Source organism: Salvia splendens, chromosome 1 (genome assembly GCF_004379255.2).
Source record: "Salvia splendens isolate huo1 chromosome 1, SspV2, whole genome shotgun sequence".
Lineage (NCBI taxonomy): Eukaryota > Viridiplantae > Streptophyta > Magnoliopsida > Lamiales > Lamiaceae > Salvia > Salvia splendens.
Window position 1 is genome coordinate 32301874 of NC_056032.1, and position 71219 is coordinate 32373092.

General features: G+C 37.9%; 6 protein-coding genes and 1 long non-coding RNA gene across 9 annotated transcripts; 3 read left to right on the forward strand and 4 right to left on the reverse strand.

Moving 5' to 3' along the window:
• The first annotated feature begins 21698 nt into the window (after window positions 1-21698).
• Window positions 21699-26088, forward strand: LOC121747305. 2 transcript variants are annotated; one of them, XM_042141322.1, is made up of 3 exons: window positions 21699-21894; window positions 22897-25495; window positions 25569-26088. In XM_042141322.1, exons 2-3 carry the CDS (start codon window positions 23003-23005, stop codon window positions 25857-25859), a joined length of 2784 nt encoding a protein of 927 aa, XP_041997256.1. In that variant the 5' UTR covers window positions 21699-21894; window positions 22897-23002; the 3' UTR covers window positions 25860-26088. The 2 variants fall into 2 exon arrangements, with proteins under 2 accessions (XP_041997256.1, XP_041997264.1); XM_042141330.1 differs by having other exon boundaries at window positions 22990-25495.
• Window positions 26089-26390: 302 nt separating this feature from the next.
• Window positions 26391-28243, reverse strand: LOC121798327. Its single transcript, XM_042197270.1, has 4 exons — window positions 28116-28243; window positions 27903-28003; window positions 27402-27565; window positions 26391-27213 (listed from the first exon to the last, which is right to left on the reverse strand). The coding sequence occupies exons 2-4, from the start codon at window positions 27981-27983 to the stop codon at window positions 26634-26636; spliced, it is 825 nt and encodes a 274-aa protein (XP_042053204.1). The 5' UTR covers window positions 27984-28003; window positions 28116-28243; the 3' UTR covers window positions 26391-26633.
• Window positions 28244-29311: 1068 nt separating this feature from the next.
• Window positions 29312-30540, reverse strand: LOC121747325. Its single transcript, XR_006039181.1, has 2 exons — window positions 30023-30540; window positions 29312-29801 (listed from the first exon to the last, which is right to left on the reverse strand). It is a non-coding gene; the product is annotated as an uncharacterized LOC121747325 (long non-coding RNA).
• A 166-nt stretch (window positions 30541-30706) lies between these two features.
• On the forward strand, window positions 30707-34081 carry LOC121747319 (phosphatidylinositol:ceramide inositolphosphotransferase 2-like). The gene is made up of 11 exons (XM_042141340.1): window positions 30707-31223; window positions 31332-31421; window positions 32059-32145; window positions 32247-32315; window positions 32397-32477; window positions 32750-32821; window positions 32962-33019; window positions 33107-33209; window positions 33373-33515; window positions 33603-33721; window positions 33801-34081. Exons 1-11 carry the CDS (start codon window positions 31191-31193, stop codon window positions 33879-33881), a joined length of 936 nt encoding a protein of 311 aa, XP_041997274.1. The 5' UTR covers window positions 30707-31190; the 3' UTR covers window positions 33882-34081.
• A 3919-nt stretch (window positions 34082-38000) lies between these two features.
• On the forward strand, window positions 38001-40772 carry LOC121747328 (serine/threonine-protein kinase BSK5-like). Of its 2 annotated transcripts, XM_042141371.1 has the most exons (10): window positions 38002-38344; window positions 38424-38635; window positions 38800-38935; window positions 39130-39263; window positions 39344-39449; window positions 39525-39610; window positions 39676-39864; window positions 39944-40108; window positions 40200-40313; window positions 40384-40772. In XM_042141371.1, exons 1-10 carry the CDS (start codon window positions 38263-38265, stop codon window positions 40624-40626), a joined length of 1467 nt encoding a protein of 488 aa, XP_041997305.1. In that variant the 5' UTR covers window positions 38002-38262; the 3' UTR covers window positions 40627-40772. The 2 variants fall into 2 exon arrangements, with proteins under 2 accessions (XP_041997297.1, XP_041997305.1); XM_042141363.1 differs by having other exon boundaries at window positions 38001-38344; window positions 39344-39610.
• A 363-nt stretch (window positions 40773-41135) lies between these two features.
• On the reverse strand, window positions 41136-42864 carry LOC121747344 (mitochondrial import inner membrane translocase subunit TIM10-like). Its single transcript, XM_042141382.1, has 5 exons — window positions 42683-42864; window positions 42532-42584; window positions 42249-42287; window positions 42060-42129; window positions 41136-41502 (listed from the first exon to the last, which is right to left on the reverse strand). The coding sequence occupies exons 1-5, from the start codon at window positions 42722-42724 to the stop codon at window positions 41452-41454; spliced, it is 255 nt and encodes an 84-aa protein (XP_041997316.1). The 5' UTR covers window positions 42725-42864; the 3' UTR covers window positions 41136-41451.
• Window positions 42865-61168: 18304 nt separating this feature from the next.
• On the reverse strand, window positions 61169-63167 carry LOC121802992. Its single transcript, XM_042202695.1, has 2 exons — window positions 62569-63167; window positions 61169-61625 (listed from the first exon to the last, which is right to left on the reverse strand). Exons 1-2 carry the CDS (start codon window positions 62904-62906, stop codon window positions 61391-61393), a joined length of 573 nt encoding a protein of 190 aa, XP_042058629.1. The 5' UTR covers window positions 62907-63167; the 3' UTR covers window positions 61169-61390.
• Between the last annotated feature and the right edge of the window lie 8052 nt (window positions 63168-71219).

The window sequence follows — 71219 nt, forward strand, 5'->3', positions numbered from 1 at the left end:
ACCATCTATGTGAAGACGAAAGTTTCTTTTAAAACACCAAAAGTATTATTGTTTGTTCGAAAAAGTTCTTAAGTTTGTCGCGTAGTTTGAAAATTTGTCGTTGTCTTAACGTTTCATATCTTTGCATGCTATCGTGGTAGTATTTTCGCGCATTATACACATTTAGCAACATCACTAAGTTCATGCTCACATAATCATTCCATTACAACTCATCCTTATGCATATCATTCATTCACAGGCGTAACTTGTCAACGTCATATCATATCATCATACATTTTCATGCATCAATCTTCCATACTTTCAACAATTTAAACATACCTTACTTTCATCGGTTGAGCGTGATGCTTTGGATGTTGAGCCTTCGTGACACTTCTTGTCAAATAAGGGTTCACTAACTTAGACTTAAAGTGAAAGAAGACTCTCAGACCAGAGCGAAAGAACAAGGCTCTGAACCACTCTGTCACGACCACCCATACAAGGGTACCACAACGCGGCGATCGTGACCGACATGCATGGATAACAATTTAAAAAGAACATCTTGATTAACTTAAAGGAAGAAAACAACTTAGTTTAAAGAGTTTAAAGTTAAAAAATTTTTTTTGAAAAGACATAAGGTAAAATACTTTTAAAAAGGACAACGGGAAAAATTAGACTTAAGAAATACATCAACTAACTAAAGTTGGACAAATACTTAACTTAAATCTCGAAGAATAAAATTTTAAAAAGACAACGTAAACACTAGTTTAAAACTCATCACCACCATACATGTTCACACACAAAACATAAAGGAAAGATTAAGTCTTGAGTCATAGTTCAAGTTATAGCAGCGGAAAATACGGTTCAAGGACAGTCAAGGACGACGCCTATGTATGACGACACAACGCATCCTAAGTACTTAAGCCAGCTCAACATCCACCGCAACATCCCGCTCAACCTGCACATAAGAAAATAATATGCAGGGCTGAGTACTTGTTGTACTCAATGGGCTCATGCCGAAAATATTTTAATAATAGTTATGTCATCCATACCAGTGATCTCGAGTTTTATGTAGTAAGAAAATATCACGAGAAACACAAAAATATTCAAGTCTGGCCAGACAATTTATCTCCCCACTTTTCACATCAATCCATCAATCACATCACAGTGCGACGAATGTGTGGCCACACTATTCGCCCACGAGACCGGCCGACTTGCAAGGACGGCTCACGATCCCACCAGTGTACACAGCCTGATAGGGTTTACGGCCCTACTCAGACCCGAATTCGTTTCACAACACAGCCATATAGCCTAACGGAGTAAACTCATACGAACTAGGCATCAGGCACACAATCTCATAAAAAAACAACATGGCATGACATAACAGTTAAACCACCCTTATATCGCCACATAATATTTTTCGGAAAAGTAAAAAGGTTTGAAAAGAAAACCCACCTCGTTCGCTTAGCAATTCACAACCCAACTTAGCAACTCTCGATCCTCGAGTTCACGAATACACAACACCCTTGTCAACGACAACATAAGTCAGCCTCAAACTTCAACATATTCCTATGCATGTCCTATCGTCTCTCTCTCATCGTCTTTCTCAATCCCCCAACCCAACATACGTCAAAAAGGTGTAAAGACACACGTATCGCATTACAACTTATCACAAGTGCTTACACCATTTAGACACGTTTCTTGGACATACATGCATCACTCAATACTTTTAAACTTGAAAATAAGAGTTATTTTAACAAGGCAGAAAACTGACAGAACTGCGCGACCGTTTTGTAAAATTTACTATAAATTCACCCGACCTCAAACGAAGCTAGATTTTGGTCACAATACAGAAGACACATTCAAGTTCATACATGAAAAGTTTCACACCGAAATCACGTCATTTAGTCAGTCATATCACATATTAAACTCTCTGGTCGAAACATACAATTTCCGACAGTATTGCGCAGTTCATTTGAAAAATTCACCATAAATTCATCCGATGCCCAAAAAGGCTGAAAATTTAACACGAATCAGAAGACACTTCAAATTTTCATATAGTTCAAGAATCACATCAATCGAAGGTCATTTGGTCAGTCAAATATAAAACGAAACATTCATGGCGAGAACTCACGTTTCTGGCAGATTTGCGCAGTCAACTTCAAATATTTATTAAAAATCCATTTTTCGATAAAACAGGCTGAAATTCACACGAGACACAGAAAACACCTTGAAGTTTAGTAAATAAAAATTTCATAGCGAAATTCCTTCGTTTGATGGGTCAAACACAGATCATAAGTCACTGGTCGTGCATCACAGATTTCTGGTTCAAGTTCGAAAATAGGGTTTTTAAACTTCCACAACACAACCACCGATTTTTCATGCTCGAAAACACATAATCATGCTTACATGTTCCTCATACACATATTTGCATACAAACTCATATTATTCACCCAATAAATCGATCCAACTCACATGATTTCAAACAACACGCTAAAACAACAAGTTCTTACGAAGCACACTTTCCCTCCCGTTATACTTGCGATCTATCGAACCTACACCCTCTACATGCATGTAGGACTCAAGAACATGGTCAAAACGGATAGGATGATAAGAAGTGAGCAATATACCTTCTTTGACACAAAACGAATCGGTAGAAACGATGGATTAAGCGATTCGTCGGGGACTCTCGAAAATAACTTCAACGGATTGCAAGAACACGAGTTGGATGGAAGATTTTTGGAGATGGGAGAGTGGGAGAAGAATGAAGCGTGTGAGAGAGGGAGAAGAGAGGGGGGCGAAAATTGTAGGGAGAGTGGGGGTTAGGGTTTGTTTAATTGCTATTTGTTTGCTAGGTTTAATACATGGGTAAATTAAATAAATAAATTGTGGGGAATTAAAATATAGGCTAACAAATAAAAATCCCACAATTAAAAGAATAAAATAGGCTTGTGGGAGGTGAGGGAATTTCGAAAATTCCATGTGCACAACAAGGAATTTATTTGGTATCTTCTTGGAGAATATATTCATAACTTAGGAAATAAATATAATGAATATAAGGGAACAAATAAATTAAATCTCCAAGTAGGAAATAATAGGGGTGGGGGCCGAAAATTCTTGGGTCATTGCACAAGGATATTATTTAAATCCCCAATTAAATAGAATGGGATTTAAATTTGGTAATTTCTTTATGGAAAAGGCTCCCATAAAATAGGTAACAATTATTTAAATTCCCACAAGGAAAAATATAAGCATAGGGGCGTGTGATATGGAGGAGAATAGAAGGAAAATATTCACACCCCCAATTAATTAGACATAGGAATTTATTTGAACAAAAAAAGGATTCCACAAAATAGGAAACAAATAAAATACTCTCCAAAATTTATTGGAGGGGGCCGAAAAAATTAGGCTCAAATAGCCAAGGCAAAAATCCCAACTCTCTATTTATTTTGGGGTGAAGAAATAAAACATAACATGATTTAATTGGATTATATTCAAAAGAAGAGATTCAATAAAGCACCAATTAAATCAAATGAAAAATAATCCAATCTCCTATTGGAGATTTTCGAAACTCCCAAGGATAAAAGGATGGAGTTCGAATTTCATGTAGTGTAATTTAAGGTCCATTGGTTTGGATTTAATTTGGAATAATGTCCCAAAACAATTAATTAAATCCATAAAAAGAAGTACTATTTCAATAATTAGGGAGGGTCGAATTTTTCAATGAATTGACTTGAGAAAGAATAGATGCATGATCCTATTAATTATTTCCCCTCATTGGAAAAAAATAAAAACTCAAGCTCATCATTCACATTAACCACGACAATTTATTTCACGCAACTCACTTAATCACATAGAAACAAAAGTTTCATAAATTCCAATAACGTATTAAAAGAGTCACAAAAGTTTGGGATGTTACACTAATCCTCTTATACTAATTCTAATTTTAACTATATTTAAAGTTGATACTTCACAAATATTTCACTTTAAGTAAGATGAATGGAGTAATTAGAAAGATAATCTTTATTCTTATTCCAATTCTAGTTCTAACTATATATAAAGTTGATGGTTGTGCTTAGGCAACATCAGGCGGTCATGTCATTATATGGTCTTTGGATTATTCATCGATGTTGTGACTAGTAAAAATAGTTGTAAATAAGTATTAACTTCTTATGGAGGGTACCTATTTTCAATTTTTACAGTTGCAAGATACATAGTCTTTTGTGGTTATTTACAATTATGTATTAAGCATAGTATGTGATAATTAATTTATTAGCCAAATCTTCATAATATTATTCAATATTTTATTTGCGATCCTTAAAGAAAATAAACTTGAAGACCAAAATTATGTAGACTGTAAATGTAATTGGATAAGATTCTCATCGATGAAAACTTAGAGTTTGAACTCATCGGTTCATGTTCTCTTCTTCCTCGACATAATTCCATGAAAAATGTTTGAGAATGCATTAAGCATGTACTTGACAAGCTCTTTGAGGAATAAGGACAAACTATTTTCTTTAAAGTAGCAACACTAGTTTTGGTTAATGACGATGAAAGATGGATATCAATAAAATATGTCAAGATGATTCGATTGGAACATCCTAGAGAGACAAAATGTTTTGAGGAATCTTTTGATCACTCAAATAACTTCTGACCCAATTCATCGCCTAAAGTAATAAGAAATGACTACAAAAAGGTTTAACTAAAAAGTAGAAAACCTTCACTATAATAGTCGTTATTTTACTATTAGAGGAAAGTAACATGATAGATGACGAATTTATAAGGGCAACACTTTTCCTAAGTCCTAGTTCATTTGAACAAAAGACTAGATATGGAACTTGCGATAGCCTGCATTGTCATCAACATAAGCTAAAAGCAAAGTGATGATGATTTGTAAGCTGGATTGACCTCTACTAAAGAAGGACAATAACTTACATAACAATGCAACTTAAGTGCAACTGTTTGATGCACTATAAGTTAGAATCATTTGATGGTTCAAGAGTTTCAGAATACTTATAGAAAGTGCAACTTAAAAAGATTAGCGGGTCTCAATGGTGTACACCATAAGGAGACGAACAATGGGTTGTGATTAGTAGTGGGAGTCAAATCTCAATTGACTAATCCAAACATTTTTCTCAAGAATGAGATAGTTATAAAATAAGGAATTAAATTCTTTCTAAGACAAGTTTGATTTCTAATGAGTTGTACTCATTAGCATCTTTTCATTGATAGGATATGCGTTAGAAACAACGAGCTACGCCTTAAAGAAACTACCAACATCAATACCTTCTCCAACACACGAGTTGTGGACTAGAGCGAGTCTAGTCTAGCACATCTCAAGGTGTGGAAATGTTCCAACACGTGTTGGAAAGGTATCCAAGTAATTGGAGTTGAGTACTGAGGTATGCCTTAAGGTTATCCCAAATGATAAAGGTTATAAATTCTGTAATCTTCAAAGATAGAAAGTGTTTGTGTACAGAAACACTAAATTTTTGCATGAAGATCATGGGAGGAACTACAAGCCTAACAAACAACGTGAATTTCACAACCTAGATAGGTCTTGGCTACCTATCGCGAAAAGTCGCAGTGTCAGTCCGCATGTTTTCGTTCCCTTGATGAAATAAACGACACTAGTGTGGTATTGCAATGAACAGATCTAACGGTGAGATAAGTCTTTCTTGCTATTTATTGAAAGAAGAGGTTTCAGTGATTGTTATTTCTTAATCATTGTTGACATAATATTGAGCATACGATATTGGTTATGCACTACTTTGACTTATCAATATGTGCGGATTTTTCGCAACCCAAGAATCCTGATTCCTTGGGTAGTGGTGATCAATACATAGAGGTTCTAGTATTATTATTGCAATGAATCGTACGCTAGGAGAGTCTAGTTTGATCATGTCTTCAGAGGAGTTTGAAATAAGTTTTATTATTTAGAAACTGACCGGTTGGAATTTGTTCCATGAATAATAAATAAGAATTTCAAACTAAGTCCACTCTTAGAATAAATAAGATATTAATTAATTAAGTCAATAGCATACTTTAATTAATTAATGAATATTTATATCTTAAGCATGAGAAATAATGTAAAAGAGGAAAGCCCAGAATTGCTCACAATTTATGATTGGACGGGAGGTCAATATTATTACTGTAGTGACCGATTTTAATATTATGTTTGAGCTTGAATTAAACTGTGGCTCAATTTAATTAATGAAAGTCAAACAGGTTTAGCCCAAGTCCAACCTCCATGGATCTCTAATCTAGCCCAGCATAACTCTATATAAAGGAGACTAGACTAGAGACAAACAATGAGATTATTATTCATAATTTTTTAAATTCTCCCCTTCGGAGATTTTTGAATTCTATCCTATTTTGACAGAAATTTATGTTTTCTTTCTAGTCTAGTCCTTTCGGTTTTGATAAGTTTTGCTCACCCAAAGATCATAACTTGAGTTCGGGATAGATTATAAGATTTGTGATTGAGTTTTGAAGATCATCACTTGGAGAAGGTGCAAGCAATCGTTGATTCTTTGGAAAATCAATTCGGTAATCCTAAACTGTAGAATTCATGTTTTAAGATTTATATTCTTAAAGCATTAATTATTTGTATTGTGGCATGTAATTATGTGTTAACATGTAAATTGATTAATCTCATAATTTATTAAATAGATCATTAGTCTGATTTATTTATTTTGTGAAAGTCTTCCACAGTAAAAGAGGACCAAACCCAAGTAATTCTAACTTTTACTACTACTACTAATTATGGATTTGCGAATGGCGTTTAATAATATAGATCGCTCGCAAGCTTTATATAAAGAGCAAAAGGCGGTTTAGGCACGAATGCGTTACAAGTTTGGAATATAACTATCTAAGTAAGAAAGAAGTGTAAAGAGGATAAAAGTGAGTTTTGAATTATTTCATCAACAAGCGTGCTTCAATTGTTGCATCCACAGACTTTTTGGAGCACCATATAATCCATGATTACATACCTTATGATAGGACAATAGGTCATCTTTTTTCTATTATTTATTTGTGTAAGTTTATGCCGTCGATTTATTATTTTGAAATCCAATCAATAAAGTGCTTGATCAAATGGAAAACATATTATATCATTAATATGTTTTAATTGGGCATCGCACTAACAAATCTTATCTAATTAGTGAAAAATGTAGATTTATAAGCGTAACTAAACGATGAAAAATGTGTATTCTGATATAAGTTCGGCGTGCTAGACTTCGAATAATTACATTTTATTATTGAGAAAAATGTGCATTCTGATATAACTGGTCCCATTTATTTTTGTATTCTTTATCCAATTATATTACAATCGAAAAGTAATATGATCATTAATATCAAATAAATGAATTGGACCATCTTAACACACACAAATTGTCAAAATTTTATAAGTATAATACGAGACAGATCAATCAAAGATTCAATTTATCTTTTTAAATTTGAAACTTTATTTGGTGCTATATTTGGATTTTTTCTAAGTGATTGGTTGCATAATTTAGAAAGTCATGCCACGCAATATCGCTCTATATTCTGGCGTGGCAAATAATATCACCCTTTTTCAATTTTTTGATGCTATTCATTGTCCAATTTTGGCGCCATTATGAGTACTAATTAATTTGGTGCTGTATTCGAACATACTGCATACAAAATTGTTTCAATAACTATGCTGATTCAGCTACTCTGGAGGAAACATAATTAATGCTACAAACCTCATTCCAAAGTACTATTAAATGATGATCCGTGAACAGAAAACAAATTACATAAGTATAGTCAAAAAAAGGGAAATGCTATATAGCCACATTATGGCTGGCCATAAAATGGCATTTTAGTAAATTTAGATAGTATGACTATTAATGTTTCAAATAAGTCATTTACTGCTCAAATAATTTTACACTATTACCCTTTTACTTAATTCTAGTTGTTTTTTATTTCATTTCTCTAATCCAAATTTTACACTTTTATACGTATTTCTTTTATTAGATTCATTCATTTTTTTAATTTTATGTTTTCAATAATTTATTTTTACACTACTTTTTAATTTAAGATTAAAATTTTGTCCTTTTAAAAATGTTTTCCTATTATACCAAGTTGGAATCAATAAAATATTGTATTCGTTATGAAATAAATTTATTTGGAACTAATTTGATACTTGCTTTGTAGTTTAGTGATCATTTATAATATTAACCCATGATTATTAATATAAATAAGTATATTGATCAAAGCTCAATTTTACTTATTTGTAAATATACAAACATTTAGAGTATTTTAAGTAAATATGAAAAATAAAAGTATTACCACGATGCGTTGGTATTATAAATATAAGAAAGAATTAAATTAATTATCATGTAACCTTAATAATTATTAATTTTTATTTATATAAATTTCATGCAATATGAGTTAACTAATGATCCAATTGAATAAATTCTAGTCTCTTCATATTTATATTTATAACTAAGGGTACAATTGTACAAATAAAATTGATACTTTTTAGAAGTATTGATTTCAATGAAATGATATTAAATAAACTATCTTTTATTATTTTTTTATTTTTATGGCTAGCCATAATGTGGCCATTTAGCACTACTAGTCAAAAAATACTAATGAAATTTAAATAACAATCAATTAATGGTAGTGATTGCACATGAAAGAACGTGTAGCATTGGCCATTCCAATCCCTAGATGAGAATCTTGAGTTCAATTTGCAATTAAAGTCCAAAAGGCCACATACCAAATTCTTGAGAGATACAGACAACTAAAATCGTTTGTCAAACAAATTATTCAATTTTTGCTGTATAATTGACACGCTAAACGAGGAGTTGAAAATTGACAAAATCACTGATATTCTATTTCTGTGTGGCTTTGAAATATTTGGACTTATTATTTTAAAATTTTCTATTTGATTGATTATATTATTCATTTTTCTACTGTATTAAAATCATCATCTGGAACTGGAAACACACCTTTTGACTTTTAGGTTGCATTGGAACCTGTTTGTTTTCTTTTTTTTTTCTTGCTAACAAAAAATGAATTAACACAAGTATGGACAATATTCAATAAGTTATTATTATAGAGAAGCAAAACCATAATATTCAAACACATTTAGTTTCACTAAAATTAGAAGGAAAAAATACCGACAATATGTAAGACTTTTAAATAACTAGTTTATGCATTAATTATTCGCATTCATTAAGATTTAAGAAATTGTCTATTCGAATCAAAATCTTTCACAAATTCTTCGTAGATGCATCAGTACATCCCCATATTCGAAAACTGTTGTAATAGTAATGATCTAGAACGATCAATGAAGCATGAACTATATGAAACAAGATTTGAAACCGAGAAGAAGAAGATTTTTTAGTGAGAAACTTTCTGGAATCTTATTCAATGGAGAAAATCAATTGTTTACACTCTATGAAACTGAAGCTTCAACTTTCTTCAACAAACTAACCAACCTCTCTACTTATACACAAACAATAAACAAGTAAAGAAGCAAGTGAACTAGACTTCACTTCCAAAATAACGGTTATAACTACCTACTCTAACGGCTAGTGTTCAATCACTTCTTGAACTCTTGCTTTGATGTTGTGTTCCACATCTTAAGCTCCATGCACTCTCTTATGCACTTGCATTGATCATGCTCAGCCACATCTTCAACAATCTCCACCTTGGTTAGCACATCAATGCTCAAGACTCCACTGCACACAAGTTCACCAATCTGCAGCAGTAATCGAACTTGTCCTTACTTAGAGCTTTTGTCATCATATCTGCTGGATTATGAGCATTGTCTATCTTCACCACTCTCACCTTTCCACTTTCTACTTCATCCCTGATAAAGTGAAGCCTCACATCTATGTGTTTGTTGCGTTCATGGAACATCTGATGCCTGGACAAGCAGATGGCTCCATTGTTGTCACAATGTATTGTAACTCTGTCTTGCCTTATTCCAAAATCAGATATCAATCCCATCAACCATTTGCTCTCCTTTACAACTGAAGTAAGAGCCATATACTCAACTTCTGTGGCTGACAAAGCCACCACATTTTATAGGCTTGACTTCCAACAAACTGCTGAACCATACAAAGTGAATATGTAGTCTGTCTGAGATCTTCTTGTATCCATAGTAGCTGCATAATCTAAATCACAATATCTCATCAAAGGCTTTTTCTCATCTCTCTTGCCTCCTATGAACATAATTCCCAGCTGATTTCAGATATCTCATTGTCCACTTTAAGGCATCCCGGTGTTGCTTCCCATAATCTGTCATGTATCTGCTAGTAGTGCTTATGGCATGGGCTATATCTGCCCTTGTGCAGATCATCATGTACATGAGGCTTCCAACTATGTTAGAGTAAGGGATCAGATCCATCTCCCTCTTCTCTTCATCATTCTTTGGTTTCTGCACCTTTGAAAGCTTGAAATGGACTGCCAAAGGAGTTGCAGCATGCTTCATATTATCTGCTTTGAATTTGCTCAATGTCTTTTGAATGTAATCAGTCTGAAACAACCATATCTTCTTATTGCCTTGGTCTCTGATTATATCCATTCCTAGAATCCTTTTAGCAATCCTCAGATCCTTCATTTCAAAGTCCTTTCTGAGTTGAGCCTTCACCTTGTTGATCTCATGGATGTGTGCACCAGATATCAACATATCATCTACATAGAGTAGAAGATATATGAGGTCCTTTCCTTGCTGCCACTTTACAAACACACAGCTATCATATAGTGACCTTGTGAATCTCAGGTTTGAGAGGCTTTCACCAAACTTCAAATACCATTGTCTACTGCTTTGCTTTAGCCCATATAGGCTCTTTTTCAGCAAGCAAACTTTCCCCTCTGAGCCTGGGACTTCAAAGCCTTGAGGATGTGACGTGTATATTGTTTCTTCCAAGTCCCCATTCAAGAATGCAGTCTTTACATCCAACTACTCAAGCTCCCAATCCATCCTAGCAGCCACTGACAGCAACGCCCGTATAGAATTGTGTTTGACTACTGGAGAGAAAACCTCATTGAACTCTACCCCCTCTTCTTGATTGAAGCCCTTAGCCACGAGTCTAGCTTTGAATCTGACTTTATCTGATCCAGATGACTCAAATTTCTTCTTGAAAACCCATTTACAACCAATGAACTTTCTAAATTCTGCTTTATCAACAAGAATCCATATTTTGTTGCTGATTAGGGAATCAATTTCTTCTTTCATTGCTTATATCCATTGCTTGCTTTCTGGTCCTCTAAAAGCCTCAGTGTAGGATGCAGGCTCATTCAACTCCAATTGCTCAGCAATATGCAATGCAAAGAAAACATTTCTGAAACCTTAAATCTTGTAGGAGCTCTCACATTAGTTCTCCTTTGTCTGTCTCTAGCCAGCTAATAATCTGCTAGATCAAACTGAAGCTGTTGAGGTTGATTCAATCCAGATCCTTGAGCTTCATGATCTTCTTCTGGGACCTCAGTCGCCTCATCCTCAGACTCAGGATATACTGGAGCTGTCTCCAGCCCATTCAGCTCCACCTCAAATTGATCATCATTTGGATTTCTGGCATTTTCTGTATGTTTCTCAGCCTTGTGCTCCAGGTATGGCATCATGTTCTCTATAAAAACTACATCTCTGCTCACAATCACCTTTTGGTTGCCTGGATCAATGCACCATAGCCTATACCCCTTCACATCTTTCTGATATCCAAGCATGATGCACTGGATTGCTCTGGGATTCAGTTTCCCTTGCTTCTGGTGTACAAATGCTTTACATCCTTAAGGTCTCAGCCTAGAGTAGTCACTCTTTCCACCATACCACCTCTCATCTGGAACTTCACCTTGAATCCCTGAAGCTGGACATTTATTTATCAGATATGCAGCAGTTGAAACAGCCTCTGCCCATAAACTCTTAGAAACTCCAGATGAAGACAGCATGCATCTCACTCTCTCAACAAGAGTCCTATTCATCCTCTCAGCTACTCCATTCTGTTGGGGGTTTGCTGGGACTGTTTTGTGTCTCTTTATCCCCTTCTCAAGACACAACTCATCAAACTCCTTTGAATACTCTAGCCCATTATCTGTCCTCAACACTTTAGGCATTGACCCTTTCTCTATTTAAACCTCTTTGCACCAAATCTTGAAGAATCTAAAAGCATCAGACTTCTCCTTAAGCACATAGACCCAGACTTTTCTGGACCAATCATCAATTATGGACATATAGTACCTGCCTCCACCTTCACTCTTTACTGGAGCAGGCCCCCACAAATCTGAGTGAACATAATCAAGAGGTGAGATTGAGGTGTGTTTACCTGTAGGGAATGAGAGATTCTTGGCCTTGCCTAGCAGACAATCCTCACACACACCAAGCTTTTCTGATCCATCACCATCAATTAAACCTTTCTGGATCAGTGCTTTGAGATTGCCCTCTACTGGTTGGCCAAGTCTGAGATGCCAACTCCTCAGATCAGTTCTTATAATAGAGTTTGCCTCACCATTCACCATAGTAGCTTGCAGGTAATAGAGACTCCCCATTCCCTGAGCAATCATCATAATTCTTGAATTTTTGCAGATTCTCATTTCATCATTTTCTGAAGTGAATGAGAAGCCTTTTTTTCTCAAGAGTGCCTAGAGATATTAAATTCCTTTTTACTTGAGGAATATACCTCACTTCAGACAGCTTCTTCACAGATCCATCATGCACTCTTAAGAAAACACTGCCAATTCTCTTAATCAAGCAATTCTGATTATTGCCAAGCAGTATAGTCCCAGTGGTCTCAGACAAATCTTGAAACCAATCTTTGTGGGGACACATATGAAATGAGCAGCCCGAGTCCATGATCCATGAGCCCTTCTCATCCTTCTCCATGACATCCATCACCTCATGTGTCTCATCAGCTTCACCACTGACCACATTGGAATGAGATAGACCCTCTGTTGCCTGCTTCTTCTTCCATGCATAGCAATCACGTTTCTAATGCCCAGGTTTCTTACACCAATGGCAGCTCCTAGTCTCCTTCATCCCAGAACTCTCAGCCTTTGGCTCCTTACTTCTCTTCTTAAACTTCTTCTTGCTGAATTTCTTGATATTCAAAGATTCTGGCTGTGAATCTTGCTTTCTTGATGCACCCTTCTGCAGGTCCTTTGCCATGAGTGCAACATGCACCTCAGCCATGGAAATCACCTTATCTCTCCCATACAAAATTGCATCACGCATCTGATCATAGGAATTAGGCAGGGCATTCAGAACAAGGATGGCTTTATCTTCATCACTTATCTTGACATCAATGGCTTCAAGATCATCAATAGCCTTGGAAAAATCCTCCAACTGCTCCATTATGGACCTATCTTCAGAGAAACTATATGAATAAAGCCTCCTCTTCATGTAGAGCCTATTAGCAGAGATTTATCCATGTAAACCTTGTCCAGTTTGGCCAAGATTCCAGCCGATGTAGTCTCACTTTGAACTTCTCTCAAGACTTTGTCAGCAAGGCACAAAACGACTTCGCTATGAGCTTTCAATTGCATCTCATCAAGATTTTCCTGAGCCTTCTCATCAAGGGCAGGCTCCTTCCCTTTATTCGTGGAATCTGCAGGAGCAATCACAGCCGCAAACCCTTGTTGGATCAGCACTGCTCTCATCTTCATTTTCGATAAGCCGTAGTCGTTTTTGCCAGTAAACTTCTCAGCCTCCATGCGTGCAGCCATCTTTCACAGCCTCTAGATCGATTCCCACCAGACGGCGCCAATTGTTGTAATAGTAATGATCAAGAACGATCAATGAAGCATGAACTATATGAAACAAGATTTGAAACCGAGAAGAAGAAGATTTTTGAGTGTGAAACTTTCTGGAATCTTATTCAATGGAGGAAATCAATTGTTTACACTCTATGAAACTGAAGCTTCAACTTTCTTCAACAAACTAACCAACCTCTCTACTTATACACAAACAAGAAACAAGTAAAGAAGCAAGTGAACTAGTCTTCACTTCCAAAAAAATGGTTATAACTACCTACTCTAACGGCTAGTGTTCAATCACTTCTTAAACTCTTGCTTTGATGTTGTGTTCCACATCTTAAGCTCCATGCACTCTCTTATGCACTTGCATTGATCATGCTCAGCCACATCTTCAACAAAAACAAAAAAAAAATTGAAGTTGAAGTTGTCGATAATAAAATGGGTTTTTCTGTTTAAAAATATCAGTCCACATTTATTAACTTTAATACTAGCATATTTTTTGTTTTTTTCCTATAATGCCATTTAATCTAAGGGTTATAGTATTTCATTTCTTTTTCCTACCATTCTCTCTCACACCTCTTCATTTTCTTTTCTCCATATCTCTTGGTTCTCCTCTTTCATATCTTCTCTCCTTTCTCCCTCTAGCTCAATCTATGCAATAACATTGCTACTTAGTAATTCAGTGTCAATCAGTTTTTCACAAGTTAATGAGCCTAGAGTGATTATCATGCAGATTTGAGATCAATGCGATACATTTAGGCCAAATACATTTAAAGGTCTTTATATTAATACATTTTATTTTATTAGGTTTTTATATTTTTTTATTAAATTCTTGTACTAATCTATTTTTTTCATTAGACCCATTTAAATTTTTTTTTGTTTCATTAGATCCTTGTACTAATAACTACTAGTACATTTTTATTTAAGAGGTTCTTTGGTTGAATATTTATTTAATGAACTTCATAATTAACTTAATATTTCATGTGTAGATTAATTTTTATATATATTTTTTATTTATTTTGAAATTAATTCAGTTGCAATATTGACTCAAGAAAATCATTAAAAATAATAAATTTATAAATTGATGACGGACAATATCAATATTTTTTTCATTTTCCCAATGATTCTTTAGTTAATATTGCAATTAAATTAATTCTAAAAAATTCATGTAGTAAACAGAAAAATAAATAAATTTAAGTAATACTACAAGAAAAGTTCACTAAATTTTGAAGTCCATTAAATAAAGATCCAACCAAATTAAAAATAAAAATATAAAAACCTCTAAAATCAAAATAATAAGTATGAAGATCTAATAATAAAAAATTTGTAAAATAATCTAATGAAACAAAATGCATTGGTATGATGACCTAATAAATCAAAAATTTGTAAAAGTACCCAATGAAACTGTTAAAAACTCAATAGGGGAAATCATATTCTTATTCATTGTATATAGAATACATAGATTACAATGTTATATAGGCTAGAGGATCCTACAAATATGGTAAACCTAATTTACAATAATTACAATGAGATATATATGGCATAATATATTCTCATATTAATTCCATATGATATGTTGCCTGATTTCGTGTGATATGATTCTAACACTCCCCTCAAGCTAGGTAATGGGATTCCCAATACTTAGCTTGCACAATACCTCTTGAAACAACTTCGAATTTACTGCCTTCGTCAAGATATCCGCCAGTTGGTCTTCAGATTTGACGTAGGGCATTTCTACTATCTTGGCTTCAATATTCTCCTTGATGAAGTGCCAGTCCACCTCCACATATTTGGTTCTATAATGTTGTACCGGGTTTTCAGAAATACTGATAGTTGCCTTATTGTCACAAAAGAATCTACACGGATCGAATATCCAACCCCGTCATTAACCTTCGCAACCACAAAATCTCTGTCAGTCCACTCTTGATTCCTCTGAACTCTGCCTCTGCGCTGGATAGTGCTACTACCTTCTGTTTCTTGTTTCTCCACGTTACAAGGTTCCCTCCTACAAAGGTGAAGTACCCGGCAGTTGACTTTCTGTCATTTGGGTTTCCTGCCCAGTCAGCGTTTGTGAAGCCGTGTATCTCCATATGTCCGTGTTTTTCAAACATAAGCCCATGTTCTGCCGTTCCTTTCAAGTATCGGACAATTCTCAAAACTGCTTCCCAATGTTCTTCTTGAGATGTGTGCATGAATTGACTCACCACTCCTACTGCGTATGCAATATCTGGCCTTGTGTGGGATAGATAGATAAGTTTTCCCACTAATCTTTGGTATCTCCCCCTGTCGGTCTGCCTCGCCCCTTCCCTGATCTGTAGTCCATGATTTTGCACCATCGGGGTGTCCACGGGTTTGCAATCCATCATCCCAACTTCTGCCAATAGATCGAGGACATACTTCTTCTGATTTATGAAAATCCCCTTTTTGACCTTAGCACTTCAATTCCCAAAAAATACTTGAGTGAACCGAGATCCTTCATCTCAAATTCATCAAACAGATTCTTTCTTAGTTTGGCTATCTCTTCTTCATCATCTCCGGTAATGATCATGTCATCCACATATATAATTAAGCATGTGATCTTGCCACCCTTCTTCTTGATGAATAATGTATGATCTGAATTACTCTGCTCGTAGTCGTACTTCTTCATCACTTCCGTAAACCTTCCAAACCATGCTCTTGGGGATTATTTTAGCCCATACAATGTCTTCTTTAGTTGGCATACCTCCCCATCTGAGAAGTCTCCAGAGAATCCCGGTGGAGGCTCCATGTACACTGGTTTTGGAAATTCTCCGTGTAGAAATGCGTTGGTCACATCAAACTAATGAAGTGGCCACTCCTTATTAGCGGCGACTGAGAATAGTACCCTGAAGGTGTTGATTTTGGCCACTGGTGAGAAAGTGTCATCATAATCTACACCATAGGTCTGGGTGTACCCATTTGCCACAAGACGAGCTTTGTACCTATCTATCGTGCCAACCGGTTTCCGTTTTATCGTGAATACCCATCTGCATCCGAATGTTCTAACTCCTTCGGGTAACTTGCTCCGTACCCATATATTATTTTTCATCAATGCCTTCATCTCAACTGTCATTGCTTCCCTCAACTTTTTATGTTTCATTGCCTCCTCGGCTGTTTGTGGAATTTCTTCCTCTTCATATAGTGCGGCCTCAAAAGCTCGGGCCATTTTGGTCAGATTCCCATGTACGAAGTTCGCCACTGCATAGCGACTCTTTTTCCCGATCTTCTCTGGGGAGTATCTTTTGGGCGGGATTCCCCTTGTACTTCGACAAGGGAGCACATATCTCCCAGTGTCTCCATCAACTGTATTATCTTGAGGTTTTGCTTCAGCGGGGTCAGTGATAATTGGAATCTGAACTACATTCAGTTCAGAGATTACCTCGGATATCGTCGGAGAAGGATCACTGGGGCTTGGGTGAGAAGGCTCTTGTGGTGAGACCTGCTCGGCGGAAGTGACAACTGGATCTGTTGGTTCCTCAATCGAGGAGCTTGGAACTGGCACAACCCAACTTAGATAGTCTGTGGTACTATCTGGATCACTCTCCCCCTGACTACTAAGGTGGGTGTGGTAGAAGAATTCAGTTTCCAAAAAATTACGGTTCATGGTGGTGGTGATTTTTTTGGTGTTGGGATCATAGCATCTGTACCCCTTTTAGTTCACCCCATATCCCACAAAAACACATTTGATTGCACAACGGGATAGTTTCGTTCTTTCATGTTTAGGTATGTGGGTGTAAACGGTGCAACCAAAGACTTTAGGAGGGAGGCTGAGGTATTCGGGAATTTGGGCTTGTTTGGATAGGATATCGAGGGGGGTTTTCATTTTCAAGATTTTGGTTGGAAGGCGATTGATGAGATAGATAGATGTAGCGGCTTCGGGCCAAAAATGTTTGGGAACTTTGGATTCGATCATAAGAGCTCGGGTCATCTCTAGAATCACCCTATTTTTCCTTTCTGCTACCCCATTCTATTCAGGTGTATAGGCACAAGAAGTTTGATGAATTATCCAATTATCTTTAAAAAACTGGGTCATAGCACCGTTAACAAATTCTCTCCCATTATCTGACCTAAGGGTTTTTATGGTGGTATGGAATTGTGTCTGGATCAACTTAAAAAAGGATGCAAATCTATCAAAGACTTCTGACGTGTGTTTCAAAAAATAAATCCATGTCATCCACAAAAATCACAAAATATCGAAAGCCATTTCCACCAACAAAAGGCGCAGGGCCCCAAACATCAGAGTGTACTAAAGAAAACATAGATTGCATACGAGTGTTTGTAGGTTTAAAATTCTGTCTGTGGCTCTTAGCCAAAACACAAGTCTCACAAGAAAAATCAGAAGAAATAGAAAGGTTCGGGTAAAGTAATTTAAAGTAACCAGGAGAGGGGTGTCCTAGTCTTCGGTGCCAGAGCCAAGTTTCCTGTTTTGTGGATCTGTGAGCCAGCATCGCACTTCCATGTTGAGCTATCTCATCCACGTAATAAAGCTCTTGCTTCTCAGTGCCACGCCCTAGAATCCTCCTCGTCTGAATATCCTGCAAAATACAAAAATCAGGATGCATTAGGAGTGTGCAATTCAACTCCTTTGTCACATGACTTATAGACATCAATCTTTGAGACAGTGTAGGAACATAGAGACAGTTCTTAAGCCGGAGTGTGGGTGATATTTCAATCGTGCCAGAACCCACAATAGTAATTAATTCCCCATTCGCAGTTCTAATATATGATCTATCAGCATCTTCACTATAATCAAGAAAATCATTTTTATCTGGAGTCATGGTATCGGTTGCCCCACAATCAAATATCCAACCTTTCGATTTCTTTTCAGTGATGTCATAAACATGAACTGCAGCGGAAATCTCTCGTAAGGGTGTAAAAGTATTTTTTGACACAAAATTGGGGTAGTTTTCGGATTTATTGGCAGCTGGGGGTCTTTTTCTAATTTTCTAGAAGTCTGAGGGTTCATATATATGTAGATGGGGTCTTTTTTTGTATTTTGCAAACTTCAGGGGAGGAAACTTATAATTCTGCAAAGTAAAATTAGGGTTTGGATATAATCCAAACCCTTTACCTCCTTTGGCTGTTGCGCCGCCTCCGACTTTCGTCCATTCCGCAAAATTATCGGTGCCCCTCACGTTGTCGCAGGCTGATGGAGACTCCTATCGCATCCCCGTTACGACTCCGGTTGATTCCCCATGATTTCCGGCCTCGATTCGTCACGTGACCCCTTCTCCATTTACGCCGATGGCGATTTTCACCTGGGCTGGGGAGGTTCTCACCTTCTGCCGTTCCTCCCACCAATTCGGGTATCCGACTCGTTTGAAGCAGTTCTCCCAAGTGTGCTTCTGCTTTCCGCAATGTGAGCACCATAGTTTCGATGTATCAACCTTGTTTCCCGGTCGGCTGGTGGCCACGGGGCGCGGTGGTGGCGCGCTGCTTCGGTGTGGCGGTCGTTGATTCTGTACGACGAAACCTTGTCTGATTCCACCGCCAAATGATGATTCGGTTCCGCCGTTGGCTTCGTCGGTGGGTGAGGACGAAGCAGGTGGCATGATTCGACGTCGAGCCACCTCCGTCTTCACCCATCCATACGCCGCCTCCACTGATGGTGCCGGCTCTTCCTTCAAGATCTCCCTTCGGATTGAGTCGTATTCCTAATTTAATCCGGTCAGGAATTTGATGAGCCGTTTGGAATTTGAGTAATTCTGGAATTGGTCGATCCCCTTATCACAACAGCTAATCGGTTGTTTCTGACTCCGATCTATATTGATCCACAATCCGTGAATCTTTCTGTAGTATGTTTCTAGGTCCATGTTGCCATGTTTGATGTTAATTGCCTTCTCTTCCAGGTCATAAATGAGGTATCGATCGGCCTTACTCTCAAACATCACGACGATGTTGTCCCACAAGGCCTTCGAGGTCTGGTGATGGGCGAAGTCCGCGATGATGTCGTTTTCAATATTGTCGATGATCCAAGAGAACACCACGAGGTCGTTCTCTCCCCGGTTCTGGGGGATCATTCTTGATATGTGAGTAGGCACCCCTGCCTCCAATCTTCACCTTGATCAATCGTGCCCACAACGGGTAGTTCCTACCATTCAGTTTGAACGGTACCATGATGTTTTTTTTGTTTCTGAGGCTTACTGCTTGTTCCACCTCCTTTGTATCTTCTTTGTCTGACATGTTTGGATGTAGGTTCTGGGTATTTTGGATCGGTTTTGGCTGAAAAAGGTCGAGAAGTAGGTATTATCGGCTATGATGATATTTTTCTGAGCCACGATCGTTCTGCTCTTGATGCCATGTTAAAAACTCAATAGGGGAAATCATATTCTTATTCATTATTTAGAGAATGCATAGATTACAATGTTATGTAGGCTAGAGGATCCTACAAATATGGTAAACCTAATTTACAATAATTACACTGAGATATATATGGCATAATATATTCTCATATTAATTCCATATGATCTGTTGGCTGATATAGTGTGATATGATTCTAACAGAAACCAAATGCATTACAAGGACCTTTATAAACGTTTTGCCATAGATTATTTTGCTATAAATCAAGATTATTTCCTTCTCAATCCATAGGCATTTGCATTGTGAGCTAGCTATAAATACATACACAAGACGTCATCACATAGGGGGAATCACAACACATTTCATAATATTCTTCAAGCAACAAATTCCTTATCACTTGGAAATGTATTTACAAATTTATGATTAAAATCTCAACAAACAGTGGCATTATATGTGAGGAGGTTTTAATTTTTGGAACGTCATCTAGAATAAGTCGAGAGTGCATCTGAATATCAAGGTAAGCAAGTATATCACCAAACTCACGAAGCACCCCTCCGACTTTCCAAATTCCTATAGACTTCCAATAATAATTATAAAAACTTAAGACATGTGACAATAATTTTAAAAACTGATCACAGAATATATTATTTAGTATAAAATGAACTAAATTTGTAATTCTCTCTAAAATTTAATAAGACAGAAATTAAGGCCACAGCAAAAAGAAAAAAGGCTAACCCTAGTAAAGCGGGCCCATGATTATTCCTGGGCCCCTCGGTCAACTGGCATTCGAGGCCGAAAATGAAATAGGAGTCCATATTGCGAAACGGGCCCACATATCATCCCCTGCGACGCATACATATGTTAGCAACCGTTCGATTGTTTTAGTAAGAGCATCCACAATAGCGCCTAGCGCACCGCCTAGCCGAGCGCCGGCGCTAGGCGGTCTATTGCAGCCGCCCAGCGATTTTCGCGAAAAAAAACCGCCTAGCGCTCGGCGGTTCCGTGGCGCTAGGCGGTGCGCTAGGCGATCCGCTAGGTGCTATTGCAGCGTCCGGATCGACTAGCGCACCGCCTAGCGCGAATTTTTAATTTTTTTTTTGTTTCCGAAACACTATATATACGCGACTTGCCCGTCATTTTCATTCGACATGCGCCAAACGGAGGCTCATATTCCGCCCCCAACGTACGGAGTGGGGTACCTCACGATGAAGACGGCCGCCTCCAAGCACATGCCGACATGCGCCAAACGGAGGCTCATATTCGACTCCAAAATGATTTAATTGAAGAGTTATGAGCGCGGAGGACTGCACGGCAGTAGTTTTTTTGTTAATTATGTAATTTTTTTTAATTAATGTACTTTTTAAATTTTAATAATATTATTGAATTTTCTCGTATATGTATCGTAGATTAAATTGCGTATTTTGTGTGATTGTTAATTATTTGTTTTATATAATTTTGAGTGATGTGGCTATTGATGTGGCTGGGCTATATATGATGTGGCTAGGCTATGGCTGAGCTATTTATGATGTGGGAATATGATTTTTAGTGTTGATGATGTGGCAGAAGTAGTTTGTGGCTAGGATATGGCTGGTCTATTGCTGGAATATTCCTATTGTGGATGGCATAAGCTCTACTTGCTCTCTTTCTCTCTCTTATCACTCGCTTTTTTCTTCGCGGGATTTCTCTCTCTCTACACGTATAGCTATAGCTATTCCGCAGAGTTGTATCTATATATTTCTATCTGCAGGGAAGCTCCTATCTCTCTTTTCGGCGGCATCGAGCTCTACGCTTACGCTTCCTTCAATTCTAAGAAGATTTCTTGCTTTTCCCCTGACTAACTCCCTATTCTCTGCAATTCCTTACTTTGCTTTCAGTGTAAGTTCATTTCTGCATTATTGCTTTCCGCAATTTCCTCTTTTCTCTTCCGGAACATTTCCGTCGTCGAATGTGTTACTAGTTTCGCCGCTTTCTTGAGATTTTCTGCGCAGCTGGTCATTGTGCTGGTGCTACCTCTTGATTTTCTGTCACTTATTTTTTAGGTTCAAATTAGTGCGTACTTAAGAGCATTTTGTAGTTTCTGAGCTGAAGGTTGTTTGGATCTGTGGTTTGCTTGATTGGGATGTGATTGGGAGAGTTTGTAGATAGGACCGACATTTGGGAATTTTATTTTATTTTATTTTTCGCTTTAAGCTTTAGTTTTGCAAATATAATCCATCAAAACGTGCGTTTTATGAGTATGATTATGATTTATGACATTTCCAAAACCTGATGGAAAATTGAAAGCAGAGACTGAGTTTGGGTTTATCACTTTATTGTGAGCACTTAAGACTGCTGTAACGCTGATTTATTAAAGTGAAATTCTCATTAATTAATTAATTAGAAGTTGCTAAATAAAGCTTACTACTCTCAGAATCTGTGGCTATATTTGTTGAATCTCTATTCGACAATCTAGATGTGAAAGTTTAACTAGTTATTGCATTTGGATTTGTTGAAAAATGTACTTTGGTTTCTGAGAATGGTCCAACGAGTCATGCTTGTTTCAAGTTGTACTTGTTTTTGCTGATTAATCTAATTTTACTTCAATCTTGCGTGTTCATTCGTCAATGCTAATTTTTGTATTGTTCCTGTTAGTGATGGTTTACCCTCTTCTATCTGCATGTTAAGGCATTGAGGCCTGTTTTTGGTCTAGTTTATTTCTATGGCTGGCTTGGACACAATTACCTGAGAACTCGATTGGTAAAAGTTAAAAAAGGTTTAATGGGTGCACTTGAATCATTTAATCTTGGATTACTTGTGGCTGATTGCTTCGTGATACATTTCGATCTATTAGAAAGTTTGGTAGTTTGCTGAAAATATACTTTTTATCTCTGTTTTCAGGAGAAGATATCCTTACAGCACTCAGATTGTTAGTTTCAATTAAAGCTACTCCACCTTTTAGTTTCTGACTGCTAGAGTGAGGATGTAATGCAGGCCATCAAGCATCATGCCTAATTCCAGAAGTGTAGAAATGTCGACGGACATGGGACATGTTGTAGGACAAGAGAGGAGCTCGGGACAAAGACAAAATGTGGTTGCTGTTAGAGAGAAAACTCCATTGCCCTGGGTAGACAAGGCTATGCTGCTTCGAGGGAAGCACAGGGTTCGACATTCTTTTAGCCAGCCATCCGATGATCAGGGATTTAATTTTACTGAGAATGCAAGTGCTGAGAAAGTCCAGTCTAGATCTGCAGGAAATGAGCGAAAACGTCGGGTTGGAGGCAGGGCATTTGATGATTACGAGCTTGTAAAGCACATGTCCAATTTACCTGGCTTTCTCCAGCATGTAGAGAAGGACAATACCATCCAGGACAAGGCTCTGAACTTTGGTGTTCTTGACTGGAAGCGTTTGGAGAAGTGGAAGTACACTGAACGTATGCCTGGAAAACTTCTCAGGAAAGCTTCACCAACTAGTGATTCATTTGTTTCAGCAAGTGGGCTGCCAAAAATAAGTCCAAATTTGAAAAGACAACCCTCTTCACATACTCGTTACCCCAGTTTGTCACATTTGGGCAAGCAACCAGTGGCAGATGGTTCATCATCTCAGCAACAACAGCCTCCTAAAAGTTTATGTATCAAGTCATCAAAGGAAGAAAGAAATGGTAAATACCAGAAGGAAGAAGAATATGTTGAGTATCTCAAATCCAAGGGAAAGGAAAGATGCAACCAAAAATATCACACTGCAGAAAGTATCAGGATTGTGAGGCAGCAAAACCATTCTAAGCAAACAGGGAAGTATTCTGACCAATATTCTACTGAAACAATTGCATACAAGAGCAGGATGAATCCACAGAAAGAGATAGTGTCAGAAAGGGAAGCTTCTTCTTCATCATCCAAGCAGAGGAAACAAAAGGTTGCTCCCCTTCCACCTAACAAAGTTGGAGCTTATGGGAAGAAGAGTGAGAGGAGATATGATGAATTGAAACTTACCTCTGGACGTTCAGCACCAGAGCCACAAAATATTGTGCTTCTTGTTCCCAAAGATTTACAAGAAAAAGGTCGCTCAGAAAGTTCACAGTTAACAGAATGCAGGACCTCACTTGATACAAAATTATCAGCAATAGAAGTGACAGGGAACCGATTGTCTGATTTCTGTTCACCCCGGGAGCTGTATTCCGGAGGATACTCTGATATTCCTCATTCTTGTCCTCTTCCATCAAGTTCCATGAAGCCGCATGACTTGTTAGCTTCTCATGCAACTGATGCAGAGATTTTCCCAAATGCAGATTCTATCACCTCCACATCATCTGAAGCTAAATTTTCAGATATGAGCGAAGAAGCTATAAGGGCCTCAGCTTATATTGAGCCTTCCAGTAGAAAACAAGGTATCAATGGTGAACAGTCCACTGCCAAAGGAAGATCTCCCTCACCTACACGGCGGTTCAGCTTTAACCTGGGAAAGATGGGCAGAAGTTTTAGCTTTAAGGAAAGCTCAGCAGTTCCACAATTGAGTTCTACATATACTCCTGTAAAATCGGCCCCAGTGAGGTCTGAAGTTTCCCATAGCATGGATAGCGTTGATAAGGATCTGGCAAATAGCAAAGCAAGGTCCAGCCCTTTAAGGAGATTGCTGGACCCATTGCTCAAGCAAAAATCAAGTAGTGATACTGTTCGACCACTAAATGGAAGCTTGCGCTCCATGACAGCCGGTCCCACAGGCATCAAGGGACCACCTCAAGATAAGAGGCCTGATGCATCAAATTTTCAGGCTCTTTTGCAACTCACTTTCAAGAATGGGCTACCTTTCTTTAGGCTAGTGGTGGAGAACAGGAAGGACATGCTAGCTGCGGCTGTGAAGAGATTGCCAGCTTCTGAAAAGAATGATCCTTGCATGGTTTACTCATTCTACACCGTTCACGAGATTAAGAAAAAGAGCATGAACTGGATTAATCACGGGTCAAAGAGCAAAAGTTGTAGCCTTGGCTACAGTATAATTGGTCAGATGAAGATTTCAACCATATATCATCTGAAAGCAAACAGAGAGGATACTAGTGATTGTGATGCAAGGGAATGCGTTCTGTACGGTGTTGATCCAGGTCAGGTAGATAAGCAAATGCTTGCATTTGTTCCTAAGAAGGAGATTGCAGCGATTGTAGTTAAAAACTCTAGTAAAAGGGTCAATGGTGGAGAGTTTATGGATAAGAACCATCAATCTGAAGGGAGGAATTTCCCATGGCTTGTGTTCCCAGCATCATCAGAAAGCCAAGAAAAAGCAAATGCTAATGGAACAATAGTCATCCTTCCTGGCGCAGTTCATGGTATACCTATTAAAGGCACGCCTTCCTCATTAATTAGTCGATGGAGATCTGGTGGATGTTGTGATTGTGGAGGATGGGACGTCGGCTGCAAGCTGCGGATACTTGCTGACAGCAGAAAAAGCAGTAACAATACTCAGGAATCAGCGTCAAGCTCTGCTGATCATGTTAATCTTTTCATGCAGGTCTTGTTAAACTTCACGATATTAACCCCTTCTACTTAAGTCTTGGTAAACTAATTTCTAATTATTTTTACAGGGTGGAGAGCACAAGGGCGGACCTGTTTTCAGCTTGAAACCATTTAGCGATGAGTTCTACTCTATCGAAATGGATCCATCGATTTCTTTGTTGGAGGCATTTGCTACAAGTGTAGCGCATCTCACTTGCCGAAAAATTCCTGAAATTATAGATTACAAAGGTCAGTCAGAAGCAGAGCATGTTCCAGATCCGAATCCAAGAGCTGATAGAAGGAAACCCCCGCTGTTTCAAGAGCAAGTCCCTGCTAAATACATTACGTGCCCACCCTTGTCTCCAGTTGGAAGGATTTAGGAATGGAGATTTTGTTTTAAGTTGTTTGGGCCACATCTATTTCTCGAAGAGAGTATGTTGCCATTAATCACTGCATCCTTTGATTTTTATCAGTTTAGACTGGAAGAAAACGGTGATTACTAATATTGTAAAGGTATCTGCTGATGCAGAAAACTTATATGACACTGTAAATTTTGTTGATCAACTCTACGTAATAAGTCAAGTCTAATTTTGCTGGTTGTAGTATCAAGATGTGCATTTCTTAATGTATATGGACAAGAACTTCAGAAAGGGGGTATTTGATAGTTATGTTAAAATAAGTTAAAAGCTCGTGTGGCTTTAACCATGTGTATGATACACATTTTATTTTTATAGCCCGATTAAACCCGTCTTGAAGCCTATGTTTCAGCCTCGAAAATTAACTTGTTGCACTAATTGAACCTAGTGGTTTTAAGTACAATGTTGCTCAATATCTTTCACTCTATTCTTGAATAGATATATTTTTCAGGTTGTTTTAGTCGACAAAAAAATTAACATGATAAAAATTAAAAATATAGTAAATTTTTAACTAAATTATCAAACACACCAACTATATACTACATAACTAGCACAAATTATAATATACTACATACCTAACCGTAACATGGATAGTCTACCAAACGAGCCTTAAAGGTATTGTGGAGTTAAAAATCTCCATCACAGACCAACATACAATACAAACCAGTATTTAGGTCTTACAAACTCTCACAGACCAACATAGGATGCAAAAAAGTGGTTTTGGTCTTACAATCTGTTTCAAAGATCCACATATGAGGCATGGTGAATGCATAGAAACCACTGGCCATCAATCTTCTCAAAAACATTCGACGCAAAATGCCTTCCCCAGCTACTGCCCTTGGTCTTCACCATTTCGATGCAGGTAACATAGCCAACCTCACCTCTCACGTGGACCTGTACGTCCTTGATCTCAATCTCGAGGGGGAACTCGTAGTCAGCCCAAACAAATTCCCAGCTCCCCATCACTAGGTCATAACCAGAGATGCCACTCACACCAGGGTGCACGACACACACATGGTTGCCCTTCGACCAGAGAGCTTGCATGGAAGCTAAATCCCCATTTCTGAACGAGTTGTAAAATCGAGAGTTTGCTGCTAAGACTGAAGCCTTGCTATCCTCCTGGAGAAGTCGAAGGCTGTCCCTGATCTTTGCTGCCTGGGAATAGTTCTCTTCTTCAATGGCAATCTGCAACTCCCGCTCCAATGTCTGTTCGTTCAGCAAGATGCTTTCACCACTCAAGGTTCCACCAGACTCTTCTCTCGTCACCTGGCACGAAGCCAGCAACCGTGATCTCGATCCTTGTACATAATTCCCTGCTCTGAAGAGGAAAAGAATGAAGATATATTACTATCTTATATCTCGATTCAAGAAACCATAAACAACACTGAACCAGTTTCACAATCAGCTTACGCACATTTCATCAAATACAGATAAACTCATTCACACTACAGCTTATAGAAAAATCTCAACTCTGATTCACAACAACGTGATTACAAATAGCAATACCGTGAAGTTCGAGCCCTGGAGATAAGTTGGAATTTATCTTCTCTTCCACCTAAAACCACATTGTTTCGCCTGTGAAGACAAGGGTAAAGATGATGACGAAGCATCCCACTGCTGTTGGCGCATAACGCAGCTAAATGTCTACGTTCTCTGCAGTGCAACATTGCCTACATTCATAACACATCAAACTAAATTAGGCACGCCAGATTCTTCAATCTGCTATTGTAAAACCCATATCATTGATATACATTTCAATAACCAAAATGAAAAGGCCTAATTCGAGCAGAATAATACTCTTATACAGGAACATAACATTGAACTTAATTGTTCATCCCCAAATATCGAATTTCATACACCAACACCTTCAACAATAGATTCAACTAATTACAATACAATTCAAATCCATCACTCAGAAACAAATAGATGAAAAATAAAAGAGGGAAAACGAAACAACTATGCATAATCAGGATAAAAATTGACAACAAAAATTAAATAAATACTCACATCATCTTTTGCGTTCCTAAATAAACTAGAACGGTTCAGCTGGGGTTTGAAATACATCGCGGAAAAATTTGACACCTCCATGGCAGCAACGATCTCGCCAGCTGCCGAGAAGAGAGAAAATTAAACGATTGATTATCAGAAGGGAGCAATACGGAAGCATGATTTCTTGAGGAAATAGTCCAGTGGATTAGATAAGGAAGAATTTGTACTTACTCGTTGACTGGTAGGAGAGGATACGAGAGAAACGCTGGATTGAAGAAGGAGCAGCTGCATAAACATAAACTGCGTTGAAATGAAAAATTGATCATTGTTGATCCGGGCTGGAATGGTGGGCTTTACTTTGGGATCTAATTTGGATTCGGGCTCTATTATTAACTCCTTCGAAGATGGAAGTGGTCGGCCCGTAACAACTATAAATTTAACAATTATGGTCTTGGATAAAATATGTACCGATTATGATCTTTATTGTTTTCATAAAGTTAACGATGAGGATTCCAAATACTTATCAATGCTTTTTTTTTCTTTTTTAAAATAAGGTAATTTTATAAATTTAAGATTGTTTCTTTAGATACAACATACAAAATGTTTTTGGAATAAAGTTTACTCCTACAAAGTTTGAACTTCTAGACAATAAATGAGCAACACGATTACAAACTCTAGCGATAAAAGATGACATCTTGACTATTGCAAGAAGAGTTGACGTCATCGATTTTTAATCAATGCCTTTATTTTTAAAAGAGCTTTATATGAATATTTTGTATGCCTCTTTATTGAAGTTTGCGAAAGAGAGTTATAGTTTTTTTTACGAAAATTGCATGAAGTTATTAATTTAGTTAAATTAGTATTTTAAATATAATAGAGTAATACTTGAGTCTAATATTTAGTATTCAGTTCATCCGCTATCACATTCAAAATAATTTATAAGAGAGAAGAAATAATTATGGACAATATTCCTATTGTTTAATTACATAAAATATAATAAGATAATTTGGCAAATAAATTGTATTATTTAAATAATTACAATAATGGAATTTTGATAATTATGGTGATAAAGGTTTATAAATATAGTAAATTTACTCTATATATAAACTCAGTACGGTAATAAAACTATAATTATAATAGATTTAGTATATTTATAGAGTATTTGTAAATATTTTATTATAGTATTTAATAATTATGATTTTTAATAAAATTGTACTAATTAAAATAGATTTATATTTGTAGAGTATTTGCAAATTTTATTATTATATTTAATAATTATGATTACATGATTTTTATATGTAGTTTATTAATATATCAAATTTATAAATATGAAGTACTCCTAATTAGTCGTGCATTGCACGAGTGAGATACTAATTTTATAGTAACCAAATGTAAAATTAGTAGAACGTGAGGTTCATTACCAAATGTAGATAACTTAATCAAATTTATCTTTATAATCTTTTAGTATACAGAATGATTCTTCGAGCATTTGCGTAATGTCTATCAAACAACTTCGACGACCATTCTAACTAAGAAACAATACGTGAAAAACCTTAGGGCTAGTTTGATTTGTCCTTTATGGTTTCTCAAGAAAAGGAATTGCTCTTATTAGTAATTCCCTTTTCATGGTAGGAGAGAAATATTTCCATTGTTTGGTTTGTCCTTTATGGTTTCTATAGTTTAAATTCGAATGTTTGGTTTGGATTTTAAGCACTTAAGAATAGCTTGAAATATCAGAAATATCCTCATATATTTTTCTTATTTCCAATATTATCCTCATCTAACCCTAGCAATAAATTATTGAGGAACCACCAAAATTCACAGCCTCCTCGCGACCTCTTCATCAAGATTTCGCCTCGTCTAACTCCAATCAAGACACACATCAGGAAAAGTCAATGAATTTGCACAGAAGCACAACTGCAATTAGGTAGTTCACATAAATATGAATCTCGAATAGTTTAACCACAATATTCAGCTAGAATATGCAGCACAATGCTAGAAATAGTCAATTATGAGAGTTGAATGGATGCAACACAGATTATTGTTACAAATCTGAAACTGTTTAATCGAAACCCAGAAGATAAATTTGTGGGCTTCACTCACGAAATTAACATTCAAATACGCAGGTGGAAGCTTACCTTGGTCGACGTGGGTATTTAACTCGAAGTCCCAGAAGAAGCCGATGCCAATTGATTATTCCGCGGAGAGAAGACGAGAGCAGGCAGCGGTAAAAAAAATGTACAGAAAAGGAGGTGAAATGTTACGTGATTGAAGAAGATGAGGACAAATGGGTCATTTCAGTTTTCCAATGAAGTTAACACTCTGAGGTAGAAAACGTTTCTGCCAAAATTTGGAAGATACCCTAACTAATGAAATGGGCAAAAATGAGGCGGGCCGGACTCATTAATGGAGGCCCTATTGAAATGGTATTCATCAAACCAAACATGAGAAAATGTTAGTTTTGGACATTTAATACTCTTATTTGCCAAACCAAACACCTCCTTATGATATTCATATTAATGACATTAGACCGTATTTCCTATCTCGAAATACACGTCAAGCATAGATTGAAATATCTATAAAGTCTTGAAAGGAAAACCAAATTTCAACCGGATGATGCATTAATTAGACAAGTATTGAAACCAGATGAGCTGCTTTTGAAGTAAGTAAACCATCATCCTCATTTAGTAAATTGGAAGTGTAATTAATGTATTAGTAGCATGCTTTAGCTACCTAATTAAGTGTGGTTTCACCCTTAATTAAAATCACAAAAAATATTTAAATCCCTAAATGCAGGCGTAGGCCGGATTGCGATATTGTAAAAGCAGCCAACCCCTTTTCGTCATCACTTTGAATAAAATAAATTGTATCGAATGCCCAAATATCTCAAAATAAATTGTTCATATTCATTGTCAACGGATTTCACCGTGGTCTAATCGCGTTTCAATTCAAGCAAGCGGCAACTTGTATAAATCTAGAGAGAGATAAAAGCAGGTAGAGAGAGAGAACACCCCACCACGCCACAGTTTTTTTTCGGGGAAAGAGAAAGAGGAAAAAGGAGCTTCCTTTTGGATTCAATTTCAATATCAATTTTGTTTTAATCGATCATTTCCGCTTGACACTGTAACTGCTGGAATCGATAGTCGATTTGGAAACTTGGGTTTTGGGTAATTGTAGATCTTTGTTGCGGAGAAGTTTAATTCTTGAGGAAAAGGGGTTCTTGTTAAAGATGAAGGGTGTCCCTTTCGGGAACAGTTTGCTTGTGATGTAATATGGCACTCTTGTTGGCTGGCAGAAACAGAGACGATGTCGTTTTACGTTGGTCGCGAGGCTTCAAAGGTTCGCCCCCAACACTTCAATTTTCAAGGAATTCTTGTTGGGACTTTTTTGTTGTTGTTATTGCTGCCGTGTATGTTGTTTTACTGATTTTGGTGTTTCTTTTTGAAGTTATGGAAGAGATTTTGTGCGGAGATTGCAACAGAGCTCAACCTTCTTGCAGAAAATTGGAAGTATATTTTAGGCGGTGTCGTTTGTCAGGTTTGTTCAAGTAACTATGTTGGCTGATTTGCGAACTTGTTTGGGAAAATGGGTGAAGATTTGTTGATTTTGTGAACTTGTCCCTGAACCTAAACTGAATCATGAGTCTTGACTCCATTTTTTTAACAATTAAAAATGGGAGTTCGGATTGTGGGCCGAAAGCAATGAGTACATAATTTTTTTTAGTCTTTTGGCTTTATAAAGGCGAATCTCCACAAGAGAATGAAATTCCATGCTTTTCGCATATTGAAATGGAGAGAATAATGGAATTTAGAAGTTGCTTCAGAAGTCCAGTTTCATAAAAAATTATCCTTTTTCTCCCTCTTATTGTCTCAATTTTAAAGCTTTGATATGCTGGATATTTTCTTGTTTGGAATGCTAGTACCATTTTTTGATAAAATGTGGTTTGTAGCTACAATGGAAAGATCAATCAATCCTTGGCATGATATAGTCCACTGTTGCTTCTTGTTTTCTTTTTTTTTTACCATGGTTAACTTAGATTATGTTCTTTATGCCAGAGTCATCTACTATAGTACAATTTATTTGCTGCGAATCGTTGATGCTTCAGTATTGATGTTACAAGACAGTGGGACTCTTATATTACCTGTGATGTTCATTTTATTTACACTGTATTCAGTACATCCACGGGCTAGCAGCGCGAGGGGTTCATTATTTTCATCGGCCAGGACCAACACTTCAGGATGTTGGCTTCTTCCTTCTTCCGGTATTATTGAATAGCTCCTTCATTTTTTGCTTATGTTATTAGTGATATTCCTTGTTCGGCTTGATATTATTGCTTATGGTCTCATCCTTATTGAACTGTAGGAACTTGGCCAAGAAAGAGCTTACATTAGTGAAACACTGTTTACCTTCATTTTCATGTCTTTTGTTTTGGTGAGTTTTCTTTCATTTAATTGTTCTTTATAAAATAGCAACTAAGTTTTAACTTTAAAATGCTCATTGTGCCACGTGCAGTGGACTTTCCATCCTTTCATATTGAAGACCAAAAAGATTTACACAGTCCTGATATGGTGCAGGGTCCTCACATTTTTAGTTGTAAGTGCAATCTAGCTAGTCTTTTCAGAAGCTTTTTTCATCCCACTGCTACTACTTGGTTTAGTATCGAACAAGTGGTCATATACTAAATATTTTAGTTTTTGATCACGTGGACTTCAAGCTGAGCGATGTTTTTAGTTATATGTTTTTAATTGTTTTTTCGGGTGTCTTGGTTGCAGATGGACAGTATTTGCCTTATTTTGAAATTCATTAAAAAATCAGAAAATAATGTAATAGTTAAGTAATTCACATCCACTTTATATTTGTTGCAGGCATGCCAGTTTCTTCGCATCATTACTTTCTACTCTACGCAGCTGCCCGGTCCAAATTATCATTGCCGAGAGGTTTAATATTTTGTTATCTTTTCTGTTGACTTGGTTCTTAACAGAGATGGTCACTTTCTTGATTTCTCAGTTTCTACAGTCTTTGAGTAAACCATACAACTCATGTTGGGTTTTGTCCCTTTTTGTCTTGAGTCATGTAGGGTTCGAAGCTCGCCACACTGCCTCCTCCAAACAATGTTTTACAAGCTCTATTAATAGGTGATGATTCCCCTTGCCCGACGTCATGTGTCAGTGATGAAATTTTAGAGTTATATGCTTATTGTTTTAATTTATTTGGTTATGCAGTTCCTAGTGGGGTTCTTTATGGCTGTGGTGATTTAATATTTTCGTCTCACATGATATTCTCCCTAGTCTTTGTGCGGACATACCACAAGTATGGTACTCGAAGGTAATATCATGTTTCCTTTCAAATAAGTATATAGAAGTTAATTTTCTCTTCTGCTTAAGCAAGAATTTAACCATATCCACTCCAATGAATAGAAGATGCTGATATATCATATTACACCTTTGCTCTGTGAAATTTCTGACGTTAATATCGTCTGATCTGGCAGGTTTGTTAAGCAATTATCCTGGTTAACCGTTGTAATCCAAAGCTTGTTGATTGTGGCATCTCGTAAGCACTACACAGTTGATGTCGTCGTGGCATGGTACACTGTAAATTTGGTCGTGTTCTTTCTCGACAAGAAGTTGCCAGGTAAGCATAAGTTTCACTTGATCTTTTTATTGCCATCCTTGACTTGTTCATATATTTTGTCCCGACACGGATGTTATATACCTGCAGAACTACCCGACCGTTCGAGTGCATCTGCAGCATTGTTCCTCCCTCTGACCAAGGATAACAAAACCAAAGAAGAGAATCACAAACTCTTGAATGGGAATTCCGGGGATGCTGCCGACTGGGTATAACTTAGCTTCTCGCCTTGTTCTTTCAGCATTACCATCTTCACGAGCTAAAAAGTAGTCATGTATCGTTATGCAGAGGCCAAGAACTCAAATCAATGGCAAGATCATGGAAGAAGGCAATGTCGTGCATGTTGAAGCAGTCATCAGCGGCGTCTAAAAGGTGCCCCTCAAACTGGTAAAAACGCCACTAGTAAACTTAGATCATCGAGTTTGTGTAGTCCAGGTTAAGCTCTCATCTTTTAATAACAAATCCTCAACAAGATGATGATGATGATGATGATGATGATGTATCATGCATTCAAAAAAACTTTCTTTTGTAATTGCAATCAATCAATCTTGATCAGCAGTTCTCTCCCACTTTTGTCTGAGGCACCACACATTCTGTCATGTGCAACAAAGATATGTTTGCTTATGACATGTCTGAATTACATATACATATTCAAATGACTGAATCATTGACCCCTCCCATCCCATGTGCTGTTGTGTTGAGGGTTTTATATACTGGTATGAATCAATTATTAGAGCCAGGAGTGCCAATTTGGATTTGAAATAAACCAAAATAATTGAATGTGGACAGAGCCTACTACATAATCTATTTGGGCTTTAACTCAGTTTCAGTTGTGCCCAATTGTAAAAAGAATTCAAACATTGAAATCAATACTATGAAGTTTCATTGAAAAAAAAATGAAATTACCAGACAAAGACAAGATGATGTTATTGGTTAGTTATTTGTGTGTGACAGTTACTTGGTATGCAACAATGGAACAGATGCCTGTGCTATTTCAAGAAACCTCAATTCTCAATTTACTATATGACAAAACAATTTGTACAGGGAATATTGTTTGAATATTTGGTGAAGGTTTTGCCCCACATAATATCCTCTTCCCCAAAACAATTCCGGTACAAAAATTGTCTTTCAAATATACCAATTCACACACATTTTTAGGCTTGGTGAATGTGAATTGCATCTAGTGTTGACATAACATAATTGATGATTTTGGTTGTCTACAGCTAGTATGGTTAGGCATGTGCCTCTTTTTTCATGTGCATATTTGTTCAAACTTTATAGCGGCAGTGTCACCCCTCTCTACTTATTTCATCCATCATACTATTGCCGCAATTTATGCTTAACAAATTCATGTCAAATAGGGTCATGTGTGTGTGTGTGTGTGAGAGAAAGAGTTAATGAATGGCCACCACTTTACTTTTGCATGTTTGTAATCTAATAACAAAATTTGATAGCTAATTAAGAGGTAAAGGATCAATGTATTTCTACTCAATGAAAAGCCTGCGTGTGAGAGAGAGAGAGATCAGATGTGTGGTAGAAATAATTAGAGCACTTGGTGGTATACAGTCAGTGTGGCTAGTTGGTTTGTGGGGTGTTAATCATGATTTCATAAGCCTTTTTGTTCCATATTTAGGGCTTCATTATTCTGCAGGGACCTTTTTAAGATGCCAAATGTCTCCTTATCTCAATATTATTGCACGTATTGTCTAACTTATTTGAGTCCACACACAAATGTATGTAAAATTTTACTCCTTTGGCAAATTGTAAAGTGAATGTAAATCTTTAACTGGAGAGTACAAAATTTCTTCTCTCTTTTCCTATCTATTGCTAATATTGATTGGTATGATTTCCGAATACAAGCAAGGATTTTATATTAATGATAGGGGGACTAAGTGGTATTTAAGTGTCAAAAGTTCGGTTGCTATCATGATTTTTCAATATCCCATCACAATTTGCCATGTTCTAGTGATTTCAATAGCATCATTTTCTATAATTATGAGGAATAATTTACATTGCAGAAATTGCTTTCAGAAACAATTTTCACTGGCTGTCTTTTAATGAACAGATTGAGAATAGTATTAAAATTTTGAAACAAAATCCATTGTTTGTCGAAAGCAAATCAGAATCCACTTGGTCTCGAATTTCTTAAAACTGTGGTTCCCCTGCCACAGTGGCAGGTAAGAACTGTGAATCAACAAAAATAGTAAAAAGCAACACATGCCAACTGAGAGAGAGAGAGAGATGGAGGAGAGAGGCATACACAAATCAGGAATGATGAGGAAGTTGCATAAGAGCATCTCCAATGCTGGCGGACGTCAAATAGCCGTCAAATAGCCTTCACACTGCCACATCATCAGCACTACAATTCTCCTGCCACATCAGCTTGCCACATCAACTGGACATCAAATAGCCATCAAATAGCCTTCACACTACCTATCCACATCACTAATAACAATTATATAATTTAATTTACAATTGTATCAACATACATAATTTAATTTACGAGACAAATACGGAAAATTCGAATAATAATATTAAAATTTAAAAAGTACATTACTTTTAAAAAAAAGTACAACAATTTAAAAAAATTACAAAAAGTAAAAAGTACATTAATTTAAAAAAGTAAAACAAAATCACTCATCGCCGCCGTCCTCGTCTCCGTCGTCGCCCAACGCTTCTTCACTGCCGTCGCCGCCGCCTCCGTCGCCACCTACGCCGCGGCTATTCCCGCCGGTGTCCCTCCTCATCGCCTCCAGTTCTTCACGCTGGCTCTGGAGCAATACGCGAAGAAAATCCTTCACCTCGGGGTCCACCGCCGCTTGGAAGTCGGCTAAGGTCTTCACCATTTGAGCGCGCGTTTGTTGGCGCGCGAAGAATTTGAGCTCCTCGGTAGACCTGCCGAGGGGGGATGCCGAATGGACATCCTGGGAACTCGGTGTGCCCCCCCTCGCAACCTGCTGCGCCCGCCTTTGCCCAACCGGGCGAGGTCGGCGACCGAACGACCGAGGAGTCGGGACCTCCTGGGCCGTCTCGGGGAGGTCTGACGAACCACCGCTGCTGCCGCTATAATCTCCGGTATAGTTCAGTCTCTGCCTCTTCGGCCAGCCAGCGTCGACGCCTGCCCGGAATTTCTCCGACTCGTTGAGCACAACGTAGCAGTTCCAGTAGGTGAACTCATAGTACTTCTTATCCGGATCGGGGTAGGCTCTTTCCGCAATCCTCCTGCAGTCTTCCTCTGTTTGGCCACTGGTCTGCATGCGGAGGGCGTTGGCGTACAAACCCGAAAATCGAGAGACGCCAGCCCTGATTCGGTCCCAGCACTTCCGGACCTCCTCCCCGGTGCACGGTCTCCCTTCAGGGCAAAATGCCCTGTAGGCTGCAGCTATCTTCGCCCACAAGTTGACGATCCTCTGGTTGTTTGAAACGAGAGGATCGTCGCAAACACTCACCCACGCCTTGGCAACCGCAACGTTCTCCGCGTCAGTCCACTTCCTCCGGCCCCGGATTTCGGCGCGGGGCTGCGACGACTCGCCGACCTTCTTCGCCTTGCCCTTCTTCTTACCCCGCCCTACTCCCTGGCTTTGAATGAGAGTTTCAGAAACGTCGTTAATATCAAAACCCAAGTCCGCTAAGGAGAAGGTCTCCGAATACTGTGCATCCGTTGGGGTCGATGTGTGCGAAGAACCGGTGGAAAAATCAAAAGTCGGCCGATAGGCGTTGTCCCCCCCGTGCGTCGCCTGCGACTGTGGAATCATATGTTGCGCCGGTGGCATCATCTGCTGCGCCGGTGGCTGCATGCCGGGTGCCCACCCCGGCATCATCTGCATAGGGGGCTGCATGCCGGGTGCCCACCCCGGAATCATCTGCTGCCACGGGTACACGTTGTAGTACCCGCTCATTGGAGGCCAACCACCTCCCCCAGGAGCCGGGGAAGTATGGGACCCTGCCCCGGGAGTCGGGGGCGTCTGAGACCCTACACCGGGAGCCGGGGGAGTCTGAGACCATCCCCCGGGATTAACTGGAGTACCTTCGTAGTTGTTCTCCATTGCTCGTTATTGATCTTGTACAGAAAGTAAGGTAGAGAGAGAGTACTCGTTAAAACAAGTGGTGCGAATGAAAATGAGGTTCAACGCGCGTATATATTGTGTTTTGCGAAAAAAAAAAAAAAAAATATTTAAATCCGACGCCGGTTTGGCGCCGATCCGGGAGCCACAATGGCGCCCGTGAGGATCGGCGTGGGAACCGGCGTCAGCGCGGGAATCGGCATGGCGACGCCGATTTTGACGCCGATTTCGCCCACGCCGGTTCCAATGGTTCGGCGTCAAACCGGCGTGGGCGAAAAATCGGCGCTCCGGTGGTGACGCCGACCATTGGAGATGCTCTAAAGAAGAAAGCTAAAATTAGGAAAAAAGAAACATACTTATCTTTTTTCAAAAACAACTCACATCATAAGTGTGGTAGATAGTAGTACTATTCACCAAAATGAAAATAAAATCATAGTATCCCACACACCAACCCCATGCTTTGAATATTTAGTGTATGCTCTTAAAATGTGAACACCTCTTCTAAACAAAAACCACAAAACACTATTCTTGGATCCACAAATTCAAATCTCCCATCTCTCTCATAAATCCCAATGCTCAAAATCTTGATCAAACACACTAATTAAGACACACACACACAGAGAGAAAGAGAACAATTTTTTTCCTGCGACAGCCTGCAATTTCAGTTTCTGCAGAAGTAAAAATTCATGGGTGCAAAGTGCTCCAAGTTCTCATTTTGCTGGTGGCATTCTCATCTCAAACCATCTGTTCTTCAATCCACTGATCCGGGTCAGTTTGTGCACCTCCATTTGATTGAATTTTTTTCATGGGTTTGTGTAAAAATGCAATCTTTTTCATGGATTTGTAGAGAATGGGGAGAAAAATGCTTTTCCGAGCTTCAGAGAGTTCAGCTGGGAGGAGCTGAAAACTGCTACAAAAGGATTTTCTTCAGACAACATAGTCTCTGAGCATGGAGAGAAGGCCCCTAATGTTGTTTACAAAGGTTTTCTTGAAACCGGAGGATGGATTGCTGTTAAGCGCTTCAACAAGTCTGCTTGGCCTGATCCTCGCCAATTTATAGTTAGTACATTCTTTCTTTCGACAAGTTGTTTGTTTTATGACCATGTGCTGTTTCACATTCTGATTACTTTTATTGTTTCTCTTAAATCCCATGTCTTTGTGAATTTTTTTAAATGATCAAGATCAATTTATGAGTTTGCAAGTGGTTGTTTTGGTTATTGAAGGATGAAGCTAAGGCGGTGGGGAATTTGAGAAGCGAACGATTGTCTAATTTGATTGGATTCTGCTTTGAAGGAGAGGAGAGATTGTTGGTGGCAGAGTTTATGCCTAATGAGACTTTGGCCAAGCATTTATTTCACTGTGAGTTTTGTGAATTGTTGTTAAAGATTTAATTGCTTTTTTGTTGATCTGTTTTGAACTTATACTGTGCTTTGGAGAGATGGTTGAGGTAGGGTGTAAGGGGACATAAAGTTGCAAGATTCAGGTTTTGTGGTTTGGTTCATTTTGCTTACAAAATTGTTTTGTGATGGTCTGATGTGAGCAAGTGTAAACAGGGGAGAATCAGCCCATGAAATGGGCAATGAGGTTGAGGGTGGCCTTGTATTTGGCACAAGCTCTGGACTACTGCAGCAGTCGAGGCCGGGCTTTGTATCATGATCTTAATGCTTACAGAGTCTTGTTTGATCAGGTGGATGTGTCTGTTTCACCATGATTAATTAAAATCTTGAGCACAGTGTTTTCTGACATCAGTCATTGCTCCTTCTCTAGGATGGCAATCCCAGGCTCTCTTGTTTCGGGTTGATGAAGAATAGTCGAGATGGAAAAAGTTACAGCACAAACTTAGCCTTCACTCCTCCAGAGTATTTGAGAACTGGTATGCACAACTGTTATGTGATGATATCTCTTCCTATCTTCAGTAATGCTTGCTTGCCCTTCTTCCTTTATGCAGGAAGAGTGACTCCAGAAAGTGTGGTTTACAGCTTTGGAACTATGTTGCTTGATCTCCTAAGTGGCAAACATATACCTCCAAGCCATGTAAGATCCCATTATATTGTTTTCTCCATCTTTTCAGATTACTATCAATATCTATGACTTTGTAGGCACTCGATCTCATCCGCGGCAAGAACTTTCTGATGCTGATGGACTCCTGTCTGGAGGGACATTTCTCCAACGACGAGGGAACTGAGCTGGTCCGGCTAGCCACCCGTTGCTTGCAGTACGAAGCTCGGGAGAGGCCAAACGCAAAGACCCTAGTCACGTCCCTCATGTCACTCGAGAAAGAAACTGAGGTAACTCAAGTCAAGAAAAGAAAAAACTTTCCCAACTTAGTTTAGTCTGTGATATGACTTCAACAAATGAACAATGCAGGTCCCTTCCTACGTTCTACTAGGCATCCCACAAGGAAAAACCGGCTGCACGGTGCCACTTCTGCTGACTCCAATGGGGGAAGCATGCCTGAGAATGGATCTCACCGCCATACACGAAATCCTCGACAAGGCCGGATACAAAGATGACGAGGGAATTGCCAATGAGGTCGGTCTCCCTCATTTTGGAAGATTTAATCAAACTGATGCAATCATCATTGACAACACCTTAATATCACACGAGTTGTCTCTTGATGCAGCTATCTTTTCAGTTGTGGACAAGCCAAATGCAGGAGACATTGAACTCCAAGAAGCAAGGAGACGCTGCATTTCGCACCAAAGACTTCGCCACTGCCATTGACTGCTACTCACAGGTAAAGCACGAAATCCTCGTATAAGCACTTGCCTATCTTTGTTTAGATATAAACTTGAATGTGTCTGTAGTTCATCGAAGGTGGGACGATGGTTTCTCCGACGGTGTACGGGAGGCGGTGCGTGTGCTATCTGATGAGCGACATGCCGAATCAAGCACTTGGAGATGCGATGCAAGCACTGGCGATATCACCACAGTGGCCGACTGCTTTTCACCTTCAAGCTGCCGCGCTCTTCACACTTGGGATGGAGAATGATGCCCAAGAATCGCTGCAAGAAGCCTCCAATTTGGAAGCAAAACGAAACAAAATTTGAAAAACTGTATAGACTTGACTCCTCTTTCTTCATGTATTTAGGCTTTTCAACAATCCAACTTTGTCTAAAGCAGAGGATTTATCTCAAGCGTGTTGCTGTTTTTTTCTTTTCTTGGAATATGTGGGTTTTGAGCACTCTTTTGTTAAGTTTTGTGCGTTTTGGGATTATGTTTCAGAAGAAAGATCGTATTGTTTAAGCTCACTGATCAAACTTAACTTGTTTTCAATCATGCACATAAGCAAATTAATACATTGAACTGAAAAAAAAACACTTGGATCTCTAATCTCTTAGACGATAAACCCTAATCCTACAATCCAAATTACATAAACTTACAATAAAACACTAATTAGGTTTACGGCTCCCACAGCAACGGCAAACACGAAATATTGATAAAAATTGTTCTGATTAACCCTCAAACCATAAAGTATAAGCTTAAATGATTTTATGATACCACATAGCAAATAAAAATGGCATACATAAATAACCTATGGGAACTACAAACCCTTCACTTGCAAAAAAATCAAATCAAATATTACTCGAGCACCAAATAGGTAGTTTGAGAAGAAACTTCCAACTATGTTAAGAGATTATATGAGAAAAACATATTGAATCTTTACCAGCTAGTCGATTTCGCTACACTGTAAAGTATTGCCTAGCATAGTAACTGGTTCTGATCACCAAAAATCAGCTAATGCAACTTGACAACGCCAAATAAATACCTGCCAGACTCGGGTTTTATTTGATTAATCAAATGTTTTCAACAAATACAACATAATCCTTGTATGCTCATCTCGAGTCAACTGACCGAAAGATAAAGAATCTCCTCTACATTGGAGGCCGACTGTTGCCTAGCAGTTGGCCAACTAAGTTAGTCACCTGCAGTGAAGAGACGATATCTGTTAACAAGTGTTCTTGGATATATAATGTTTGTAGAATATGTTTTATTTACATTATCATTGAGATGATCATATGAGAGAGAAATAGTGTAAAATAATTTATGAAACAAACTCTGAAACACTAAGGGCAACTATGCTTTAAACAGATGTGCGTGAGAACTAAGCTAAGCAAGTATATTCGATTCCTAAACATGGCTCAAACCATTAGGATAGACCATGTGAATACTATCTTATGCATCGATTACCTCTATCCTTTACAAAGATATTTGCATTCTTTGCTCTCAAAACGATAGGTGAATAACCAACCAAAAACACAAGGGGTTGAGTACTTGTCTAATAAGCTCCTAGGAAGACTAATACGGGTTCAAACCATCTACAATCTACATACCACATGTACGGCTTACATAACGTAGTAAAAAACTGCATGGTTTGCAAATTATAGCCACATTGCATGATTCATATGAATGGCAATGGAAAAATAGACACGCACACATTTCTCTACCGAATGATCACAATAATCAATAAACAACCAATCACCTGCCAATATTTCGAAACACAGCGGTCAATGCAGCTGTTTTCCCCCATGTTTAACTCAGCTTCCTTGTACCTATAAGAAGAATGAATAAAGAAGTCATTTACCACTCTTAAATAATTCCAATCAACAGAAAACCTTCCACAACTCCACAATCTAAAACAGAGCTTTCAAGAACAATGCAAAAAACGTACTTGTTCTCGATGCACTTGCTGAAACACGTGTGTGTAAGCCTGAATCAGAACAAAGGTCTCATCAATTCAATACATCTAGAAAAGTGGAGAAAACTTAAGCACAAAATAAAAAATAAAATACTGAGGGAATTGACGAAAATTGTAAATTAACAGGAAGACATTAACAGAAACCACAATTTCAATTCAAGCATAACACAGAAAAATCATTTAACATAAAAAATAGCAATGAATAATTGGATCAGTTAAAGCATTAATGCAGACACACACACAGAGTGTTACCTACTTGTTAAACATATCAACCCTGTACTCCATCTCCTTCTCCATCATTCCAATAATCTGCCACGAAAAGAAAAACATTTATGATTCAGAATACTCGAAATACAATTTGATAGAAATCAGTCATAATTTGGCGTGATTGAGCGTAGAGGAAGTACCTGTTCCCTCTCATGAGCAGATGGGGCATTGCTTGCAGCCATTGCAGATCTGAGATGGAGATAGCGACTGAAAATCAAAATATGAGATTGCAACTTTGAAAAATGTCGAATAGGTAGAGGTGCTGAACTTAAACCCTAGCAATTGAGGCGTATGGAAAGCAAGCACGATATTCCGGTGTGAACGAGTCGCACCATAATACAATGCACTTAGGCCCTCGTGGCAGTATACTCTTTTGTTCGGGTCAAATTAAATTGGACACTTTCAATAATACTTTTTGATAAATTAAATAAGTAGAATGAAGCTATCAAAAACTATAACGTTATGTTAAAATAAAAGAGAAATAATAATAATAATAATAATAATAATAATAATAATAATAATAATAATAATAATAATAATAATAATAATAATAATAATAATAATAATAATAATAATAATAATAATAATAATAATAATAATAATAAGAAGTGTGAGCCTTATTTTATGGCCTATGTTTTGATGGGACATGGATCTAGGTTTGAGAAACAACCTAATTGAAGCTCGTTTCAACCAATGAGCTTAGCCCATAACTACATTTAGGCCTCGTTTTATTGGTCTGTTAGGCCTTGATAGGCCACACAATCTTACCACTATCATAGGTTTGTTTGGTATGAAACACAACCCCAAATACCCGGGATATACCCACTGACCCGGTAGAAATTCAGATAGCAACCTACCAAAACCTGCTTCTCCTATCCCACCCTCACTCTCCGATAAAGAACTATGTCGGTCTTCTGGTTAGCCGCTTTCTGCTGAAATGTCGAATACATCCCTCTCCTTGTTCCCTCCTACGAATTTAACCTCAATTTCAATTTGATTTAACACAAGATCCTGAAATCGCTTCAATTGGGGGTTTTAAAACAAGGTCCTCAAATCGCTGCAAATTTTGGTATGTTAGACAGGCAATTTGCTGTCAATAAGAACGACGCCGACGAATCGAGGTGCACCCATTTACTGCAATTCCTCTCTGAAAGCGTATTACTTTGTTTTGCATTGAAATCGCTTCAAATTACGCGACGAATCTCGCTCGATTCTGCATGGCTAATGAGGACGACATAACTAAGGTACACAATGTTCGTCGTTATTTCAATAATTCTTTATTAGGTCGATGCGTACCCAAATTTTCCCAATTCGACGTGGTTTTGGTTCAACGTATTCGAAGCTGTAGATCTTGGTACTTGGGTTGTATTGATTTTTAAATTTTGCGGGCTGTCAATTGCTATACAGGTCTTCATCTCAACCTTCTGAAGGGTCGCTAATTTGATTTTGTGAATAAGTTCAGGAAATTGCATATAAGGAATGCCTAATTCGTGGATGTTTGAACTCGTTTGAACTGCAGTTTTTATAAATGATTGCTGGATTCGATTGTGTTTTTTTGGATTGTAATGTACTGGCTGGCTGCACCTATGTGCTTATGTATATTCATTATTCTGAATGGGTCTGGTCCTTTTTTTTATTGAAGCTGTGGTGTTGTACTGATATCGAATCTGTGTTTGGCTTCATCAGGGTGAACGTAGGCGTCATGAATTGACAACCGTGTTGATTTTATTGGAGGAAATACTTCTGAATCATCAAATCAATATGTTGCTGATATCTTTTATAATCACCCTCATTGGCCCAGAAACTCGCAAGCGCAAACGATTGGATAGGGTAGGAATTTCTCATGTGCTTGACACAATACCTGCTCATGTTAAGCATCTAGATAGACTTGTTCGTGTCAGTGATCTGGCATGTGTGGATAACTTACGGATGGATAGGAACACATTTGGACGTCTTTGTCGCATTCTTCGTGATCGTGTAGGCTTGATAGACCAGAAATTCATCACTGTAGAAGAACAAGTTGCTATGTTTCTGTGTGTTCTTTCCCACCACACAAAAGCGCGGATAGTTGGGTTCAGATTCATGCGGTCATCCCAAACCGTGTCAAAGTACATACACACTGTGCTACGTGGGCTGCTGACGCTACACAATCTTTTTTTAGTAAAGCCCACTCCTATAGATGAGGCTTGCTCTGACCGACGTTGGAATTGGTTTCAGGTTTGCACGCTAAAACACAATGTTTTTTGATTAGTCAAACTTGCAGAATTAATATATCTCCGTGTAATTAATTTTGGTTATTCAATACAGGGATGTCTTGGCGCATTAGATGGAACCTATATCAACGTCCGAGTTCCGGTTGCTGACGCACCTCGTTACAGAAATAGGAAAGGGCAAATCACGACAAACACACTTTCCGTGTGTGACCCACACCTACGCTTCACTTACATTCTGCCAGGATGGGAGGGATCCGCTGGTGATTCAAGGATTTTGCGGGATGCAATTAGTAGTCCTCTCGGTCTAAAAGTGCCTAAAGGTAATAATCTAACCAAGTATGCGATACATCTACTGGTTATAGTCCAAAAGTAATCATCCAATTTGTTCGGCGCCAAGCCAAATGTAGTCATCCACACGTAGAAGATGATTTCATTACGGTCAATGAGCTTGAAATGACAACGATGACCGACGGCCAGTCAGTTGGCCTCCTTGAAACGACGCCACCCTCGCTTCACCCAAATTTTCGTGGCGCTATGAGCAAGATTGACCAACCATGTTTCTCCGTCCACATTGAAGTACACGGGGTCAAAAAGGGCCGCCATACGAATATGGCGTTGCCAAAACGCATAGGGGATCTCCAGTGTGCGGCTTATGTTGGCACGCGACAGAGTCACGGTGAAAGTTGGGCAACCGTCGTCTTCTAACACTCCTGCGTCGGACGCATAGTCGTCATCATCCGAAGAATCAGCCTCAGTCTCCGACGGCTCGTAGTCGTCTGAGGTATCCACATCCTCAGTGTAACTGTTGTCCGAAACCTCGTCATCTACAGCTATTCATTATGCCAAAACGGGGGGTTTATTAGGGTAAGTCTAATATTTCTAAAATCACGTTTAATATAATTGCATATACTCACGTTCTACATCACTTCGAGGGGGGCATCCACTACCCCCCTTGTATCTTTTGACTTGGAAAACCCCCACGTCCACCAACGTGAATGTGAGCAAGTCCTCATGGACAATCCTGTTGTGGATACGGAATTGCGCCCATCCAACATGGAAGTGGCAGCCACTAGCGATCCGAAGGAGGCGTACGGGCCATTGCCTGCCCCTAGCCATCACAAGGCGGCAGTCAAAAGGGAGCTCCTGTCCATGGACCGCAACAAACTCGGGTGGAAGTCGCTGTACAGCGTAAGACGGAGTAGAGTGCATGAATGTGGCATGAGATTAAGGTAAAAATAAACGGTATAAGAATGAAAGAAGCACGGCGTTACCAACTCATCCATGCTTGTGTCCTCCGAGAACCTTTTGAAGAATGAGGGAAGCCTAAGGTAATCCCTTTCATCGTTGTTGGCCATCTGATTTTGTCAAACGCTGAATGGGAGACTGACTTTGATTAGAGGAGCTTGAATTGGGGGTTTTAATACTCGAAAGTAACTGCAAACATGGAGTTTGAAAAGATTTGATGGTGGCTAGACACTGCCATGAATTGATGAGTGAAAGATGGGTTGGTTTGACTCAAATAAATACAACCATGTATTATTAAATGCACTCAACCTTCCATATATGGTTGGAAAATGCATATGCCTTTTTTAATGTATGCACAAACAAATCATGGAATTGAAATATATCCATTTCAGATGACTCCAAAATAAATTACATTAATCACACAGTTTGAACAAGTTCAACAATATACAATTGCATACTACAAAATATTAGAGTTGGATCCGATCATATACAGTCATCGGATGTAAATGCATCGCCAACTCAAGTAGTTATAATCCTCCGAGCTGATCACCGGCCATTGAAAATCAGACTCTGAATCGGTTCAGATCAAACACTGCAGACAAGTATATTGCAGACAAATTGATTCGATGTGAATGTTGATACAAAACAAACCGAAATTGTCGCCATATCCGAACTGAATGTTGATAGAAAACATACCTTCACGCAGCACGTTATCGGAAGTTGATTCGGGAGAAGCGGTCCTCCGATTTTTGTGAAGCGGGAGTTTGCCGCGCGTTCATTCTAAATTAGGGGGCGGCTGTTTTATTTTTATGTGAATTAGGGTGGATGAGGACAAAGTTGGAATAAAACATGTTTTTTTAGGACAATTTTGTCCAATCCATTTGCTATCAAGGATTTGTGAAGGATGAATCAAAGCAAATATAACTCTCTTGGTCCTATGAATCATACCAACCAAAACTCACATGATATATGGTGAAGTAACAACAATCATGGTTTAACTGATTGTAATAACACTATCTGACTCATCCCTAAGAGACCAATCAAACGAGGTCTTATTTCCAACTTTCGGACCCACCACATACTCTAATTTTACGCACTTACTTTATCAAATTATTTACAATAATTAGGAATATCAATGGGACGATCATATCGGGTTTCATGTCATTCCTACTCGGGTTGTGGAGTAACCTGACTCAAAGTTTATCGAGCCAAAATACTCCAACCCTGCCTCTAAACGTTAGGGTTTCGATTTTTAAACTAGCTCAACGGATTAATCGGGCTAAAAGCTAACTAGAAAAATAAATCTTATTTGTTTTCATTCTTAAGGATTCTATACTTATAAAATATAAAATATAAAAGTTAAAGATATAAATCATACGACAAATATAAAATTCTAAGTCTGAAATATTAAAACAAATCTAATTACATAGTATAAAATCAATGATAAATTATTCAACAATAGTTTGGTCTCGTACAGTGTCTAAAAAATTAATCTAAAGTCTAAACAAATCATTCTTCTGACAATATTTTAGGCTTCAAAATGATCATTCACTTTGAGCTTATATAGCCTTCAAACTCTTCGTCAAAAAAAAAAAACTAACAAAAAAAATGATATAACATGAGAAAGTAATCTGATTTTAAATTATTAGTTTTATGCATTTGGTTCAATAATAAGAAAATAAGAAAAATAATTAGATTTTTTAAAATAAAGAAAGTTGGCGGGATTCCAAATCCTCAATCTAACCTAAATATTCTTTTTCCAAATCTGACGATTTTAAAAGATACGGAAGGAAATATACTGTTTCATTTATATTTACGATTCTCTTCTGCTGCTTCTAAGTATTTCATTTGTTTCGTCTAAATCATTCATCAACAAGTAAGATTTTTGTTTCCCATCAATAAATTTATGCTTTATTTTATATCTGTGCAATTCTTGATATTCTGACTCGATGATTTTAATGGCTTTTTCTCTGTCATTTTTTTCCCTGTTAAAGATAGTTTCAATTTTATTCTGTAAATTGAGTTTAAATATATTTTCATTGTTTTTTTTTGTAAATTGAGTTTATATGCCTCTCAAATTTGATCATTTATATCACAATTGTCTTTAAAATCTGTATATGTAACTTGTAAATTCTCATCCCATATAGCTATAGAGGATCTCCAACAATCGCAACTTGCAAATTCACTAGCATTAGTGTCCACGACTTTCCTAAAGTACATGGACACATGACAGCTTGGTATTTATTGTTTATAGTTTAATGAGTCAGTAAAATGGATTTGCTTGAATAAATATGCAAATTTGCTATATTACTCAAATTTGATTAAATAATAATTATTTTACTCCATCGCCAATAAATTTAGATGCAGTGTGAATATATAGATAGTGATTAACGGTCGAACTCAGAGCAGATTCTATTCAGTTAATTTGGCTGAATATAGTGAGTAAATTTATGTGGTCAAGATGTTTCTGAAACTGTAAATCAATAAATTTATGAAGAATTATCTATGGGTAGATAAACATTAAAAAGATTAGTTAACGTGTTTGAAACGATTGGATGACTAAGACCCACGAGTATTCTTGCAGTTAATCAGCAAATTGGTTTTTTTTGTACATTTTTTTGTACATTTTAGCACAGCATCAGAAGAATCGTATAATAATGAAAATAATTTCATGGGATCAAGAGAAACAATTACTCAATAGTATACTCTATGCAGTGCTTATACTTCAAGGTCATTTAATGAAAGTTGTTTTCTCTTTCCACTGATTCAAAATGGAAATATTTGAAGGTATTTTAAATATGCATTATTATGGAAACATTTTAAGGATTCCACTGATGAAAAAGGTGTTTTAAAGATGTCTTCAAATATTTCCAGTTCGCACTAGTGGAATCCTATATTACAGGGTTTTTTAAGTAGATGGTTTGAAATTTAAGAACTGCATTTAGTACACTATTGAAGTACTTACTAATTGTTTCTCCTAATCGCATGAATTTATTTTTTATCGTACAATTCTTCTGATAATATACTAGAATGCATAAAAAATTAGCAACTTGATTATCAACTATTGTGTTCCTTGTGGGCCTTAGTAGTCCAACCGTTTCAAGCATGTTAACTGTGTATTTATCCATACGTAAATTGTCACGACCGCACTAGCTAAGGATAGCATAGTCGGGGAACCGTGACTAGGGGTGGGGTATAAGAAGCGGGGAAAGAAATAAGGGAAAATAAAATCAAACATTGGTTGCGAGACATGACTAATTAAGTGCTGATACATAGAAGAAAGATACTCGATTATGAAAACTCGAGTAATTGTTCGTAAAAATTTCAAAATATCAGAGTTTTGAACAAAATAAACTTGAGTCTTTTCAGATGCACAACGGAAGCAAATGAACGCGGTTCCATGTATGAAGACATGAACCTCCGAGAATCAAAATCTGACTGAATTAAATGCCTTGTCCCAATAGCACTTCCTCCACCACTTCGCTGCTCAACCTGCACATTTAGAAATATATGCAGGGCTGAGTACAAAAGTACTCAGTGAACACATTGCCGAAAAATACAAATATACATTTGAAAATATTGTCAAGCCATCATCACAATAACACTCGGGGTTTTATTGAAAAGACCCGAGCTTACTAAAATATTCACATTGGACTGCAGTCCCTTTTTCCAGTACTTAGCCATATCTGATCACATTGTGCCGTCGAGATGGTGTTCTCGCACGGTCACCTTCTCTGCCCAACATGTCAGAGGTTTCCATGTGCCGGGAAGGTGGCCACCTTCCACGGTCACCTTCTCTGCCGTTCACGGTCAGAGGTTCCAAGTAGGGACACCACCCTACCAGGACTCAAAATCGAATCGATTCACATATATCATCATTCATAATTCACTTGGCCTTAGCCAAACAGATAGGCATCATACACAAAATATTTATGGCAAGACAACATCTTTATAAATCACGAACATGTGTTCGAGTTTTCATATAATACGATTTGTATTTTAGTATAAGAATGCTCACCTTGATCGTTTAGATTCCTTAACTTGAATCTTTCATTCCGACTTTACTTGCGAAAGCACCCTTTAAAAAATATCACAATATAATAATACACTAATTAGACTCAAGGACAAAACTACATAAATTAGAATGCATGCACCCTCATTAAAGTCTTTTATCTCATTTCTCGATTTTTGCATATTTTTTATTATTCAGCGTCCTCCCAAGGCGTCGTGTGAGACGCCGGTCGGCCGCTTACGCCCATAGTTCCTCCGTTGGCTCCTCGTATTTCCCTCCACGATATCGAATTAAAATCTAAAAATTTATAAAAGTGCACAATTAAATTATCGCAACCATTTCCCCTTGAAAATATATTTATTTCGAACTTGGGATAATATATTCATACTTCAAAATTATTCCGGAATTTAATTAAATAATTTCTTCACGATTAATTATCGGCCCAAAGATTTACTTAAAAACCCCAAAACAATTAAATGTAGCCCAAACTAAATAAATTATCCAATTTGATTTATAAGGCCCCATTTCTTTTTCCTTTTTTTAACAAACAAAGGCCCAAGTCTGTAAAATACAAATGGCCCAAGAACTTAATTAGAATTCCGGCTCAAAACCAAATTAGTTTGCATCCCAAACTCCCTCGTAAATTACTTCCCTCCGGCCCAACTGCTCTTCTCCCTTTTTAATTTATTTCGGCCCACGAATCAATTATTCCAGCCCAAAGATAATTAATCTGGCCCAATATTATAACCTCTAGGCCCAACTAATTAATTTGTGAGAAGCCCAAATTATACTCCCTCCTATACGTGACTTTCCCTTCCCAAAATCACATTATTAATAATTGAAATCCCTAAAAGAAGACAGCAGCGGTGCATACTCCTCTTCTCACCTTTGTCTCCCTCTTTTCTTTTCTTCCCGGCGAATCGCCGTTTCGCTCTCACCCTTCGCCTTCTCCGGTGAGTTCACGATCGGAGCATCTTCCTCCGTTTATGCCTACGGATCTATCTTTCCATTTTCTCCGCGACAGGGCCATTGCCTGCGAACGGCGCCGCGGCAGGTGGTCGCTGTCCCCATCTCCAGCCGGCGCGTTCGACCGCCGGTGTCACCCGCTGCGCTCCCTCCGGCGAATTCTCGCCCACCACCAGCATTCGTCCTTGTCACTCGGCTCTCCCACACACCGCTCTTCCCCGGTGCTCGCAGCACCGCTGCCGGAGTCCAGCAGAGGTCGTCGCTGCTTCGCGAGGCTCCCGCTATTGTTGCTGCTCGGGCGAGACTCAAGGCCCGCCACCACTATTCGTGCTATTGTTCCAGCGGCTTCGCCGCCTCCTCGTAGTAAAGCTAAGTCATTCCCTCCCTTTCCCCTTTAATTATTCCGTTAAACTTAGAATTTTCGGTTAACAGCTTATGGGTGACAATCTTTTCTGATTGGAGAGAGTTTGACTGCTGTGTTTCCTCTTTGGGGGTCTATGATGGGAGCGTCATGTTGGTGGTTTGGCAGTAGCTATGCTATGGTGTTGTGGCAACCTTATGACTCTATGTTCTTGAGATGCCTGTGATGTTCTTAGTGAAATTCTATGTTCTTGGAGCTATGCACTTGGCTGCCTATCATGATGCAGAGGATATGGGGTGTTGAGGAATTTACCTTAACGTGGGTGAATCCTCCTCGGTTGTGGCTGTCCTTGCTGTCACCACTTGCCTGCTCCTTTCCATTCCTCCTCGCTGCTCTCTTATGGTGTTGTGTGGAGTTTGTGGTGTCGAAAAGGAAAGGCTAAGGTATATATGTATATGTAAGCTTCTCCTTTTGGCAAGTGGCTACGGTTATTAATGACGCATATCTTTTTAAGATCGTGTATTAATGACGCATATCTTTTTAAGATCTTGTATTAATGACACATATCTTTTTAAAATCATGTATTAATGACGCATATCTTTTTAAAATCTTTACAAGATCTCAAAGATCCAAGTTTGGATCTTCTATTAAATGCTACAGCCAAGATATGTGTTTTGCCACTATATTTGCATTTAATTTCTCCTCAATTGTGCTACATTAGGATTCAATTTGTTTTGTAATGTTGGACGTTTGTGAAACGAGCACTACAACTTTTCTTCGAATTTATTCTTTGATAGTCATTGGAAATAATTTCTAAACATTAAACAACATTTATTGGATGTCGTGTCTAAATTTTCTTAGATTCATCATCATATACCTTAAAATCTTAGGTGCCACTTTGAAATGTCACAACATTAGCCGCAACGTGCTTTTATTTGATCTCGTAAAAATCCCTTATAAAATTTTGGGTTGTTACATTCTACCCTCCTTAAAAGAAATTTCGTCCCGAAATTTAGGAAGTATTTAGACAAAAAGCTTGGGATATTTCTCCTTCATTTTCTCTTCTAGCTCCCACGTTGCCTCTTCATGTCCCTGTTTTTTTTTTTGGGCGTATTCTGCAGTGGTCAATGCCTTGCCTCCTATGAGGGTCTCATGCGAGGAAATATAGAGTTGATCTAGCCGTTTTTTAACTTTAATAGGAACCGAATATGGGATTCCAAGAGAAATATTCGAATCGTTCTTGCTTTGTGTAGGCTCCAAGGTAACCATGAAAACAAAACGATTATAATTATTTCAATTACGTGAGTATTTGGTTCACCACAAACTCTCACCAATTGCTTGCAACAAAGGTTTTTATGAAATGCGAAGACTATGCTCAATTGGGCTCATTATACTCACCCACAGAAAAGAAAAGATACAACTTCAAAGGGCTTGAGCTATACCCATAGAACTTGAAAATTTTATTGTGGGAAGAGTTTGCCAGATGGAATAAATTGCGAAAGTGGGGGTATGAGGAAGAGAATGCATATGTCAATAATAGGTTGCCAATAATATTCAAAATGAACAATCAAGTAGAAAAGTTTCAAGTATCCCTAGATGATAACAGTAAGACCTGAGATGGTTGGTTACAAATGGATTTGAAAAGAATAGGAAAAACAAACAATTGCAATTTGCCCAACAACACTGTGATAGAAGATCATATCAACGAAATTTTTAGAGTTTATAAGCAGTTCAAGGAAACTAACTAATAAAGAGGACAACAAGAGGAAACTAGCCAAGGGAGAAGCAATGTGCCAGCTTTAACATGGAGCTTGCAGAAAAGCTCAAATCAAGAGGCAACAATCATATTTGAATTCAGAAGATGAGAGTACTCATGTAAAACAAAGAGCTTGTCAATATGTCTGAAAACACAAAGGGTCAAATTAAAAGGTTTAAGGTCTCACCAGATGGCTGCTCCAATATAGTAAGACTGAAAATGATTAGCCCCAAGTGGATTTGAGAAAGAAGAATAACAAGGAATTACCCTTTTGGGTCAACAACATCGTGATACTATATCACGTTAATGGATTCACAAAGTTCATAACCAACTTACGGAAATTAACTGGTAGAGAAGACAACTAGAGCAAACTAGTTTGGGAAGAGAGCAAATTTGTTTAGACTTGGAGTTGCTAAACAGTTCAAAGCATGACGGAATAATTATAGTTGGATTAAAAAGAGGTGACTATTCTGTATAAAATTAATGAGTGTCAGCAAGCACTTTTGAAAACCTAAAGGTCTACTAATGATCTTTGAAGAATATTATCATTGAAGAGACAATAGTTTAGGGAAACATGTTCATTCTGAAGGCTATAAATAAAGCAGCTCCTAGTATAGGAGTTTGGTGGCAAGAATTCAAAGAGTCAATGTATTGCTTTTATATAGAACGAGTAAAGAAGGACCGTAGTCACTGGAGGTTATCAGAAAACATGATGGAGCAAGCTCAAAACTGAAAGTGATTCACAACCTTAACATAGAAGGGGGAAAATAATAACACATTACTTTGCAAAAGAAGTCATTTAATATCTTAATTCAACAAAAGTATTTTGATCAGGGGATGCGAGGAAATGGAATTCATGGGAATCCAAGTAAGCGTTGCTGATGAATCTTCTTGGTTAACTACAATGGTGATACTCCCTTGTTTAATTCTTCATAGAGAATGGTAACTGAGTTATGAGAAACTTTGGTCTCAAGCTATTTTCACTTTACGATCACGTCAGATGACCATATGTGGGGATTATGACTCTTTGGTACTCCCGGTTTATCATAACGCTCATCCTCGTAACACGTCGTTTCTGTTTACTTATATTGTAAAGCTAGGTTCTTTGTTTACATTGTAATCATATTCTCTTGCTATGTATGTGTACATTGCTTAGTTGGATCAAAGGTATGATCCTTTGGAGTGATTAGATTGTCAAGAAAGACAATGGCTAACCCAGATTATTCATGTCATTGGGACGTAGAGAATGACATCTAACCCCTATCATCTTTCTAGAAACATCGTTTTGTTCTATGTTGGATTGCTTTTCTCGTGACGAAGTTTCTTTCTTATCTCGTCCTTTTCTTTTCATCGCTTGGGAAAGCGAGAAATGTTCATACTGTACTTCTAAGTTCGAGTCCATATTGTGTTCTAGAAGGAATGCATATCTAAGTATTCTCTGTTCTTTGGAAATTTTGATTTCCTCATACTAGCAACATGATTCAATGACTATCTCAAAAAGAGATATCATTTCACCACTTGGTACAAGACTCGTATACTTTATACTTTCATATTTCGGTTCCTTTTTCCATTTAGGAAAGTTACTTCTTTTATTCATGCATTCCCAATCTTTAGCCAAGAAAAGACATACTAACTCTTTCTTTAAGCACACTACAAAATTAAGAAACATCAACTCATTCTTTAAACTTGGTACATTCATCTGTTCACTCAAATTAACTACATGTGTTATTTCTCCATTTCAAACTTTCAAACATCTTGACTTTCTTTTGAAAAAGAACAAGTTACCTTTTTCCTCATCGAGCGCGATTGGTGGGAGTGCTAAGAACATTTTCATCGATTAGATAGTCTAGTGGAACAACGCTAGACCAAAGAATTTCAAAGAAGACACTCGGGTTCAAAGCGAGAAAGAATGGCTCTGATACCACTCTGTCACGACCGCACTAGCTAAGGATAGCATAGTCGGGGAACCGTGACTAGGGGTGGGGGTATAAGAAGCGGGGAAAGAAATAAGGGAAAATAAAATCAAACATTGGTTGCGAGACATGACTAATTAAGTGCTAATACATAGAAGAAAGATACTCGATTATGAAAACTCGAGTAATTGTTTGTAAAAATTTCAAAATATCAGAGTTTTGAACAAAATAGACTTGAGCCTTTTCAGATGCACAACGGAAGCAAATGAACGCGGTTCCATGTATGAAGACATGAACCTCCGAGAGTCAAAATCTGACTGAATTAAATGACTTGTCTCAATAGCACTTCCTCCACCACTTCGCTGCTCAACCTACACATTTAGAAATATATGCAGGGCTGAGTACAAAAGTACTCAGTGAACACATTGCCGAAAAATACAAATATACATTTGAAAATATTGTCAAGCCATCATCACAATAACACTCGGGGTTTTATTGAAAAGACCCGAGCTTACTAAAATATTCACATTGGACTGCAGTCCCTTTTTCCTGTACTTAGCCATATCTGATCACATTGTGCCGTCGAGATGGTGTTCTCGCACGGTCACCTTCTATGCCCAACATGTCAGAGGTTTCCATGTGCCGGGAAGGTGGCCACCTTCCACGGTCACCTTCTCTGCCGTTCACGGTCAGAGGTTCCAAGTAGGGACACCACCCTACCAGGACTCAAAATCGAATCGATTCACATATATCATCATTCATAATTCACTTGGCCTTAGCCAAACAGATAGGCATCATACACAAAATATTTATGGCAAGACAACATCTTTATAAATCACGAACATGTGTTCGAGTTTTCATATAATACGATTTGTATTTTAGTATAAGAATGCTCACCTTGATCGTTTAGATTCCTTAACTTGAATCTTTCATTCCGACTTTACTTGCGAAAGCACCCTTTAAAAAATATCACAATATAATAATACACTAATTAGACTCAAGGACAAAACTACATAAATTAGAATGCATGCACCCTCATTAAAGTCTTTTATCTCATTTCTCGATTTTTGCATATTTTTTATTATTCAGCGGCCTCCCAAGGCGTCGTGTGAGACGCCGGTCGGCCGCTTACGCCCATAGTTCCTCCGTTGGCTCCTCGTATTTCCCTCCACGATATCGAATTAAAATCTAAAAATTTATAAAAGTGCACAATTAAATTATCGCAACCATTTCCCCTTGAAAATATATTTATTTCGAACTTGGGATAATATATTCATACTTCAAAATTATTCCGGAATTTAATTAAATAATTTCTTCACGATTAATTATCGGCCCAAAGATTTACTTAAAAGCCCCAAAACAATTAAATGTAGCCCAAACTAAATAAATTATCCAATTTGATTTATAAGGCCCCATTTCTTTTTCCTTTTTTTAACAAACAAAGGCCCAAGTCTGTAAAATACAAATGGCCCAAGAACTTAATTAGAATTCCGGCTCAAAACCAAATTAGTTTGCATCCCAAACTCCCTCGTAAATTACTTCCCTCCGGCCCAACTGCTCTTCTCCCTTTTTAATTTATTTCGGCCCACGAATCAATTATTCCAGCCCAAAGATAATTAATCTGGCCCAATATTATAACCTCTAGGCCCAACTAATTAATTTGTGAGAAGCCCAAATTATACTCCCTCCTATACGTGACTTTCCCTTCCCAAAATCACATTATTAATAATTGAAATCCCTAAAAGAAGACAGCAGCGGTGCATACTCCTCTTCTCACCTTTGTCTCCCTCTTTTCTTTTCTTCCCGGCGAATCGCCGTTTCGCTCTCACCCTTCGCCTTCTCCGGTGAGTTCACGATCGGAGCATCTTCCTCCGTTTATGCCTACGGATCTATCTTTCCATTTTCTCCGCGACAGGGCCATTGCCTGCGAACGGCGCCGCGGCAGGTGGTCGCTGTCCCCATCTCCAGCCGGCGCGTTCGACCGCCGGTGTCACCCGCTGCGCTCCCTCCGGCGAATTCTCGCCCACCACCAGCATTCGTCCTTGTCACTCGGCTCTCCCACACACCGCTCTTCCCCGGTGCTCGCAGCACCGCTGCCGGAGTCCAGCAGAGGTCGTCGCTGCTTCGCGAGGCTCCCGCTATTGCTGCTGCTCGGGCGAGACTCAAGGCCCGCCACCACTATTCGTGCTATTGTTCCAGCGGCTTCGCCGCCTCCTCGTAATAAAGCTAAGTCGTTCCCTCCCTTTCCCCTTTAATTATTCCATTAAACTTAGAATTTTCGGTTAACAGCTTATGGGTGACAATCTTTTCTGATTGGAGAGAGTTTGACTGCTGTGTTTCCTCTTTGGGGGTCTATGATGGGAGCATCATGTTGGTGGTTTGGCAGTAGCTATGCTATGGTGTTGTGGCAACCTTATGATTCTATGTTCTTGAGATGCATGTGATGTTCTTAGTGAAATTCTATGTTCTTGGAGCTATGCAGTTGGCTACCTATCATGATGCAGATGATATGGGGTGTTGAGGAATTTACCTTAACGTGGGTGAATCCTCCTCGGTTGTGGCTGTCCTTGCTGTCACCACTTGCCTGCTCCTTTCCCTTCCTCCTCGCTGCTCTCTTATGGTGTTGTGTTGAGTTGGTAGTGTCGAAAAGGAAAGGCTAAGGTATATATGTATATGTAAGCTTCTCCTTTTGCCAAGTGGCTACGGTTATTAATGACGCATATCTTTTTAAGATCGTGTATTAATGACGCATATCTTTTTAAGATCTTGTATTAATGACGCATATCTTTTTAAAATCTTTATAAGATCTCAAAGATCCAATTTTGGATCTTCTATTAAATGCTACGGCCAAGATATGTGTTTTGCCATTATATTTGCATTTAATTTCTCCTCAATTGTGCTACATTAGGATTCAATTTGTTTTGTAATGTTGGACGTTTGTGAAACGGGCACTATAACTTTTCTTCGAATTTATTCTTTGATAGTCATTGGAAATAATTTCTAAACATTAAACAACATTTATTGGATGTCCTGTCTAAATTTTCTTAGATTCACCATCATATACCTTAAAATCTTAGGTGCCACTTTGAAATGTCACAACATTAGCCGCAACGTGCTTTTATTTGATCTCGTAAAAATCTCTTATAAAATTTTGGGTTGTTACATAAATCTTCATAATATGTGGTATCACTCTCATAGATCTATCTATGAATATAACTTGATTGATCAATCTCTGAATATATCTTGATTGATCAATCTCATTAGTTCGTCGCAGAAAGGGAGGTAATCATGCATGAACTATTGAAGAAAATTCAAAACTTGTATGAGGTGTGGAACTAGGATGGTGAAAGTGGAAATGGATTGAAAAAAGATTATCAACAAGAGTTGGAAAAAAATTGCAAGAAAAGTTTTCGGGCCACGGACTTTGATACGCTTGGATTTTGCACTGTTTTAAGGCCTTTATTTGGTCCGTTTTTAATGTCAAAATTACAATTCATGTCCATATTTTGCATATTTTATCTATTTTGGTATTTTGACTTGTTTTGTGAGAAATGTGCATATTTTAGCCTAAAAAACAGCTAAAAGTCGAAGTTGAAAATCTGTAGCATTCGAGACGCCCAGCGGTCCGCTGCAACCCATACAGCGGCCGCTGGGGCCAAACAACTGCTGTGAGCCAGTAGCGGTCTGCTCCGGAGAAAATTGTGCTGAAACGAAGAACTCGCCCAACGACCGCAGGGGAGTGCCCAGCGACCGCTCCAAATGATCCAGAAGCTACGGGACGATTTCCAGCGACCGCTGGAATGAAGTGTAGCGACCGCTATCCAAGAGGCAGAGGCTACGGATCAACCCGCAGCGACCGCTGGCCCGGTGCAGTGGCCCGCTGGGAAAATGCGGCGCACAGATTTGACCTACTTTCCCCCCAAGATTTACCAAACTTAGCAACTTTTTGCCTTATTTACTGTTGCTCGAAAATACCTCTATAAATACCCATGTTCATTTTGTTTTCCCTACAATCTATGTTTTTAGCTTATTCAATATGTGTAACCAAACTCATACGATCCTAGGGATGTCTTAGTAACGACTTTGGTTATGCAATTTCATTTTCTATTTAATATCTGTTTTGTTTTTACTTCGTTTCTTACCTAAGTTGTTAGATAATGTTTCACGTTTGAGTGACACATTATGTGATTAATTAATATAACTTGCTACATAATCGTGAGAGGAGGTTGGCGAGTTAGGTCCACTTAGTAGACACTACAATTAGCTTCCCTTAAAACGGTACTGTTAATTGAGATTGAGGACTTTTTAAGTGTATTAGGAACTTTTGGGAGTTACGGATCTAGGATTGACAACCCTAATGTTAGTAATCTACTCTTGTGCCGCAAGGGCAAAACTTATGTGACTCGTTCTATCGAAGTAATAATTGTGCTAGGGTATTGTAGTAGGAATTTGTATAACCATAACTGTGAACGCACATCCCTGGAATTCCCTTATCTCTCATACTTTATCTTTGTGATTTAATTGCAATTAGTTGTTTATTGCGCTTTTTAAGTTTTTATTTTCAAAATTCCAAAATTCTCTCGATTTTCCAAATAGTGAAAGAAGCTTAGTAGAAGGTAGCCAATTTGTGATTGTTTTCCCTGTGATCGATATCCGGTACTGACCTTTAGCTATACTAGATCTACTTTGTATACTTGCAGGTTTATTTAGTGCTAATAAAAAGTACATCAAACTTTAAGACCATATATTGAATCTCGCTGTAAATTTTTCATAAACAATATCATGCTATCTATGATATGTGTAGTAATGGAGAATTAAGTGGATTTGGCTAGGATGATAGAAGCATATATGTTAATGCAAGTGTAGATGATGTGAGAGATGATTATTTGAAGGTAAAAAGTTGTATTACTATTTCTTATTTAATTTTATATTATGTATTTGTTATTTACTCCTTCCAATTTAAAAATAGCATGTATTTCCATTTTGGTAGGTCTCTTATGCAATTCTAATTTAGGAAACATTTGAACAATATTTTACGTACACATACACTTCATTTTATTTTCAACTAATAGTTTTATATAAATAAAAACTACTCTCTATGTCCTAAAAAAATAGACAAGTTTTACCATTTTAAGTCGTCCACCAAAATTAGATCACTTTCTAAATATGGAAAGTTTTAAATATTTAAATACTATTAATAATGTGGACCCTACAATCCACTAACACTACTCACCTCTTACTTTACCAATTTTATATTAAAACTCGTGTCATACACATTTATGTCTATTTTTCGTTGACAGAGGGAGTACTATTTTTTACTCCTTCCGTTTCATAGTAGTGGAGTCATTTTATCATTTCGGTACATGTGGAGTCATTTTTCTTTTTAATAAAAGTCAACACATTTCTTGTCACTTACTTTACTCTTTCCTACTTTATTTTCTCTTCATATCTCTCTACCTTTTTTCATTTCCTACTTTATCATTCATTTACTTAACTCACTAACACAATTTTTCTTAAATCGTGTGTTCAAAAGAAACGTTTCCACTACTACGGAACGAAGGAAGTAATATTTTATAGACTTTGATATCCACCGACACTAAATAAATAAACACTAATAGTACTACTTTTTAAAGAGGATCTCATAATCCATTAACACTATTTCTCATATCTTTTCTCTTTTTTTCTTTTTAAAAGGATCAATAATGGTTCTTCATCTTCCTCTGTGATGACTCAAACTCCCGACCTATTAAATGGAGGAGAAATAATTTTTTTCAATCCCTATCTTATTTTACTAATTGCGTATTAAAACTAGAGTCATTTTAAAACTTGTTGATTTTATGGGACGACAGTACTAGTATATTATTATTATCATGAAATTATGTTATTGTTTACGTGTAGAGCCATCAAAGAATGCACTTTATAAGAAACAAAATGTTTTCTTTACTTGATCAACTATCACTGATCAAGAAGCTGAAGGATCTAGTGAAGATAGATAACCTTCAATGGTTACACCTTGAGTTGAATGAACTTTTAAAAAAAACTTGAGCGAAATGGGAGGAAAGTTTAAATGGTTTGATATCAAGTTTAGTATAACTGTATAAGGATCTTTTGCCAAATGACTATACTAATAAAATAAAGCACGAGATGTGAAGAGTGGGAATTAGCAGCTGCAACACTTTGTATATAAAAAAAACAGTAGCCAAACTTTACATCTTTTACCAACGAATGCACACTGCAATATGCAACCAACCCCTTCCCTCAACGCCACAAACAATGAGAAGATATTTTCGAAGAAAAAAATTAAAAGGAAAAGGAACTCTCAATGAATCCTGCAATCCCGGTTTCTGTCTTCACAGGATTCTCATCATCTTCTACGGAATACTTACGATGGGATGTTGAAGTGGAAAAGCCAAGAAATGACGAAAGCAAACACCATGCAAGCCAGAAGAAAATTTAAGAAGCGATGACCATTTAAGCAAGTTCGAGTCTGTACAGTGGAAGGGGCGGACCCTGAAGATGCTGCAGCATCTGCATTGCTCTCATTTACCTGTTCAACAGCCTCCATATCATTATAGCCGACAACATTGCGCGCCACTGAGTTGCAAATTTCGCAAGTCCTGAGGTCGAGGAACAGCAGAGACATGATCAGAGCTGAGTCAAGGTCCATAAAAGCTGAATTCTACTACAATGGCTTCAATAGTGCAGTCATCTTTTACTAGTGTAAACAGCAAACAGTTTCACAGCATATGCCACTAAAAATAAGCCAAAAACTTTGCTTAGTTTGAAAAGCTGGGAAGTTGAAGGTCTTAAGTACTTATTTATGTAATATGGAAAAATATTAGATCAGAACTTGAAATGCATTAGATTTGTGAGAAAAGGAAAAGTGGAACTTGCTAGCATTACATTTATTTGACACCATATGAAGGTTACACCATAAGGTAGTACAAGATTTTTGCCAGAACTATTTGGTGCATAAAGAGGCAGAGTGTAAATTCAGATTAGGCTTATACTCATCAATCATCATGTCCTTGGTTGCCTTAGGTTTCTGATTCAAGGATCATTAGCATAGGGTTATGAAAGTTGCACAAATGGCTGAGAATATAAGGAATCCAAATAAGGTGCACTGAGATATTATTGAGCAGCATCAAATAAGAATATGATAATCAAGAAAACTACTATAATACTTTGATAAAAGGGAGGATCTCAAGAATAGGGGTGAAAGAAACTTAAGCAATTGCTCCTCTACTTTAACTCTTTTGCTTTACTTTTCTCTCTGCATTATCTTTAACACCACATTCTTGATATTTACCAAGACTATGTTCCCTCATCAGCATTACCAGAACAGCACAACATTGTGTTCACAAACTCAACCAAACACTAATTTGATGGTAAAGACAACCAAACCAAAAAACAGCAGCAGTCACAAAATGTACCTTACCAAGACAAAGGAATCCAAGAAAACAAACAAAAACATGGAAGAATCAAAAAAGAAAAGAAACAATTTTTCATCTTGAAAATTCAAGAATCATGAGAGAGGGAGAGAAGTAGTAGTGTACTGACTTGTTTCCTTTGATTTTGAACCATGTTTCAGCACATTGTCTGTGAGCAGCTGCCAAATCATCCTTACAGGAACACCCCAACTCAATGGCAATCCCAGAGCTAGGGCTGCTGCTCACCAAACTCAAATGACAAATCCGGCAATCTCTCTCAACATTCTTCCTCTGCCCCAAATCCTCATCTTCCGAGCCACAGGCGGAGCTGCAATCATCGTAATTAGAGGCAAACTGCGAATTGCAGGAACCCTTGACGGCGTCGGAGAAACAGACGCTGCTGGCCTCTTCGTCGCTGATGGCGCAGCCGCATTCTAAATCTATGTTGGACATTCCTAAAGCGGCCATTTGATGTTGTCTTCAAATTTAATCTGAACGGTTGAACTGTACTTTTGTTTCTGTGGTGAAAGGGACTGTTTTTGAGGTACGAAAAAGCGTTGAGGTTAAAGAATGAATCTTGCAAAGCAGAGTCTGAACAATTGCAAGAGTCTGTCTCTTTATGAATTAGTCTCAGAGTTTAATGTGGTATAGGATTAGGTGTCTCTTTAGGAGTATTTCACAAGGAAAATAACATGAATTTACATCGAAATGGAGGGATTCTAAGTTCAATGTTTGTTTCTTGATTTTGAAATCGAGGAATTTTTATGCATCTTAATCGTGAATTTAATACGCTATCTCAAACTGCATTACTACTATTTACAATTCATTAATTTCACAGTAGCAATAATATAATGCGCGTGCCTAGTAACTATAATCACACACAAATGTCACAAAAAATGTTACCTATTGCTACATTTTAAAGTCTCCTAAATAGTACTCCCCCAGAAATTAAATACTATTTACTATTCAATATTGTATGTATTGTTAATTTATGAGTCAATGAGGAGAGAATAAAGTAAAAGAGATAAAAAAGTAAAGATGGTGTTATATCTATTTTAGAAAACGTTTCATTTTTAATGGGGCAACCTAAAAAAAGGAAAACGTTTTACTTTTAATGGGAAGTTGATGAGATTTGAAAAAATAAATCGTCAGATACGATTCTATTCTTCTTGAAAAAGGTCGAAACCCCAACTCCAAGGGCCCTCCACATCCCGGTCTGACAGTATTGTGGGGGATTTTCAATCTGGGTGCGCAGCGGCCCGTTAAGGGGGAGGGCCGTTAACCCACTGTCCCGCCAGAAGGACACCTCTCAAGGCCTCACTAGCCTGAGAGATGTTGCAACTACACGGCAATAGTGAGAATCGATCCTTGTCCATTCTTGCAACGCTGCCCCTCCGGAATCAACTGCGCTGCGTGGTAAGTGTAAATATGATGCAATCAAACTCGCAAACAACAACATATGCATAGTGTTTACGATTTTTTAAGAAATTATTTTAATCTGACGGAAAGAGAATGCAAGGCATATACTCCATTTGCAGCTATATTTAGGAATATTATTTATGAATTTGCATGTGAAAAAAAGAGGGTTTGTGTTAGTGTATAGTACTACAAAAGAATTATTAAGTTAAACAATGCTCGAGTTAGGCATGCACACGGTTCGAAAACTGCCGGTTTCGGCCCGCCAAGGTCCCCGGCGGTTCCGGTTCCGGTTCAAAAAACCGGCGGTTCCGGCGGCTGTTCAAAACCGCCGGTTCCAGACCGGTTCGGCGGTTCGTAAATTTTTTCTTCTTCTTCTCGTTTTAGTGTTTATTTCAACGAGACTACAAGTCACAAGTCACAACTTGAGCCTTTGGGTTGAAAAGAGAGTGTATTGGATGATTCCATGTTATAGCTACATGTTCTTGAATGTGTTGCTCTTTCTTTCAGTGTGGGATAAAACTCCTTATTTATAACTACATGATACATCTCCATCATCTTTGTTTATATTAGTTTATATCCTGACTATCTTCTATTATTATAACTTAACAACAAATAAAATTACATAAAGTATTATTCTTTAATTCTTTATCATTATCGATTGGTTTGTGTATAAGTTTATGTGTATGTTAACTAATAAATACCATTATACACATTAAGAGAATAATTATTATACAAATTGTATTAATCTAGCGATAACTATAATATGAATAATTATTTATCTATATACAAATCATATTACTCAATAAGTGTTTATTCTTATCTATCAAGAATTTATTCACAAATAATAATTTTATTTATATAAATTATACTACATCTATTAGAATAACAACTATTATACAAAATCATACTATTAGTCTACTACTAATATATAAATATATAAACTATATTATACCACTAAACAAATCATTCTTTAGTTATCTATTTTTATCATTATTATACCAATTATATTAATTGTTATTTTTTCACATTGAAAAAAATTAGCAACATACTTACATTTAAATCCAATTATTTGAACACGTCCACATTCTATAAATATATAAATTATTAGCAACATGCAACATTCAAATTTAATTAAACTATTCTAGTTGATGCTATTATTATCTATAAATTTGTCTTAGAAAAAGAATCATAACAAAAAAAAGATAAAGTTAGTGAATAATAAAATGTAGTAAAAAATAAAGAAAAGTAGAAAACAAAAGAAAGTTTTGTATCCTACATTGGAAAAAGATGAATGAATGATCTAAACATGTAGTTATAATGAAACTTCAACATATTTTTTCCCACATTGAAAGTGAAACAAAAAATATTCAAAGATGTCTCTATAAAAGAGAAACAACCTAGAATGGTTTCATAAATTCGCAGGCCCATCAAATATATATGGGCTATTATGAATTTCTTGTATTCATTTATTTGTAAAAAAAATTTAATATAAAAATCAATTTTTAAAAATAAAAAATAATTTTTTTTAAATTTCGGTTGAACCGTCGAACCGGCGGTTCCGGTTTCGCATTTCGTTGAACCTGAACCGGACCATGTGAACAGCTGAACCGTCCGGCGGTTCGGAACCGCCGTGCTGGTTTCGGTTCAGGTTTATGAACCGGCGGTTAACCGCCGGTCCGGTTCGGTTTGTGCATGCCTAGCTGGAGTGAAATATTTGCCTTTTTCCAGGTGGGAATGATGCTTGCTTGTGATTTTGATTAGGCTATAATTATGACTAATTATTCATCATAAACACCTTTTAATGTTGTTTCATGCATTGCTTTATCCCCTTTGGTCCTTTAAGAACCTTAGAGGCCAAGTCCTAAGATCTTTCGTGACATATGCCATCTTGACTGAATTTGAAATTATATAATCTTGAAAACAAGGGTAAACCAGTGTTATTAGTCAGTCATATATGGTAAGTATTTATTATATTTTCTTCTTCTTTTAAATGTTAAAAATAACCAGCTCCTAAGTCATCTCGTGAGGGGCATTCTGTCACTAACTTAAGTGGTTTGATTTGAACACTCCCCAAATCAATTAGTGGAGTGGTAAATTTTAATTGAGTTGTCATAGTAATAGCAAGTTAAATTTCTGGGATATCGATAAGTATTCATATGCTTTCCAATTGCAAGTGTAGATAGTTTTAATGTAAGTTTGACCGATTCAATAGATAGAGTAATATGTATATACTGAATTATTGAAAAGTAAAACTATGATGGAAACACCTAGCTAATAAATTATTGTATGTCCATTTTGGTGCGCTGTGCCTATATATCGCGTTGGGTAATGAAATAGAGGTGCATGTGAATCTTGAATGATGATCAAACATAGATATGGTGCACTAAATATATCATATACGTGTGGGCAATTTAATCTGTTTGTATATATGAATAACATAGAAATTTAGAACGTATGACCAGATTTTTAGTGCGTGTGCGTGTTCGTGTGCGTAGACACGCCTAAACATGTGCTTTGGGCAGCCCGTTAAACACTCGACTGCATTGTCCAAACTTTTTTTGTATGCCTAAAGAAGCCAACTAAATGGTCATGTTAGGTTGACAACTATCTTAAATTGATACCTGATAATGTCAATAATCTATGTTATGGAGGTCAACACGAAGATATTTGTATGTCAACTAAATTGTCAACAAACTATGTAATGGATGTCAACACGAAGACATTTGTATGTCAACTAAATTTAGTTGACATACGCATGTCTTATGTTGACATATATATTTACATTTAGTTGACATACAAATATATTTGTCTTAACATCCATAACATAGATTAATTTGTTAACATAGTTGTCAGTTATCCATTTTAGATAGTTATCAACTCATCATATCCCGCCAACTATATTACTATTAAACTAAAGATAGTAGTAGTAATTATTTTGGGCACTTGTTGTAGGTAAAACGTGTGGAATTGTGAAAAGGCTAGGCCTTTGGCCTTTCACTTCCATTTTTTTATGAGGTTTCTTGAAGGCTTTGCCTTTTGGAGTCCAATTTCCTATCCTATAAATAGGTAGGATTTGGAAGAAGAGATACAACAAAAAACAAATCACTTTCTCTTCTCTCTAGCTTAAGCTTTATAGTTCGCATTAGGAGCATTGCATTGCTCGGTTCTCGCCTCCAATTCAAGTTCGCCGGTGCCTACGAGTTTGAGGTGCTTCAACTCGATAGGAGGAAAGTCGTTTCATCTTTGGGGACATTACGCCAATCCGTGAGCACTAGCCGGGCCGTATTTCGTCTTGCGGAGAGAGGGATACCTCGACTCGACTTGAAGAATACTATAGTTTGCATCTCTTTACTTTCGTTGTAATTTATATTATTATATTTACCTTCCAGTTTTGTTCTTTTGTAATAGCAAGAGTTTTCCCGTGTAAAGGCTACAATATTTTCTAACAATCGCAAGACGAAATATTGTACTCTTGTTGAATCATGTCGACCGAAGCTGGAGGGAACGGAAACAACACCTTTGGATCGTCTTCTGCTTCCGCTAACACCTCAATGTTGGCACCTGTTTCGACCTCAAGGGTCATGGCTCAAGCTGAGAAGCCTGAAAAATTTAAGGGCTTAGAATTCAAAAGTTGGCAACAAAAGATGTTGTTCTACCTAACTACGTTGGGTGTTGCCAACTTCCTCAAGGAGGATGCTCCAACTGTACCTGAGGAAGAGACGGACTTTAATGTTCGAGCTGCCTATGATGTTTGGCATCAAGGAGATTTCTTGTGCAAGAATTATATCTTGAACGGCTTAGAGGATAGTCTCTATTCTATCTTTGCCGAGGCTAAGACCTCCAAAGTGTTGTGGGAGGCTCTTGATAAGAAGTATCGCGTCGAGGACGCTGGTACAAAGAAATATGTAGTCGCAAAGTTTTTGGACTACAAGATGGTGGACTCTCGTTCAGTGGTGGCGCAAGCTGAAGAGTTGCAAATCATAGTCCACGATGTCCATGCTGAAGGGATGGCCCTACCAGACCAGTTCATTGTTTCTGCAATGATCGAGAAGCTTCCTCCGTGCTGGATGGATTTCAAGAACTATCTAAAGTACAAGAGAAAGGAGATGACGACGGAAGACCTAATAGTCCGTCTTCGTATTGAAGAGGACAATAGGCGGTACCATTAGAAGTCGGGAGGGACAGAAGTCGCCAAGGCAAATCTGATGGAGAAGGGACAATCCTCCAAACGTCCTCGCCCGAGCGCAAAAGATAAGGGCAAATGGAAGGAAACTGTTGGCAGAAAGTTTGAAGGCAATTGCTTCAACTGTGATAAGCCGGGCCATATGGCGAAGGACTGCCGAAAGCCTAAGAAGATGAAATTCAAAAAGAGTGCTCAAATGGTCGAGAGAGACTTCAACAATGATGATCTGGCTGCTGTGGTTTCTGAAGTGAACCACATTGACAATCCGAAGGCTTAGTTTGTTAACACCGGAGCTACTGTGCATGTGTGCTCCGATCGTAGCCAATTTTCGACCTACAAGCAAGTCGAAGGGAAGAAGCTCCACATGGGCAACCAAGACTCGTCTGAAGTCATTGGCATGGGTGAAGTGAAGCTTTTAATGACATCTGGTCGTGAGCTAAAGCTGAGGGATGTGCTGCATGTCCCACACATCCGTAAAAATCTTGTTTCTGGTAGTTTGCTTGTTAGTCATGGCTTTAAGCTAGTGTTTGATTCTGACAAGTTTGTTTTATCTAAGTTTGGTACTTTCCTTGGAAAAGGTTTTCTTTCCAATGGTTTGTTCAAACTCAATGTAATGGCCAAGAGCCGTGTACCGAATCAAGTGAATGATAATAAGAATGCTTCTTCTTCTTACTTGCTTGAGTGCTCTGATTTATGGCATAAAAGATTGGGACATGTAAATCCAAATGCTATAAAAAGATTAGTAAATCTTAATTTACTAAAAGTAGATAAGTTTAACTCACAAGAAAAATGTGAAGTCTGTGTGGAAGCAAAAATGACCAAGCTACCGTTTCACTCGGTAGAACGGAGCACAAAACCTCTAGAGTTAATCCATACAGACGTATGTGATTTAAAATTTGTGCCAAAACCTCTAGAGTTAATCCATACAGACGTATGTGATTTAAAATTTGTGCAAACTAGAGGTGGTAAAAAGTACTTCATCACATTTATAGATGATTGTACAAGGTATTGTTACCTTTACTTATTAAGAAGTAAAGATGAGGCAATTGAAGCGTTTAAAGACTTCAAAAATGAAGCTGAAAATCAACTTAATTGTCGAATTAAGTGTGTTCGAAGTGATAAAGGTGGTGAGTATGTAGCTCCGTTTGCAGAATTATGTCATGCAAGTGGTATAATTCACCAAACCACAGCTCCATATTCTCCTCAATCAAATGGTGTTGCTGAACGCAAAAATCGAACACTAAAAAAGATGATGAATGCCTTGTTGATTAATTCAGGATTACCCCAGAACATGTGGGGGGAGGCTGTGTTAACAGCGAATCATATCTTGAATAAAATTCCACTAAAAAATAGGGATGTGACTCCTTATGAGTTGTGGAAAGGGAAGAAACCTTCATATTCATACCTCAAAGTGTGGGGGTGTTTAGCGAAGGTAGAAGTGCCACCTCCGAAACAAGTTGCAATAGGCCCTAAAACAGTCGATTGCATCTTTATTGGCCATGCACTTAATAGTAGTGCCTATCGTTTCCTAGTCCATAGGTCAGTTGTGCCTGGCGTGGCTGAAGGAACAACGATTGAGTCAAGGAATGCTATATTCTTTGAGAATGTATACCCTTGCAAGAGGCAAGAGGATCGTTCTAGTGAAAGAATGATGGATGAATCCACTAGTTCTAATCCTCCAAAAAGGACGAGGTCAAGTCCTGAGGATGTTGAACCAAGACGTGGTAAAAGAGTTAAAGTTGCTAAAACATTTGGTCCTGACTTCATAACTTTTATGTTGGATGACGAACCAAAGTCATTGGCGGAAGCTCTGTCTGGCCCAGACGCAGCATGGTGGCAAGAAGCTATCAACAGTGAAATTGAATCCATCATGAGAAATAACACTTGGGTGTTAGTAGACTTGCCTGAAGGCTGTAAGACTTTAGGGTGCAAGTGGATTCTAAAAAGGAAATATAAGCCCGATGGTACTATAGATAAGTACAAAGCTCGCCTAGTTGTCCAAGGCTTTAAGCAGAAAGAAGGGCATGAATTTTTTGATACCTATTCACCTGTTACGAGAATCACTTCCATTCGGGTGCTTCTAGCGATTGCTGCTTTGCACAATCTTGAGATTCACCAAATGAATGTGAAAACTGCGTTTCTGAATAGTGATCTGGAAGAAGAAATTTATATGGAACAACCCGAAGGGTCCTTCGGGTTTATTGTGCCTGGGCAAGAGCGTAAAGTATGCAAACTGGTAAAGTCATTATATGGGTTGAAGCAAGCACCTTTACAACGGCATTTGAAATTTGACAACGTGATGTTGGCAAATGGATTCACTATCAATGAGTGTGATAAGTGTGTTTACATTAAGAACACAGATAATGGGTTTGTTATTGTGTGTCTGTATGTTGATGATATGTTGATAATGGGCAGAAATAGTGTCATTATTAACGAGACAAAAAACATGTTGAAAAGAAATTTCGATATGAAAGATATGGGTCTAGCTGATGTGATTCTCGGAATCAAAATATTGAGGACTAATGAGGGAATTGCCTTAACGCAATCTCATTATGTTGAGAAAATGCTTAAGAAATTCAACTCGTTTGATTGTAAGCCAGCAAAGACTCCTTTTGAGCTCAATGTCCATCTGAGCAAGAATATGGGTGATTCTGTTGCTCAAGAAGAGTATGCAAAGGTCATAGGAAGTTTGATGTTTATCACAAACTGTACTCGACCTGATCTTGCTTGTCCTGTAAACAAGTTGAGCTGATTTACGAGCAACCCAAGTAAGGAACATTGGAAAGCTCTGTGTAGAGTTTTGAGATACTTGAAGTATATAGTTAACTTTGGGTTGCATTACACAAGATATCCCCAAGTACTTGAAGGGCACTGTAATGCAAATTGGATCTCTGATTCAAAAGACTCATTTTCGACAAGTGGGTATGTGTTCACTGTGGGGGGTGGTGTTGTCTCGTATCAACGAAACAGACGTGTATTGCTCGTTCCACCATGGAATCTGAGTTTATCGCTTTGGATAAAACAGGGGAAGAAGCCGAGTGGCTTAGAAACTTCCTAGAAGATATTCCATGTTGGAAGAAGCCAGTGCCGACAGTAGTGATACACTGTGATAGCCAAGCAGCTATAGGTAGAGCACACAGTGGCTTATACAATGGTAAGTCTCGACATATTCGTCGGCG

Bases quoted from the DNA above. Each gene is read 5' to 3' on its own strand.
- LOC121747305 (XM_042141322.1), top strand. From the start codon at position 23,003: ATGCCTAATTCCAGAAGTGTAGAAATGTCGACGGACATGGGACATGTT. The intron at 25,496-25,568 runs GTCTTGTTAAAC...TTATTTTTACAG, and splicing joins ATGTTAATCTTTTCATGCAG to GGTGGAGAGCACAAGGGCGG.
- LOC121798327 (XM_042197270.1), bottom strand. From the start codon at position 27,983: ATGGAGGTGTCAAATTTTTCCGCGATGTATTTCAAACCCCAGCTGAAC. The intron at 27,566-27,902 runs GTGAGTATTTAT...TTATGAATGTAG, and splicing joins TTAGGAACGCAAAAGATGAT to GCAATGTTGCACTGCAGAGA. The intron at 27,214-27,401 runs GTATTGCTATTT...TTTCCTCTTCAG, and splicing joins TCCAGGGCTCGAACTTCACG to AGCAGGGAATTATGTACAAG.
- LOC121747319 (XM_042141340.1), top strand. From the start codon at position 31,191: ATGTCGTTTTACGTTGGTCGCGAGGCTTCAAAG. The intron at 32,316-32,396 runs GTGAGTTTTCTT...TGCCACGTGCAG, and splicing joins TTTTCATGTCTTTTGTTTTG to TGGACTTTCCATCCTTTCAT. The intron at 33,020-33,106 runs GTGATGATTCCC...TTGGTTATGCAG, and splicing joins TTTACAAGCTCTATTAATAG to TTCCTAGTGGGGTTCTTTAT.
- LOC121747328 (XM_042141363.1), top strand. From the start codon at position 38,263: ATGGGTGCAAAGTGCTCCAAGTTCTCATTTTGCTGGTGGCATTCTCAT. The intron at 38,345-38,423 runs GTCAGTTTGTGC...ATGGATTTGTAG, and splicing joins TCTTCAATCCACTGATCCGG to AGAATGGGGAGAAAAATGCT. The intron at 38,936-39,129 runs GTGAGTTTTGTG...AAGTGTAAACAG, and splicing joins GGCCAAGCATTTATTTCACT to GGGAGAATCAGCCCATGAAA.
- LOC121747344 (XM_042141382.1), bottom strand. From the start codon at position 42,724: ATGGCTGCAAGCAATGCCCCATCTGCTCATGAGAGGGAACAG. The intron at 42,585-42,682 runs GTACTTCCTCTA...TTTTCGTGGCAG, and splicing joins CTGCTCATGAGAGGGAACAG to ATTATTGGAATGATGGAGAA. The intron at 42,130-42,248 runs GTACGTTTTTTG...TTCTTCTTATAG, and splicing joins AGCAAGTGCATCGAGAACAA to GTACAAGGAAGCTGAGTTAA.
- LOC121802992 (XM_042202695.1), bottom strand. From the start codon at position 62,906: ATGGCCGCTTTAGGAATGTCCAACATAGATTTAGAATGCGGCTGCGCC. The intron at 61,626-62,568 runs GTCAGTACACTA...CCTCGACCTCAG, and splicing joins TTCAAAATCAAAGGAAACAA to GACTTGCGAAATTTGCAACT.